Genomic DNA, 52,600 nt, shown 5'->3' on the forward strand with positions numbered 1-52,600 from the left:
GTTTCAAAGGAAGCTCTCAATTAGGTACAAAGATTCTTTCATGGGGGGAGTTAGCATCTCTCAAATTTATTGAGACAATTAAAATTCATGGAAGGATGGCTTTATGTTAACAGAGAGATTAACATGTTGGTAACAAGTCAAGTCAAAGAGTGCCTCAAGCTGGCACAGCCCCTGTTCCCTCGCAGTCTCCCGACATCATGGGAAAATCCTCTGTATTTTGGAGTCCTTGAGGTCTCTTTGTGGATAAGAGTGACTGTGTGGTGGAAAGTGTTGAACCTCAGGGCTAAGTCTATGACAGATGTAGATCACTTTCTCTGAGAATTTGCTTTCGTTTCTTACTTTTGAAAACCTCAGAACCTTCTGGGAAAATCCTTAAGGTTTAGCTACCGGGTGGTGGGTTCTGGAGCAAGAGAACGTTCAAGCGGACAGACGGCTGTCACTGTGAGAGCTGCTTGGGACCCCTGTGGTCACTCAGTCCTACTCTCCCATTTTGTAGATGAGGAAACAGAGATTCAGAGCGGAATGGGGGAAAGAAAGCTACTTGCCCAAGGTCCCCCTAGGGGTTCAGGCAAGGCTGGATCCTGGCCCCAAACTCAGGGTTCTTCCCACTGCTGCTTGAGCTAACTTCCTGACCCCCAATAATTTCTTTTCTGAGAACCACACCCCCATAAACACAGGGAGGGCTCCACAACCATGTCCCTATCATATGACCTGCCCTCAGAGAGGCTCACTGATCCAGCCGGGCCATCCTAGGTTGGCCTTCTGGGGATGGGCGTTTAGAAGCACACAGAGACTGGGAGTGACCAGAGGGCTCTGGAGAAGAGGGTCACCAATTCCTGTGGCTGTGGTCTCTACAGCTATGCTGGGTCCCCTCATGCAGAGTTGGACAACTTGTTCTTTCTATGAGATGCCTCAATATAGCCTCTTTCTTGGCTTGAGTATCCAGAAGTTGGTTTCTGTTACTTGCTCCCTTAGGAAGGAAAGCAAGTAGGGAAGTTAGTTAGTTGCTTTCCCTCAGCAAGTTAGGGAAAGAGCGAGTGGCTCTGCCGGGACCAGCGCATGAGGAAGAGGGGTGGGGTGGAGCGGCAGACCTTGCTTCTGAATGTGAAACAGGGCTCTAAAGAGGGCACAGGGTAACTTCTTGCTTATATGTAGTTTCCTGCACTCCCCTGTGCACAGAGGCCCCTTCCAGGGCCTGTCCCTTCCCCTCCACGATGGAGCGGGAACCACCGTATGAGCACCACTGGCCGTGCTACCCCTCCCCCATTGCCCGGGGGACTGGGTCAGGAGGGAGTAGCTAATGGAAGGTGGGGCAGTGAGCCCCTCTCCTGAGGCATGTGGACGTGGGACTGGGAGGTTTTGGTCCCACCTGGCTGCTCCCTTGAATACGGGAGATATAGGCTTTGGGGAGTAGATGGCAGCTGCTGACTGTCCCGTGGACGGGAAACAGAAAGCGAGTTTGCAGCAAGAGAAGAAATGGCAGCTGAAGCACCTAGAGAAAGAGAGGAGACCTCCTGCCTTCCTGCCGCTCTCGCTCCCTCGGCTGCAGGCGGCTCCTCACGCCCTGGGCTTCCGTGGCTTCTGTGAGACCCTCAAGCATCCTCATACTGCATCTGATTTCTGCTTACTGGCTCCCAGTGGGTTCTCCGTGGCCACCGCCCAAGAGGGTTGTGACTCATAGGCCACGCCGCTCCACTGGACGAGTGGGCTCACCGAGAGGGCTGGGAGTGGGCGTTACCCCCGAGTGGGCTCTTGATGGAGAAATAGGTGTCTGCTGGGTAGAAAGCGGGGGGCATTCCAGGAGGTGGTATGGCCTACACAAAGGCAAGGGGTCTCAGAGAGCCGAATGCGTTTCCAGAGGAATTAGGTGTGGGCCCTATGAAGGATGTTACAATCTCAAGTCAAAACCAAGGGGGACAATTATAGCCTTGGAAGACAGGTGTCCCATTGGTAGTCCCACAGTTATGACAAACATTAACGTGTTGAGTGCTTATGATGAGTTATTTATACAAACTGTTACTATCCCTATTTTACAGGTGGGGAAACTGAGGCTTTGAGAGGTCATACAGCTAGGACTCAGGCCCAAGCAGGCTGACTCTAGCACATACACTCCTAAAACCCTTATGGCCCACCATTGAATAGCACGGAGAGGGTTTTAGGCGGAGAAACCAGGCACAGAGCTAATAACTTGTTCACAGCGCCTCAGTGCCGGATTTAGAGACTGAGCTTAAGTTTTCTGTTCAGGCCTGAGACTTTAACGTCTCGATATTGGGAAGTCTGTTTGCTGTGATGACCTAAACTCCACTCTTTGCCTCTAGGTTTGGGAGGGGTTTGGTAAAGCAGGTCCCGGGTAAATGCCCGAAGCAGTCTTTCATGCTGAGGAACCACAACCAAGCACTCGGCTTCCCGAATGTAGAAGAGAAGAGTTGGGGAGATGATGAAATCAATGGCGTGAGCTGATTTGGCTTCCGGGCTTCCTAATCACCTGCATCTGAGCATACTTGTTGTACCTGACTGACTTTGGGGCTACATCCTGTCAGCGAGGGGCCGAGGGCCCTGTGCAGCAAAAGCAGAAGTCATCTGGGAGCTTCGGGAAAGGACTCGGACCGCTGGCGCCCTCCCTTACTCCCCTCCTTCCTGCCTCGGAACAGCTGAGGTCTTTGGAGCTGCAGCAGCCTCTGGAGACCACGGCGAAAGGGCGAGAAGGGCACAGAGATAACGAGATAACTAGTCCCAACCCCGGGGAGCCCCGAAGCAAATAGCAGCCACTTCACTCTAGGCTTCCCAATAGTAAGGAAAATAACTATTGGTTTCAGCCACTGTTGGGCCCTCTGACACTTAGACTGGAATGTGTCCTGACTGATAACCCGTCTCAGAGCAGAGTATGGGCCTGGAGATGGATCAGACCAGTGTTTTCGTTTCTCTCTCTCTCAGAACCTTTGTCAAACACAATCTTATGGGAGAATCATGATTAAGTAAGAATTGGAGGGACAGCCCCTTTGGGCATAGCACGGTGTCAGGGAAGAACTCTCCGTGGTTCCCCCAGCAGGGTCCCCCAGGGGACTCCAGGGAGCACAGTTTGAAAACCACTGATCTTATCCAACCTCATTGTACAGATGGGGAAACTGAGGCCTGGACAGCAGCAGGGATGTGCATCAGGCGATCTGGGGCAGAGGGGGCGAGGGAACAGGGGCTCCAGCTCTTCCAGAGGGCTCTCCTGTCCCTGTACAGCAGAGCTCCGCACTGTGTAATGCCCTTTCACAAACAGGATCTCAAATGAGGAACTGGGGCGTGAAGCATGAACCGACTTGTCAGAGGTCACATGGCTGATGCGTTACCGAGGCTTCACTGGGTCTGGGGCTTTTATATCCTGAAACCGGGATCTCTGGCCTCAACGTATTTTTTTTTCTTTTTTTTTTTTTCAGATTTTATTTTTTCCTTTTTCTCCCCAGAGCCCCCTGGTACATAGTTGTATATTCTTCGTTGCGGGTCCTTCTAGTTGTGGCATGTGGGACGCTGCCCCAGTGTGGCCCGACGAGCAGTGCCATGTCCGCGCCCAGGACTTGAACCAACGAAACACTGGGCTGCCTGCAGCGGAGCGCGCGAACCCAACCACTCAGCCACGGGGCCAGCCCCTGGCCTCAACGTATTTTTACCTGAAGACTCATCCATGAATTTTGGCAAGGCTTTTTAAAAACATAAATGTTAGGAAGAATCTCACTGACTTCCTGGAGGTGAGGAGGCTTTGCTTGTCCAGCTGACTGTGGCTGGGTTTGGAAACCTCGCGTGCTCTGCATTGTCCTACCAGGGCGCTCCTGGTCTTGATCCTGTTCCGGTTCCTCAGAGGAACCCGCATCTCCGTGCAGTGGTTCTCTGTGTGGGGGACTCTCTGAGGGTCCTGAGACCTTCGTCAAGGGATCCACGGGGTCAAAACTATTCTAACAATAACATCAAGACGTGATGTGCTCTTTGCACTCTCGTTCTCTCTGGAGTTTTCCGGAGGCTACATGGTGTGCGATATGGCAACAGACCGCAGAAGCAGGTCTGAGGACCCAACTGGGTACTCTTAAGCCAGACAAGAGAGAGATTTGCAAAACTGTAAAACAAATCCACTTTTTTGGGAAAACATGTTCATAAAAAATGTTATTTATGTTAACATGTTTCCCATAAAAAAGTCCTCTACACTTCGATTCTGCATTTGAGGATGAAAGGAAATGAGCCAGAACTGGTCCACACATGGATAAATCATAATACCAGTCTATCTCCCAGGTGGTCTGGATTCCAGCCGAGGCTCCCCTCTCACCTGGAGCAAACCACCTCCTCTCTGGTCCACTTGGCACTTGATGGCTCCCAGGGGCCCCCTGGTTTCAGCATCCCATGACTCTTTAAGGTGTCTTCTCCCTCCGCACCTGGGAGCTCCCCACAGCTGGGGACCCCATTCCCCTCACCAGTGTCCATCTTCTCTGAATGTTAGTGAAACAGGGACCATCTCTACCCACCAGCACTGAAGGGACATCCAGATGAGACAGAGAATGTGGAAGTTCTGTGAAACTGAAAAGACTAGATAAATAGAAACTTTACCAAAGGCCTAAAAAGCTATGCATAAATATGGACCCAGCATACAAAAGGCGAGACAGACAAAATTTGATATGAGACACTTGTCCAAAGTATTCTGAGATTTTATTAATTTATATCTATTGAAAAAAATCCCCATATACACAAAAATCTCAAAAGACCAGAAGCAATACATGTCTATGGCCTGGGCTCAGGAATTTATAATTACTCCCTGTTTAAAACACAATAGATTTCCTCAATTATAAAAATAGCATATGGTCACTGTATAAAAATTTGAGAAATAGGGGGAAAGCATAAAAAGGAAAATAAAAACCACCCATAATCCCACCACTCAGAGATAACCGTTCACATTTTTGGTGTATCTCTTCTGTGCTTTCAAAAAAAACCCTTGTGTGTGTTTTACGTGATTGATATCACACTATGTACACAGTTTTATGTCCTACTTTTTCCACTGAACACTGCATTAGGAACATTTCCCCATGACATTGTAAATTGCTTGTAAATATGTGTATAAGGGCCGCTCCTGGTTCAGCCCACGCCTGAAGACCAAGCGTTCACGGCAGGCTGGGCACCACGCTCAGAGATCCAAGTCTACACCACCCATAAATTAGGGGCTGAATTCCCTCTGGCGGGGGACATCTGGCTCGGAGCAATCTCCTTCTAAACGTGGGACTTTCCCTGCTCCCTTTGAGGACACGCTGGCAGGTTCCCATTCACCGGAGATCGGGCCTGGCCCACGTAGGGGTCAGAAGGCTCTGCCGTGAAGGTTGGCCAGGATGGAATGCTTTCTGAACTGACAATGTCAATCGGGAGAAACGGCATTTCTATGTGCTTCCCGGCCAGTCACCCCGTTTCAGGAGCACAGGTTAGCAGGAGTCAGGGTCCCCCAGGAAGATGCGGCTCTGAGCCTCCTTGGGCTTCTGGCTCTGTGGCTGACGGAGGGGGTCGAAAAGCAAAACCAAATGACAAAAAGGAAATCATCCCAGATAGTTGGTAAAGATAGCACTTTACAGCCACCCGGGGCCCTCACGTCACCAGCAGTCCCAGCCTTCGCTGGGCCGTTCCTGTTGGTGTGGAACTGGGGAGAAGGAGAGAGAGGGAAAAGGGGTGGGCGTAGGGGATGCTCCCAGTGTGCTTCTAGGAGAACCGGATGGTCAGGTTCAAAGTGCTCCTGGCCTTCTCCCTCTGGAGGGCGCTCGTCACATCATGGGGTAGGCGATGACAAAATAGTTAAGCTCTGAATCGATCAGCTTTCTGTACTTCCTGTAAATTTCTCGCAGGGTCTTGTCCTCTTCATTTGTCTCATATCTGTTTGTATAAATTCTCACCTGGCCGAGACAGAAACACACCAGTGCACACACACAGTCTAGGACTGCACCCTTCAGGGACTGAAAACAATTCGGATGATGCATACGTACAATTGTTGGCAGAGTCAAGAAAAGCCCAAACCCAACTACTGAGGCAGAAAGCTCCAGATTCCCGCCCGGGAAATAGTTAATTTCCAGTGGGCAGACGCCCGTGAGACGCTGCCCCCCACTCCCTGCCTCGTCTCTGACCGTCGTCTCAGAGCAGAAGCGCCGTGGCTGGACACCCGGACCTCCCCACTCTGTCCCTGTGGAAGCAGCCCTGGGGTTGGGGGCTCTCACCTTGAGCGTGCGCAGGGCACACTGCCCTTCTTCCTGACTCTTCAGGATCCGCTCCACAAACCTGACATCAAGGAACGCCCAGATTTTGAAGTAAAACAACTTCCTGCAGGACAAGATGAGGAGGTGCAGCTCCTCGTCGAGCGACTCGTGGTTGTTGTTGAACTCGAAAGTTAACTTCTGGAAAAGCACCAAAGGGGGAGCTGTGTGTGGGCCAGGACTGGCTGGACCACTCGGTGACATTCCCATGACTTGGCTTTGGGCCTGACGGCCGTGGTGCTTCAAGGGCTGTCCTAAGGGACACGGGACAGGCAGTGCATGGAGGAAGTGGTCTGGGAATGAAGGCGCTCTCGTGCAAAATCGCGACACCTGGAGTTTGGGGGCAATGCTTTTGGAGTCCAGAGACCAAGGTGCTGGTCCAGCCCTGCAGTGGAGTGACTGGCCGGGTGACTATGGGAGGGCCACTGTACCTCAAGTTCTTCGTAGCACCAAAGCATAGTAATGATGTCTGCCTGCCCAGTTGAGGGCTACGTGAGCATCACATGAGCTATTAGCACTTTGAAGTCCCTCATTGTTAGTAGTGGTGTTTATACCTATGAATATCAATCGTCACAACCTTCTGTGAGGTCCTTAGGAGGGAAAGAATGATCCCAACTTTACAGATGGGGAGCTGCCAGCTTAGAGAACAGCCCACACCTCAGAGCTCTTCAGTGACTTGGGGCGAAACCGGCTTTTTGTTTGGTTTGGGGTCACCCCTGTTTGCTGCATGCTGCTGGGACCGGGTGGCAGGTCGGAGGAGGCTGCTGACCTGGTACTCACCTGCAGAGGCCCATTCTTGCTCCAGCCTCGCAGCTCTGAGCTGGGGATATAGGGGTTTTCCTTGATTGACAGCCAACCAGAAAATTCCTCGTGTTCCACGTGTAGGAAGTGAGCAGCAGCAGCTCCTATCATCTGCTGTGGTCTTAGGGGGCCAGGGGGAGGCTTGGGTTTGGTAACATTCCCCTGGACCTCAATTTGAGATTGAATGAGTGTGTGCAAGCCCAGGCAAGAGCAGGCAGCCGGGGGCCTTTCCCTGGGGGGACACCGGTAAACTGAGCGGCAGTCATTCCTCAAAAGCCACCCCCAACCAAGTCATACCTACCTGCAGGGTGTGCCGGAAGGTGGGCAGGAGATCCACCAGGGTGGGCCTCATCGACCAGTCTGGGTCACTGAAATAGCAGCTTCTCAGACTAATGCTCCGGATCGGGATCTCCTGCAAGAGGATCCGGGCCAAGCGCTCGTACTTCATGACCCGCTCAAAGAAGAAGTTCACCTTCAGGTTGGTGGCGTGCCGGGCCAGGTTGGCCCAGGACATGCCCCAGATGACCTGCCCGTGGGGGTCGTGGATGTGGCACTTGATGTTTATGGTCCAGAGGGTACCAGCGTTGTTCTCACACAGGTTCTCGAGCAGCTCGTCGGAGAGGCAGTTGTAGTTGAGGGTCAGCGACGCCAGGTTGCGGAACGTGGCCATGGTCTTGTTGAATTGGGGGCTGCTGTAGATGGCCAGGTGATGGCTGAAGTAGTCCTCGATGTTGAGCTCCGAGGCCATGCTCTCGTTCCGTAAGTAGCTCAGGGAGTTGAGGACGTGGCAGCCTTGCTCCACAGTCAGCCTGGCCCCCTTCAGGTTGAGATAATCCAGGTGTTTGCCCGTCTTCTTTAAGAAGAAGCTCAAGCTTTTGATGAAGGAGGTCCTGATGCTGTTCCTCCAGACGAGGCGGTCCAGCTCCAGGTGCTGAATGGAGAGAGATTTCAGACGGTTGTTACTCTTGCCCAGACACGAGAGAAGGCCTCGCATGGTGATCTGGAACTTCTTGGTCAAGACGGCATTGTAAGGATTCAGGAATTTGATCTCCAGGTGCTCCAGATAACGGCCAAATTTCTTTACATACCAAAGAGCAGACTCGAACTCGGAGGCGTGTACCCTGGAAGGTCTCCCACTGAACGTGATGGTCCTGGACCGCCAGAGGTCAGCCGAATACATCGTCTGGTTCCACTTTCTGCAGACAAGGGCCGCCCTGGACCGGTCCCTGTCTCCTAGCCACCAGAAGACACGACGCAGGCACACATCGGGCAGGGCGGCCCAGCAGCTCTGCTCTTGGGGCTGGAGCAGTTGGCGTTCCTCGTCCATCGAGGAACCGGGGTGCCCGGTGCAGCTGTGTGGCAGGCAGGGCTTCCAAAAACGAGGAAAGAAAAGCAATCACTCGTTTTCTGTGGGGAGTAAGAAGGAAGAGCCATTACCTGCCAAACAGAAATTAGGCCCAATTGAACGAATGTGCACTGTGTAATAGGCATTGTGCTGGTATGGGGGGTGCAGTAATAAGGTCACCATCCAGTCCACACCTGTAAGGAATCACAATCCACCAGTGGTCTCTCAGGGACACAGACCAGGACTCAGTTACAACACAGTGAGTGAAGGGAAAAGGTTCAGGCATATTCGTGGTGCAGGGTAGCACAAACGGTGGGTGATTAATTCTGTCTGGATAAGAAAGAAGTACAGAGGGCTGCTTGGAGGAGGTGACGTCTGAGCTGAGTTTTGCATGGTGAGTAGGATTTGCAAGGCAGACCAGGTCAGCCCGGTGGTGGTGGTGGAACTGATGCATCCCAGGGCAGAGGGACCAATATGCACAAAGCCACAGAACTGTGAACGCACGCGATGTGGTCACATTTGGGGAACTAAAAGTTGTTTGGAATTTAACTTGTGAGGGGCGGGGAGGGGAGGAACTGGAGCTGGAGCAGTGGGAAGTGCCGGGTCAAGGGGCCCTGAGGGATGGGACACAAGCTGGGTCCTAGAGGCCGGGGATTCCCTCTGGGCCCTCTCCCCAAGACTCTGGAATTCAGGTCCCCTTCTCTGGACGAGAATCGCTGCCCATGTTGACTACTTTGATGACGGCTGTGTTTACATTCAAAAGGTGGAGCGGCAGAACAAGGGTGGAGGACCCCAGCCACGGTCACGGGGATCCAGGGAAGGCCGGAGGGCCACATGTCTGGAAGTGATGTGGTCAGTCTTCAGGTAGAAAGGAGAACTGGGCGAAGGCCCCTCCTGATACGGTGAGACCTCAGCCAGACCTTCCACAGCCATCTTCTGAAATCTTCATGACTTTGCTTTCGATATTTCTCCTGCCTGAAAACTCCCCACCTTTTTCTTCCTCTCCCCAGCCCTCCACTCTTTAAGGTTCAAACCTCACCTCTCCATAAAGCTTTTATTGGCTACTTTACCAAGAGGCCCAAGATGACTATCATGGCTCATAAAAACTCCCAACTGGAAGAGATCTGAAGTTGATTTCTTTACACATGGAAACTGAGGCCCAGAGAGGTAAAGGGACTTGCCTATGGTCACACAGTAAGTTATAACAGGGCTCAGGCTAGAACCTGAGCTTTCTGACTCTTTCTCCTGTACTTGTTTCCTACCTCGACTTCTTAGGCCTCAGGTGCAGAGGGACAAGTTCATCATATTTTTCAGTTCAGGACAGACATTTGTCTGTGCAAGATGTCTTTTTAATTTTATTTATTCCCCTTTAACTCTATGTCCCACTCCATTGCCTCCCACCACAGGCAACTATTCCACTGTGTCTGATGTGCATGTTCTTGTTCATGTGTGTGCCCACCAATTGTGCAATTAATGCATGTAAGCATCACTCATGTTGCTCGATGTACATCTTACCCACTGCATCTATCATCTGAATAGAACCCATGGGGGGCACCCCACCTTTCGTCCATCCACTCTTGCTGTGACGGACCCGCAGCCTGCTCCAGCTGCCACCAGCACCACAGTGGCATGAGCATCCTCAGGCGAGCTCCCACAGGGGACTTCCCTTGGGATCTTCTCCCCTGTCTTTGTCCTCACTGCCCCGTCAGCACCTATAGAACAGTTTGGCTCCTGCCTCCAGCTGGCCCTCCCATCTCCAGATCCAGATGTGGACTTTCACATGGGATGTGGCAGCAGCCGGTCCCCATCCAGGACACAGGGCTCCAGCGGGTTCCCGGGCCTCTGACTCCATATTCAGCTTGCCCATTCTCCTTCCTCGCTCCCCAGTGTCCATCCCGGACTATAAATCTGTGTCTAAGCCTTTCTCTCCCACGGGACCCACACACCCCTTGAGACTAGGGGCAGCCTCGTTCTTCTATGGAGTAGGTACTTAAACATCTAACAAATGAAGAAATATAGTTGTGCTTTCAATCACATATACACTGCCGGTGCTAGTGACCTTGAGGACTTTGCCTGGAGCAAAGCACCTAAGAGATGCTCAAGAAAAGCTAAACCAATTCAAAAGCTAAGCGAAACCCTCTGCCCCAGCAAAGCCACCGGTGGGAAGAATTTAAGCCACAAGGTGGGGTTGGAAGAGTATCGTTGGTGGGCTGGGGAAGCTGTTGCAAGTAGTCCAAAAGTCCCAGGTGATTACTGGGAACACCCCCACCCCAAGACCTCCTCACCAGTGGGAGGCAGTGTAGCTACTGGGTTAGATCCGGGTGCCGTCACTTGCTACGTGTGACCTTAGGCGAGTTAACGGATTTCTTTGTGCCTCAGGCTCCACATCTGTAAATAGGGGTAACAAGAGTACCTCTCTCCTAGTGTTGGGAGGATTAAATGAGCTGATACCCGGAAAGCTCCAGAACAGTGCCTAGCACAGAGTAAACGCTATACCAGTGTTAGCTGCCATCAGTAAGTCGGTGCCAAGGGACTTCTGCACCACCCCTGTGCGGAAGGTGTGAACACACCCTTTTTACAAATTGGGAAACAGAGGCGTTGGAAGGTTAGGGAAGTCTCCGGATGAGATCGCTGGGTAACTGGGGAGGTGGGATTCGAACCCAGCGTAAGGACTCTCCAACCTAGGCTCGGTCCACCATATCACACCCCTGCCAACCCTGGAAGGAAACTTAGGGCGTCCGGTCACCAGGCAGGGGAGGTGGCCGGAAGCTTCCAGGAGGAGGCTGGTGGGGAGGGCGGCCCACCCCACCCCGCACCGGCTTGGGGGCGTCCCCGGCCTGCGTCCACCGCGCCCGCCTGTTACCCGCTCGCTGCGCCCCGCCAGGGTTGCGCCCGGTTTGGGCAGCGGGGACCGCGGGTGCGCCTGCCTGCTCCACCCGCGCCGCCTCTGCTCCACGCCGGCTCCGCGACCTCCAGGGTCTCGCTCTGCCCCGACGGAGGCGGAGGCCAAATGTCAAGCAGGGGCCGCCTTTGTGACGCGCCGCCACCACCTGCGGGGCTGCTCATCCCCACTGGGCGCAGGGGCCCAAACCTGGGGTGGCCAGATCAGTTGATTATGCGCGTGGAGGGCAAGACGTGTCCCCGCGCAGACTGTCCGGGGAGGTGCCCTGGACTGGGGCTTGGAGGCAGGAGGCTTGGCCCGCGGGCGTGGTGAGGATGGGCATGCCCCGCGCCCTTCCCTCTTCATGCCAGGAAGAGGTTCTGCCCCGAACTTGGGGCTCAGGTGCGCCCAGTCCGCCGCCTTTCCCGTCCTGACCCAGCCCGGGCTCCTGTCGAGTCTCGGGACACCCAGCTTGTGCGCATCTCCTTTGGAAACCACCCGGCGAGCTCTGCCACCGCTTCCACTTTCCCCAACTTAGACAGGGCCCCCAAGGGAAAGCCTTAAACGTGACAAAGCCTGAGAAACTCCCCATCTTTCCAGTTTCGGGAGGGTGGGGTGCACTAACCCACCACTTTCCTTGGCCCTTCCCTTCCCGGCAGGGCCTGGAGCCCTAACGCATCACCCCAAAGGCAGGCAGGAAGGCGGGGGTGTATTGTTTGCCCGTAGCTAAGTGCCTCTCTAGGTTTCCCCAGGTCTCCCCAGCGGATCTCCCTGCCGAAGGGCTTCAAAGGCGCCCGTTCGCGCTCCACTGGCCCTTGCCTACCGCAAGCCTCATTTCTCTCTCCCGCCGCCGCTTCTCTTGTCCCGCCCCCGGCCCTTTCCCTGTGCGCTGCCTCACCCTGCTGTCCCGGCAGCCACCATCCCTGGGTCGGAAAACCGCGAGGAATCTAAAGAAAGTGGACAAGAAGCTTCCATGGAGGGGGTCTTTACTCTCTAGGGACAGAGCGGCCTTCCCCAGGGCGTCCAGGCTGTAGGGCCTGGGTGCTTGAGCAGAATTCTCAGGCAGAAGAGCAGAGTCTTTTTATCTCCTGGTTTATCTGTAGCTCTTGGACAAACCGACATCTCTGTTCAAAAGGAGGAAAATAATTAGCATCCAAACCTTTTCTTCTACAAGAAAGAAACCCAACAAATAAAACCCATCTCCTTTTGCAAGTAAAGACTCCCACAGAAGGCAAGCAGGAAAGGCAGTGTAAAAATGAAATCCTTTGAGTCCGCAGTTACCTTTTCTCTCCAGATCTAGCTGGAGTTTCTCACTTGTTTTCCTTTTGATGAAGCTAACCGCAAGCATTTCTCCTAAAGAAATGGACATAAAAAAAAGGTCGATGTGTTTAAATTCGGAAGTGCTAGTTCCCGCGATAGCTCTGGACAGCGCTCTCCCCACTTCCCGGAGGGCAAACCCTCAGCTGCAGATGGCACAGAAGAGGCACGGAGCCCACCGAGCCAGGAGAGGACTACGGGAGGCTTGGGGGCGATGTTTAACAGAGGCCTGTCATCATGAGGGGCGTGGACGAACAGATTAGAGGACACCCACACCAGGGACTCATACAGCCAGTACGGGGAAAAAAAAACCTACATCATTTGACTTGGAGGGCTGTCCTGTGTATTGCTGAATCATAACATTAAGATGCAAAGAAATGTGAATAACTAGACTCCAAACGTGTATGTTTGTATGTAATTATACAGTAGGGTGGACAGATAGAATATAGGCTGCCCAGTTAAATTTTATTGTCAGAGAATTTTTCTTAGTTATAAGTATGTCCCATGCAATTATTTTGTGGTTATTTTTGTCCCAAGTAATGTATTTTTATTTGCTAAGTCCAGAAACCCTATTATAGAAGGACGCAGAAAAGTATGGAAGGAAACGACAAGTTGTGGGAGGCACGAGAATATGGCAGTAAGAACTGCCCCCCGGTCACCATCTTCATAAAGTTATATGCGTCTGTGCATATAGAGATGGGTAAAGAAGTTAGAAAAAAAGTCGTAGGTCTATCTTTTTGTGAAGAGTGTGCTTCATATATCAAATGGAAAAGGCAAGCGGCGGAGTAATGAGTAGATAAGGTAATGCAGGGGGAAGCAGAACAATCGAACCCAGGGGGGCTTGTTCAGTGTGTGCGAGCAGAGGGGCAGCTTTGAAAGGACAGCCAGCAGGCTGCTGCAGGTGGTGTCTTGGGGCGCAGACCCTGAGAGGTGGGGTGGGAGTGGCGGAAGACTAACTTTGCTTTTTTATTTCTCTGAATGGTACTCTATTTCTTTGTGTGGTATTATGTCAACTGGTCACAACAAAATCTAGTACTTTTGCATTTTGAAAAATATCAAATAAGGAAACCTTTTTCTTTAAAGTGAGGCATCCAGTCTGGACTTTAAGAGCATAAGCGTAGGGACTCTATACACGTGGATTCCAGGCCGGACTCTGCCACTCTCTAATTGTATAATCCTGGGGAAGCTACTCAGCCTTTCTGTCCAGTGTCCTTATCTGTAAAACAGGGATAAAATACCAGCCTATTGTTTCCAATGAAGATTAACAATTTGTAAAGAGCTTTGCCTTGCAACTGGCACATAATGGTTAACCACCTCTAACGGTAATTCTTATTATTACTAGAAAATTATCTAGGATGTAAAAATCAGGATATTGAGGGAAATGGCTGCAAACTCCAGTCTGCTGGAGGCAAACCTTGATGTTCTGGAGGCGAGCCACCAACTGACTTAGGATCTTGACCAACGCTCTGATCCCTGGGCCTCAGTGCCTTATCTATTCCATGAGAGAGCTGGGCTGGATGCCTGCGGCTGCATTCGTTTACTCAATAGTTTTGGAGCATTTGGTGTGGTCAGCCCCTGGGCTAGGAACTGGAGACACAGAGATGGAAGTCCCGGCTCTGTCTTCAAAGGTGGCCCAGCCTCTGAGAGATCAAGCAAGTAAACCAGGGGACAGGTGCCCTGAGAGAATGGATTTGGGCACACAAGAAGGGGAAGATTGGAAGCGCCTTTCCAGCATCAATGTCTGAAAATATCCCGCAGGTCTTAGATTTTTTTAAACACTGTCCAGATGGTTCACAGCCAGGTAAGGAGAGAACAGAAGCTGGGTACCTGATGTTGGTTTAGGGTTGGCAGGGGAAGGAGGATTCCACACTGAGAACATCTCCTCAGAATGTCATATGCTGCCTCATCTTCTATGGGAGAAGTGATCCTGGCCTTGGGCTTGGACTTCAAAGGCAGATCCATGGTTTTGTTTGCGCCTCTTGGTGCTTGCTTTGTTGACTTTTCAGAAGGAAGAGGAAATTTGTTTTTATTTTTTTTCTTGGGACGGACATCTTTCTCTGCCGTGGAAGATTGATCTTCAGCAGCCTGGCTTGGAAGGGATGGAGGAGGAATTCTTGGCTTTCCAACTGGAAAATATTTCACAGACTCTGAGACTGTGCGACATTTATCCTGCAATTTGTAAGTAACACAACAAATTAAAAAATGACTTCAGCTTTAATGGTTGGCCAATGCAATAGACTAGATAAACTGCAAACTTCCCAGTATGAACACTTAGAAATTCTGGATAAAATATGACAAACATTTAAGTTGGTAGCTGACTTTGCAAGAAAAAGAAAGGCCCAGGTTCCAGGAATGAAGACCTGACCTGTTAAGCACATGAGCTGACACTTTGGGAGGAGACGTGGGGTCTTGCTATGGGCTTGGATGAGAGAAAAGTCCCATCCACACAAGGTGGGGAATTGGAAGGAAGATTCCCCTTTCCCTGCATGAACCTAGGAACCTTGAGGGCTAAACGATGGTGGCTAAGAGAAAAAGAATTGGCTAAATGGGAAAGGAAAGTGGCAAAGAAGCTTGTCTGAATTGGGCTGGACTTTGAGTGTGGGAAAGAAAAACTGATGCTCCTAAAAACTCGAAACCACAGGTCCATGCCATTTTTGTTTTTGGGGTTCAGATTTACATTAGCCTCATGGTCTAGGAATTTCCAAACAGAAGAATTAACTTAAAAATTGAGATATATGGCAGAAGCAATCACAAAATCACTCTGGAGGGTACACAACCTCAAACTAGGTCATACAGGCTTCTCACAGGTACAGTCCCACCAAATAAAAACTCACAATTCAAACTTACAGACACACAAGGAAGCACTCTACCTTGAGTCAGAGTCATAGTCACAACCAATAGCAGGACTAGTTTCTAAGAAGTTCAGATAATAGAACTATAAGATAGAGACTGTAAAATTAATTAATTAAAAGTGATTAAAACAAGAGAAAAGAAGAAGACTCCATGAAAAAAGAGTAGGCAAATTTGAAAGACAGATTAATAGAACTTCTAGAAATGAAAAATACAGACATTGAACCTCAATGGACGGGCTGAAAACAGCAGATTAGATTTGGCAAAAAAAGAATGAACTTGAAGATAGACTTGAGGAAATTAACCAGAATATAGGAAAGAGAAATATAAAATGTGGAAGTTAAAAGACATGAAATTAGAACCAGAAAGTCTAATATATATCCAGTATGTTCCGTATACAGAGTTGGGAGAGCAGAGAACTTTGGGGATTCAAAGAGATTATAGCTGAGATTTTTTCAGAACTGATTAAGGACATAAATCTTTAGATTCAGGCAGGAGAAATCCTGAGGAAGAGAGAAAAAATAAGCATATTTGAGCATATTGTTCTGAGCAGGATGAGTAAAAATAAATCCTCTCTTAGAGATATTGCAGTAAAACCACAGAAGATGAAAGGCAGAGAGGATCTTGAAATCACCCAGAGAAAAGGATTATCTACAAAGGAATGTCAATTACACCAAAAGCAGACTCACCAACAGCAATCACAGAGGTGGTAAGATGGCGGAATAATCTTCAAAATGCTAAGAGAAAATAACTGTTAACCTAGAATTTGATATCCAGCTAAACTACCATTCAAGAATGCAGAGGAAGTTGGTGTCAAGATGGTGGCATAGGCAGACTCTGAACTCAACTCTTCCTGTGGACACAACAAATTTACAACTACTCTTGGAAAAATTATCCCTGAGAGAGAACTGACAACTGGATGAAAAGAACACCCGCAACAGGGGACAGTGCTGATTTAAGTGGAAAAGGCAGAAACTCCTTTCCACAGAGAAAAAAAGCCACTTTCCCAAACTGTGGCACTTCATGGCTGGCCGAGAGCAATCCTAAGGTACGCAGCCTTCCCTGGAGGAGTGGGGGATCTGAATGGGAGAGCTTTACCACAATAAGCAGCTGTTGGACTCAGCACAGCTGAGACAAATGTCAGAATATCTGGCTTTGCTGGCTATTAACAACAACAGGGGATACTCCCAGGAAAGCTATCAGACATAAGGGGAAAAAAGCCTGCTCTTAAAGGGCCCCCACACAAATTCACCCATTTTGGAAAGCAACCTAATATCACCAGAAAGAAAGATTCACAGTCCTTTGCTGAAAAGAGATTCACCTGATAGGCTCTCGGTGCATCTCGGTGAGGGGTGAGACCTCTCCAGAGACTGCGACTTTGGTGGCAGCCATTATCGTGACCTAGTACAGGCATGCTGCCATTGATGCAGGCAGACACCATTGGAGTTCTTCCCCTGACCTGTTAGGGCAGGTGTCTGCCCCACCCACTAGAGCACTGATTTAATCCAGCTCAGCTAGAGCAGGCAGCCCACCCTTGGGACTGGCCCCATCCAACAGCAAGCCCTCGGGCAACCTGTGGGCTTGAATAGGTAGGGTGCCTGGATCCTCTGCAGCCAGGTGAGTGGGTTCACCTCTGCAGGGCAGGGTGTGCACAAGGAGTGGGTGGAGTGTGTGGGACCTCTGCTGTGGAGCTACTGGGCCCACTTAGAGAGTTGGGGTGTGAGTACGGGGCAGGACTGTGTTGATGGTGTGTGTGGCCCTGTAGGTGGTAGGGCTTGTCAGCTGCAGAAGACTTGTGCTTCTTGAACAGCTACATAGGGGATCAGCCCCACCTTCCAAAGCCTGAAACAATTGGGTGCTCCCGTGTCTGGGACCAGCCCTACTCAGCTGCAATCCTGAGAGAGCTGACAACACCCTTGCAGGCTGGAGGCCTAGAGTAACTGTAACCCCCTGAGTCTAGCAACCAGCCACGCTGGGGGCCTACTCTCTTAACAGAAAAACTGCAACAGGAATGTGCTATTAGACCTTGCAGCCAACTGTGCTGAGGCTCCTCACACCTGATAAAGTGACTGAAGGGTCCATAGCAGCCACACACAGCTGTGCATTACAACCAGCTGGCCAGGGGGACAGCTTAGCCTTCCTGGGCACCTGCAGCAAGAGCAATGCTGCCACAACAGAAAGACACACATGGTTCACACAGGGGTTCCTCCTGGAATGTCTGGAACTGGTGATGAGAGGGAAGCACACTTCTGGGCCTCATAAGACATCTCTTACATAAGGCCACCTCTGCAAGATCAGGAGACATAGATGACTGACCTTATACATAGATATAAGCACATAGAAAGAGGCAAAATGATGAGACAAAGGATACATTTCAAGTAAGTGAACAGGACAAAACCCCAGAAAAAGAACTAAGTGAAACATAAATAAGCAATCTACCTGACAAACAGTTCAAACAAAAAGTTATAAGGATGCTCACTGTTCTTGGGAGAAGAATGGATGCACTCAGAACTTCAACAAAGAATTGGAAAATATAAAAAGGAACCAATCATAAATGAGGAATACAATACGGGAAATGAAAAGTGCACTAGAGGGACTCAATAGCAGAGTAGATGATACAGAAGAATAGATGAGCAAGCTGGACGAAAGACTAGAGGATATCACTCAAGCTGAACAGATAAAAGAAAAAAGAATTAAAAAGGACAAGAACACTCTAAGGGACCTCTGGGACAACATCAAGTACACCAGCATTTGTATTACAAGTGTCCCAGAAGAAGAGAGAGACAAAGGGGGAGAGAATCTATTCGAAAAAGTAACCTAAGGAAGACATCCAGGTACAGGAAGCACAGAGAGCACCACACAAGATAAACCCAAAGAGGCCCACACTAAGACATATTATAATTAAAATGTCAAGAATTAAAAATAAAGAGAAAATCCTAAAAGCTGCAAGAGAAAGACAACAAGTGACCTACAAAGGGAACCCCATAAGGCTACCAGCTGACTTCTCAACAGAAACCATACAGGCTAGAAGGGAGTGGCATGATATATTTAAAGTGCTGAAAAGAAAAAGACCTACAGCCAAGAATACTCTACTGGGCAAGGTTATTCAGAATGGAAGGAGAGATAAAGAACTTCCCAGATGAGCAAAAATTAAAGAAGTTTATCATGAAGAAACCAGTCTTACAAGACATGCTAAAGGGATTTATTTAAGTGGGAAAAAGAAAACTGCAAATAGGAATAAGAAAATTATACAAAAAAAAAAGGCAATCAAATCCCTGGTAAAGGCAAAAATACAGTAAAGGTAGCAGATCAACCACCTATGAAGAAAATATGAAGGTCAAAAGACAAAAGTACTAAAATTACATATTTCCATGATAAGAGGGTGACAGATACACACATACAAAAAAAGGAGGTTAGATATGATATCAAAAACATAAAATGTGGGAGGGGATGAATAAAAGAGTAGAGCTTTTAGAAAGAGATCAAACTAAAGAGACCATCAACTTAATATAGACCGCTATATATCTAGGTCTTCATCATATATGAACTTCATGGTAATCACAAACCAGAAACCTATAATAAATACACAAAAAATTAAGAGAAAGGAACTCAAACATAATATCAAAGAAAGCTACCAAACCACAAGGGAAGAGAGCAAGAGAAGAAGAAAGGAACAGAGAAGAACTACTAAAACACCAGGAAAAAAGTAACAAAATAGCAATAAGTACATGCTTATCAATAGCTACTTTAAATGTCAATGGACTAAATGCTCCAATCAAAAGGCATAGGGTGGCTGATTGGATAAAAAAACAACACCAGTATATATGCTGCATACAAGAGACACACTTCAGGCCTAACAACACTCACAAACTGAAAATGAAGGGATGGAAAAAGATACTTCATGCAAATAGCAATGAAAAGAAAGCTGAGGTAACAATACTTACATCAGACAAAATAGACTTTAAAACAAAAACTGTAACAAGAGACAAAGAAGGGCACTGCATAATGATAAAGGGAACAATCCGCAAGAGGATATAACACTTGTAAATATCCATGCACTCAACAGAGGGGCACCTGAATATATAAAGCGATTATTAACAGATATAAAAGGAGAAATAAACAGTAATACAATAAGAGTAGGGGGCTTTAACACTCCACTTACATCAATGCACAGATCATCCAAACAGAAGATCAATAAGGAAACATTGTCCTTAAATGACACATTAGAGCAGGTGGACTTAGTAGATCTATATAGAACATTCCATCCAAAAACCACAGAATACATGTTCTTTTCAAATGCACATGGAACATTCTCCAGGATAGAGCACATATTAGGCCACAAAACAAGTCTCAATAAATTTTAAGAAGATCGAAATAATACCAAGCATCTTTTCTGTAACAATGGTGTGGAACTAGAAATTAACTACAGGAAGAAATTTGGAAAAGCCACAAATATGTGGAGATTAAACAAAATGCTAGTGAACAATGATTGGGTCAATGGAGTAATCAAAAAATACTGAAAGACAAGTGAAAATGAAAACACAACATGCTAAAATTATGGGATACAGCAAAAGCAGTTCTAAGAGAGAAGTTTATAGCAATACAGGCCTACCTCAACAAATAAGAAAAATCTCAAACAAACAATCTAACAGTGCACCTAAACAAACTGGAAAAAGAAGAACAAACAAAGCCCAAATTCAATAGAAGGAAGGAAATAATAAAAATCAAAGCAGAAATAAATGAAATAAAGACTAAAAAAAAATAGAAAAAAATTCAATGAAACTAAGAGCTGGTTCTTTAGAAACAACACCTTTAGCTAGACTCACCAAGAAAAAAGAGAAAAGGCTCAAATAAATAAAATCAGAAATGAAAGAAGAGAAATTACAACGGACACCTCAGAAATACAAAAGATTTTAAGAGAATACTATGAAAAGCTATATGCCAAAAATTGGGTAATCTAGAAGAAATGGATAAATTCTTAGAATCATACAACCTTCCAAAAGTGAATCAAAAAGAAACAGATAATTTGAATAGACCACTCATGAATAAGGAGATTGAAACAGTAAACAAAAATCTCCCAAAAAATAAAAGTCCAGGACCAGATGGCTTTCCTACTGAATTCTACCAAACATTCAAAGAAGACTTAATACCTATCCTTCTCAAAGTCTTCCAAAAAATTGAAGATGAAGGGAAGCTTCCTCACTCAATCTATGAAGCCAATATTACCCTCATAGTAAAACCAGACAAGGACAAGACAAAAAAATAAAATTACAGGCCAATATCACTTATAAGCATCAATGCAAAAATTCTCAACAAAATATCAAATCGAATACAACAATATATTAAAAAGATCAGACACCATGATCAAGTGGGATTTATTCCAGGGATGCAGGGATGGTTCAACATCTGCAAATCTATCAACATGATGCACCATATTAACAAAATGAAGAACAAAAATCACATGATCATCTCAACAGATGCAGAGAAAGCATTTGACAAGATACAGCATCCATGTATGGTAAAAAACTGAATAAAATGGGTATAGAAGGAAAGTACCTCAACATAATAAAGGCCATATATGACAGACCCACAGCTAATATCATTCTCAATGGAAAGCCATCCCTCTAAGAACAGGAACGAGACAAGAATGCCCAATTTCACCACTCTTATTTAACATAGTATTGGAAGTCCTAGCCAGAGCAATCAGGCAAGTAAAAGGAATAAAATGGATCCAAATCGGAAAGGAAGAAGTGAAACTAATTTGCAGATGACATGACTTTATATTTAGAAAACTCTAAAGAATCCACCAAAAAACTTTTAGAAATAATAAAAGAATATGGTAAAGTTGCAGGAGACAAAATCAACATAGAAAAATCAGTTGCGTTTCTATACACTAACAAGGAAGTAGCAGGAAGAGAAATTAAGACTACACTCCCATTTACAATTGCAACAAAAAGAATAAAATAGATAGGAATAAACCTAACCAAAGAGGTGAAAGACCTGTACACTATAAAACTATAAAACTATAAAAACTATAAGACATTGTTGATAGAAATAGAAGAAGACACAAAGAAATGGATTGGATTGGTGCTCTTGGATAAGAAGAATTAACATAGTTAAAATGCCCATACTTTCTAAAGCAATCTACAGATTCAATGCAATCTCTATCAAAGTTCCAACAACACTTTTCACTGAAACAGAACAAAGAATCCTAAAATTTATATGGAACAACAAAAGACCCTGAATAGCCAAAGGAATCCTGAGGAAAAAGAACAAAGCTGGAGGTGTCACACTCCCTGATTTCAAAATATACTACACAGCTATAGTAACCAAAACAGCATGGTACTGCCACAAAAACAGACACACAGATCCATGGAACAGGAGTAAGAGCCCAGAAATAAACCCACACATCTATGGACAGCTAATTTTCGACAAGGGAGCCAAGAACATGCAATGGAGAAAGGAAAGTCTCTTCAATAAATGGTGTTGGGAAAACTGGACAGCCACATGCAAAACAATGAAAGTAGACCATTATCTTACACCATGCACAAAAATTAACTCAAAATGGATTAAAGACTTGAGTTTAAGACTTGAAACCATGAAACTTCTAGAAGAAAACATAGGCAGTATGCTCTTTGACATCAGTCTTAGCAGCATATTTTTCAAGTGCCGTGCCTGACCGGGCAAGGGAAACAAAAGAAAGAATGAACAAATGGGACTACATCAAACTAAAAAGCTTCTGCACAGCAAAAGAAACCATCAACAAAACGAAAAGACAACCTAACAATTGGGAGAAGATATTTGCAAACCATATGTCTGATAAGGGGTTAATATCTAAAATATATGAAGAATTCATACATCTCAACAACAAAAAAAATAACAACCTAATTAAAAAATGGGCAAAATATCTGAACAGACATTTCTCCATAGAAGATATATAGATGGCCAACAGGCACATGAAAGGATGTTCAACATCATTAACTATCAGGGAAATGCAAATCAAAATTACAGTGAGATATCACCTCACGCCTGTCAGTATGGCTATAATTAACAAGACGGGAAACCAGAAGTGTTGGAGAGGATGTGGAGAGAAGGGAACCCTTGTACACTGCTGGTGGAAGTGCAAACTGGTGTAGCCACTATGGAAAACAGTATGGAGATTCCTCAGAAAATTAAGAACAGATCTACCATATGATCCAGCTATTCCACTGCTGGCTATTTATCCAAAGAGCACGAAAAGGTTAATGTGTAAAGACACACGCACCTCTATGTTCACTGCAGCACTATTCACAATAGTCAAGACTTGGAAGCAACCTAGGTGCCCATCAAGGGACGAATGGATAAAGAAGACATGGTCTATATACACAATGGAATACTACTCAGCTATAAGAAATGATGAAATCTGGCCATTTGTGACAACATGGATGGACTTTGTCGGTATTATGCTGAGTGAAATAAGTCAGAGGGAGAAAGTCAAATACCATATGATCTCACTTATTAGTAGAAGATAAAAACAACGACAAACAGTCACATAGAGACAGAGGTTGGATTGGTGGTTACCAGAAGGGAAGGGGGGAGGAAGGAGGGCGAAAGGGGTGATTAGGCACATGTGTGGGGTGATGGATTGTAATCAGTCTTTGGGTGGTGAACATGATGTAATCTACACAGAAATCGAAATATAATGGTGTACACCTGAAACTTATATAACGTTATAAACCAATGTTACCACAATAAAAAGAATAATAAAAAAATGCACATGTTGAGGCAACTGAAGATTTCCCACACACAGGTTCTTGCTGGAGGAGCTACTGAGAAGGGTATTTCAGGAAGAGAGAGATCTTACCCAGAAGGAAAGCTTGGGATTCAAGAAGGAATGTGAGCGAAGCAAAGGGTAAATGTGGGGGTCTATCCAAACAGGCACAAACTGCTTAAAACGACGACAATAATGACTAAAAAGGAGCGGTATGCAACAAGGTGGAACTCGATTCTGGCGGCATTTACACGTAAGGTGGGGGTAGAGAATCAGAGTTAACATGTTCTCAAATCCATATATTGTTGGAAAGGAGGGTAGAGAATATGATTAATTTTAGAGTTTATGAAGTCAAGTATGCATATTAAAATGTGAAAAGTAACTACTAAAATGATAGAAATAGAATGTGAAATTGCCAAATTGGTAGAAAAGAGGAAAGAAAACAAAAAAACTTGCTCAGACAAATAAGGTCTGGAGATCCAGTTTATAACATAGTGATTAGAGCCAGAGTTGCTAAGAGACTAAATCTTAACTGTTCTCCACGCAAAAAGAAATGACAGATATGTGACATGATAAACGTGTTAACTAGTGCTACTGTGGTCGTCATATTGCAATATGCCAATGGATCCAACCAACACATTTTACGCCTTAAACTTACGCGATGTTATATGTCAATCGCAGCTGTGTTGGCACAGCTAACACACTAAACCATGCTTAGAACTTTGGAAGGCATGGCCTGTGAGTGTTTCCAGGCAAACCAACCAATCAATCAAACAAATCATCAAACCTCTCCTGAGTCCCCTTTTTGTACCCAGTCCTGACATCAGTGTCATTGTGGGAAGATGGAGAAAGCCATTCAGTTTTGCCAGGGAGCTCAGAGTCTGACGGAGAAAACTCCCACAAGGGACAGAAAATAATAATGCAGGTCTTATTGAGGACACAGTTGCAATGTCTAGCCCCTGAAGGTGGAAGATGTTCAGAGGTGACCAGGACAGCTGAACTGGTTAGGGAGGTTCCTTGAAGGGCTGGCACAAATGGAGACCAGTTATGTTTGCTAAATTAGCCTAAAGCAATTCACTAACATCTATTTTGGAACAAAGCAAAAATAAATATGGGAGCCTTTCCTATGCATGCGATGTAAAATTGGGCCCAGAATCTACTTTTCATATCACACTTTTTGGAATATGGACTAGTTACTGGCACCATTAGAAAGTGACTAATTACTACTCACCACGTGGTGGGAATACTTATCTCCTGGAATCATTTCGTTGCAATACCAACAGCTGAATTTGCATTCAGGAGCTGAAATTTCCTTCCCTAGGTAAGCAGAGAAGCAATACCACAAATGACTGTCTGTGACAATGGCAAGCCCAACTCTCCCCCAACTGCCTACATACAAGGCCTGTAGTCATGAGTATGAACTGCTCTCCGGGCCTGCCTGGCCGTGAGTGTCCTGCACTGCCGCACAGGCGACCCTTGGCCAAATCATCCACATCATTTCCTTTATGTCTGCAGACCTGCACCCAGGGCCCCAGGAAACCCCGATGGAGAGACGTTTTCCTGGAGCAGGACTGGTTTCTAAGGAGATGGAGAGAGCTGTTACCACCCATCCCATCCCATGCAGTCTGACTGCTCTTTCATTTCACCAATTTCCAAGTTCTGGGGTCAAACCAGGCGTTGTTGTATACGTCTTTGTTAATTGTGTTGAAGCTGTGTTGTGTTGTCTTGTTGAAGTCTGTTGTGTTGATGAAGTTGTGTTAAAGTCTTGTTGGTTGTGTTGGAGCCCAGCCATGCTGGAATGAAGGAGACAAACAAGAATCTCAAGCATTCCAGTTTTTCATTTGCCAGTTTTAACCTTGGGTAGGTTGTTTACCAGGAAAGTGTGTTATCCAAGGGATTTTAGGCTCTTTCCACTTTACCATGTTACCAAAACAACCAGTGAAGTCAACAGATCTGTCGCATTGATGGGTGTGTTCTCTTACACATACCTCATAAAGAGGTAAACGGGTCTAGAGAACATGGAATGGTACTACGGAGCCAACACCCAGGCCCTGTGGCTGGGAGCCACAGCAGGTTCCCCTCAGTCCATTGCCGATGGTGGAAAAAGCTCCAGATTTGGTGTTGGGCAACTTGTTTATCCAGTCTTATTTCCTCCTCTAGCAAGCCCCTGCTTCATTCTGTGCATGGGTTTCTCATCTCTAAAAGGAGGCAGGTGGATCTCTGCCAGGCTGGGATGGTGCTGGAGGAGTTCAAAGGAGGCCTCCCATGTTGTAGGGTCCCCATTACCTCTGCACCCATCTGTGGCTCCCAGGCCCCCACCCCCTGGCCTCTTGGTCTCCCTAGAACAGTCATTTGAAGACCACAGCAGACACACAAGAAGGCCACTCTGGTACCTGGTCTAGAACTCGGATAGCCAGAGGAATTTGAGACATGCACATCTGTCATACAGACGCTCATCATCTGTCCTGTTGGGAGCCTGCGTTCCTGCATCCCACCCAGGAGATGCTCCCTTTCCTTGACGCTTCCCTTTTCCTCCCCAGCCTGCACTGCTCACCTTTCCCAAGCTGGGCCTGTTTGCCCTGACACACGTCCTTGTGCTGGGCCAGCGCTCGGAGCATGATGGGCTGGTCGCAGTCTGGGCAGAGCTGAGTCCGGCTGCCACAGTGGTACTCATGGATCTCTGCCTTACTGAGGCGCACGGCCAGCTCACAGAACTGACACGCAACGGGGCGGTCCCTGCATTCCGTGGCCTGTGGGGAGGCAGGCAGCACAGGCATGGTCACTGGCCTGCAGCAACTGCAGCCCTGTTGGTCAGTTGGGTGGATCTGTGTTATTTCCCTAGGGGACAGAGGCCAATGAGAGAAAGTGCCAGAGCGGGGACTCTCCTCTGGGAATAGAGCTCTCTTGGGCTCATGGACTGGGGCAAGCCCTTCTGACCAGACAGCAGGACCTGTGTCCCTGTGGTGGGCTAGTTCTCTGTTGTTCCCTAAGCCGACTTGGGTGAGAAGAGAAAGGTTCGGTGGAAATCTTTGTTGCCAGCCCCTCCTCGCCCTTCCTCTCCTCCAGGCTGGCTGCTTGGTGGTTAAGGAGCAAGCACACTTGACTCTCACCTCATGAAGCTCCAGCGAGTGCTTCGGCACGCTCTGCTGACACATTGCACACCCGACCTAAACACGGAGAGAGACACAGTTCCCACCCAGCTCCTGCGGCCTCTCTCCACGTCTGCCCTGTGCTTTTGGTCGGGGTCTGTGAGCTCCTAGGGGCCGGGGATCAGGTGCGGGGACCTCAGTCTCCCTGCAGCACCAGCCTCGTGCAAAGGAAGTGTTTGTGGGACCCGCTGAGTTGAAATGGATGCCTGGGCTAGAGGGTCTCCAGACAGACAGACGAGGGACCCCAGGAGGGATGGACATGAAAGAGCAGGAAAGAAAAGTCAGCCTTTGATTGACGTCAGTCATGACTGCCATCTAGAACTTTCCTTGCCTGCTTGCCCTCTTCACAAATCTCAAAAGAACATTCAGCTTTTCCCGAAACAGGGACCCCTCATCTTGGCCGAACCCATCAGCCTGCAGGGAAAGGATTGGAAATGGGAAAACCAAGGCGTGGACTCAGTTCAGCGTGAGAAAGGCAGAATGATCGTTTCCACTTCACACACGGGGGCTGGGGTGAGTAGGGCCCAGATGGTTGCCCAGAGCTGCCAAGCAAGTTGCTGCGGCGAGGACTAGATTCTGACGGGTCTCCCACTGCTCCGCGTCTGCCTCCTCACCTCCTGGTGCCCGCTCTCGCAATGCTCTTCCATCTTCGCCTGGAGGACGGGTCCCTTGCACTCGGGGCAGAGGGTCAGGAAGAGCAGGCAGTGGGCCTCGTGGAGGGCCAAGTGGGCGGAGGCCAGGCTTCTTTTGCTGCAGGAGCAAGGGGGAAGAAAAAGAGGCTTATTTCTTGGTATAAAACATGGAGTCATATTTCATACCCCAGCTGCTGCGTGAAGATCTTTCAAGGCCTCAAGCATTGAAAATATGACGGTGATGCCCTCTCCTCATGTTGGTCCCCAATCAGAACAAAGCAAAATCATAAAATAAGTGTAAGGACGCTCTACAAAGCTCTCACATTGCCCGGGGCCGGGGTGGGGGGTGTCTGGGAAGGAGCGGGAGGGAGAGATCACCAACGGAACTGAGGAAACTTTTGGGGGTGATGGACAGGCTCATTATCTTGGTTGTGGTGATGGTTTCATGGGTATATACCTATGTCAAACATGTCAGATGGTGCACTTCAAAATTGTACCATAAATGCAGTTTATGGCAACTGTACTTCGGTAAAACTGTTTTAAAAATGAACGAACAAATATCAAATTCTTTCCAATATTTTGTCTTGTTTTCAAGTGTTCCCCTGCTTGGCCCGCGGCCGGTTGGGATCCAGTCCCGCCAAGCCCACGCCTCTTGCAAGGGCAATGCAGACTCAGAATCTCCACAGCAAGAGCTCCCCACGTGTCCAAGAGTGAGAGGCCATCCACCGAGGCCCTGCCTCCAGCTGACCTGTGCGACCTGCAGAGAGGTCCCAAGGCCCTTCTCGGAGACCCCGAAGAACGCAAGCCTTTGCGCCTCCCAGGTCCTGGGCAGGGGGATCTTAACAGTCCTCCTCATGAAGAATGCCTCCTTTCATTTCAACCAGCTCTTGCTTGTGGCAGCTTGGGAGGAAGGAAACTCAGTGACGGGCCCTGAAGACCCCAGCAATGATGAGCGTTGCACACCTGAGTCCCTGGCACATGGGATGTGGCCCGAGGGGAGTAGCTGGAGCCCGGGTCCTCTCGATCTGAGCAGGCTGGTGGCTTCTGCACTGCCCAGGCGGATGGCACTGAGAGTGCTTCACTTTCCCTCCCTCTATTCCTGCCCCTCTGCCTGGCCTTGCCCTTCTGCTCTCCCTGCCCCGTCCTCTCCTCTCTTCTTGCTGAGCTGGTTCAGACACCAGGGAGCCAGGAGGGTCTGGCTGGAGCAAAGCTCTCCGGGAAGGACCCTCCTGGTTCCCCAACAGGGAGGGAGCTTCAAGAGTGAGGCGCTCCTCGGCTAGGTCCCCCTGAGTTAGAGGGGTGGTCCTGGACGCCTGCTCTGTCCCTCTTACCCCACCCCACAGCTCCCTCTCAAGGTGGGGTGGGAGCGGTCCCAGAGAATGTCCGTGGGCCCCTTTCTTTCAATGACTGCTGTGAAGACCCTATGATCAGAACCCCAAATTAGGACTCAAGGTCTTGACAGTATGAGTAGCCCAGCAGGGACCATTAGCCTGGCTATTTGGCTTCAGGATTGGATTGTCCCAGAAAGTCCAAAATATCTCAGGGAGGCGGGCAGGGGTCAGTGACGTTAAGGTAACCATGACCACCTCTCATGGTCTCATCCTGTCAGAGAGCCACTGAGTTTAAACCCTCCTACCCCAGGGGGCCCCAGTCCCACCCCGTCCCTCCCGGGCGTTGTTATGCACCGACCTTCGTGTCCCCACTTCTGAAGCAGCCTTGTCCCATCTGCCCCTCCCACTGGCCAGCCCCAGGTCCAGGTCCGCTGCCAGAGAAAGCGACTCCTTACCAGTTCCTGCACACCTGGAGGGCTCCCTCCATTTCTGGGCTCTGGAGTCTTCCTGTTGAGTTTCTGTTTCTTGTTGAAGAAGAAACAAAACTGAAAGTGTCCCACAACCCAGCCCACAGGTCCGGGGAGGGAGGGTTTTCAGAGTTCCCAGCCCAGGGCTGCTCTGAGCTTCCTGCAGCTGGACACTCCCAGGAAGCCCAGCCTGTGCTGTCACCCCGAGCTGCTGTCACCCAGTGCTGCTGGCACCCAGAGCTGCTGGCACTGGCTGTTTCTACAACCTCGAGGGAGGGAGCCAGAGGCCAGGCCCCTCCTGGGCAGCAGCCCCCCCGCCCCCCCAGGCTTTATTTCCCTCCACACAGCGCTGACCACCGTCCCTCCTGTTCCTCTCACCGGCCCTTCCTCTGCAGGAGAAGTGGCTCGCCGTGTTGAACTTGAAGGCTGCTTCCTGAGAGCAGCTCCCGGACTTCCTGTGCTCTACTCTGGTCCCTGTTGGTGACGACTTTGCACACAGGGTCTAGGAGGAACTGGGGACCCAGGGTGTCAAGACTGCAGGTTTTGGAGCCACATCATTCGGCAGCTTGGTGACCTAGGGCAACGGTTTACCTCCCTGAGCTCTTTCCTCGCTTGTAAATAATTACAGCAAACACGACTGTAGGGCTAATGGAGATGAGCAAGTGAGGAAGGCTCTGTTTTCACCCCCCGCCCCCATCTTCAGCTAGGGAAACCGAGGCACTGAGGGGTGATGTAACGTGCACACATCGCACAGCCAGTAGGCAGCAGAATCAAGCTTTGAACAGAGGCAAAGTGGCCCTGGGCTTGTCTCTCCTGAATGGCCGTAGGGTCGGAGATCCGAGTTCGAATCCTGATTAACTGGCAGCTTGAGTCACCTCAGCCTTTTGGACTTCTCTTTCCTCATTTTTGGACTCAACTGGGGAACTGGGGGACTTGAGGAATTTGGGTGATCCCAGAAATTGTGTGAAAGTTACTTTCACATATGTGCCTTTTCCCAAGGAAGAGCCAACTTTTTTTTGTTTTTTTTGATGAGGAAGATTGGCTCTGAGCTAACATCCGTTGTCAATCTTCCTCTTTTTGCTTGAGGGAGATTGTCACTGAGCTAACATCTGTGCCAATCTTCCTCTATTTTGTACGTGGGATGCTGCCACAGCATGCCTTGATGAGCAGTGTGTAGGTCCATGTCCAGGATCCGAACCCGTGAACCCTGGGCTGCTGAAACAGAACGTGTGAATTTAACCACTATGCCACTGGGCCAGCACTGGAAGAGCCAATGTTTTTAGCAGACCCAGACAGTTATAAAGGACTGGACAAACTGACCCAAAGATTTGAGAGTCAAAGAAATCGAGTTCTGTTAAAGGCAACACATGTCCAAAATTACATGTGCATAATTGAATCAAGTGAATAGAGAACATTCGTTTGTCTACCCATGTTCTTTTCACAGGGAGAAGCAGGGTGCAATTAGTTAGAGAAATAAAAATGATGAAACAGTGTATCAAATTGTTCAAGTACTGAAAAATTTGCAGATAATTGCAACCCCATGAGAAACTTTTGGATATTATATACTTCATATTGAAATTTTTAAAGGGGATCTAATATGTGTTTGTTTCCTGGAATTTTATTTGTAAAAAATCAAGCCCATCTTTCATTAGCTTCCGTCTTCACCTTTATTGTTTATAAACACAGTTAATATGTGAGTGTGTGGCTGGAGAATTTTGATCGTGGTTTTGCACATGCGTCTAAGCATTTTAATTTATTTCAGCTTCAGTGAGCGCACTGTGTACACAACTTGACAACAGCTGATAACTACCCAGCAGCTTTTCACTAACATGTGAAGAAATCCATCCTGACATTCGGAGACGGGAAATCAAGAAGGGGTCACTGAAGCAGAGACGGGTACCACTTACTCAAAGCGCCTAGCGTGGGGCCTGGCCGTTTGTGGGGCTCTTGGTGCTGGGTGGGAGCACAGTAGCTTTCAAACTTGTCCACACATTGGCATTGCTTGGGGGGCTTACAGAAACCCACTGAAGCCTGCCCAAGCCCAGAGAGTGTGAGTCCACTGCTCCGGCACGTGGCCAGGACTTTGGAGTCTCCAAAGGGTCCGAGGCGATTCTAAGGTGCAGAGAAGTTGGGAGCCACCGGTGTAGGAGGAAAAGGCTGGTTCTTAGGTGCAGGGCCAGGATGGTGACTCAAGTCTTCGGCCCTTGGCTTTCCGTACGGAGACTAAAGGGATGGGGGCAGATGAGCGTCATTGGAAATTCTGGACAGAGAGATGTGCAGTGTGGGGACAGACACTTGGAGCTCATGGAAGAAAGATGGGCTAGGTTGCTGTGGAGGGGAGAGCTGGGACCACTTGCTGGAAGCCCCTGGAGGCTCTGAGCTTCCTTCCAGTTACTACCCTGTCCCTGGATGAATGTCAGGGACAGAGGGGACCCGGCCCTATGAGTGAAGCTGGGAGGGTCTAAGATGCGGTGAGCACCCAGCTCTCATGTGCCCCCTGTGGGTGAGCTCGAAAGGAAGCCCACCGAAGCCAGGGTGCGGACAGGCCCTTCCTCCGAGCCAGCCCAGGGGACTCCACAGGAAGAGAAGGGGTGGTGGCCTGCCGGACGAGATGTGGGAACAGGATGTGGAGGCTGCTTACACACCCCCTCCCCGTCCACCCGCTCCACAGACCTGCTGTCATGTGTATCCCCCGGGGTCCTCAGAGCTTTCCCAGACCCCAGAAGCAGCTGTGCTAACAGAAACACTGCAAACAATGAGCGACGAGAGATGACACAAGCAGGAGAATTCTTGTGAAGTCTACAAATGCGATGGGAGCAGCCCCTCTGAGGAGAAGAAGGAGATTAAGGAAAAGGCCCAGTCGGACTCCAGCCTCCTGCCAGGCTACAGATTCAGGCACCAAATGAGAAACAGTGTGCGGTGATAACGACGATCAGAGGGGTGGGAGGTAACAGCCAACGAAGGCTGAAAGATTTTCCGTGTCCCAGGCATTCTGCTAAGCATTTTACAGGCATTCATGTTTTTCCATCTGCCCAACAGCTCTGGGCTAAGAATTATTAGAATGTTAAAGAGAACTTAGAACTATATAACTAATGCATGAATATGCTTTCTTTTAAAAAAATTAGAATATTACAGATAAAGTAAGATTTCTTTCTGACCACCATGCCCACTCCTGAGCCATCACTATTTTTAACTGCAGTGTGTAACCAGGAACATTCTGGTTGGCACAAAGGCCTGTCCCCGTTCCCACCACGACATGAATCGGTGCTGTGGGCTTGCATGATTTCATCATTGTGCCACCCGTCTTTGGCTGGTCACCAACCCTTGCCCAGCCCCAGGCCCATAAAAACTAAATTAGAAATGCTCTGTTGTGCGTTTAGCATTCCTCTCGAGGACGCTGCGGCTACCCGCTTGGCAGCTGTCAGGAGTTTCCGGCAGTGTCTTTGTGTCAGGCCTGTGGGTCAGGGGAGGGGGGTAAGGGTTGTCACAGGGAACCAATTCCTCAGACCTGGTTTAGCCAGGCTGCCCAATGTTGCCTTCCACTGGGAGGAGGGAAAGGTGAAGTGGGAATTCTGGGCTGGACCAGGAACTAAGAATAATAAAACATACCTCCATGCATTGTTTTGAGGATAAAACGAGATTGTGTACTAAAGCTGTACAAGGTCCTGGAAGATAAGAGAGAATACGAAAAGAAGGTTAATTCAACAACCAGCTTTGGGAAAGGATCTTACTTAGGTTTTATTCTTTTAAGGGATCGCTATGCTCAGGAAAATGACGTAACGACAGAGGTATTTCATTTCCCAGACAAAAATTACATGGTGGAATTGCGCACACTTATGTTGGTCATGCCTTTAAGAAGGATCCTGTGGTCAGAGTGGGCCTGAGTTCTGGCAGACGCGATCATCAAGATTGCAGTCTCCCCAAGTACAGTATGTTTGAGTGGGAGTTTGTTTTTCAGACCACATGCAATTGCATCAAATGACCAGTCTCTGGATGGAATTCCAGCCTGGGAATATCTGTGATGGTGTTTGGGGCAGACTCCAGGTCTGGCTGGGTGGCAAAGTCAGGGAATACCCTGCCAGCTCCTGCTTAGCTGGCATGCAGAGGGGAGGAACCTTGTCATTAAACTCTTGGGCAAGAAGCAGCAGCTCCATGCATCCTGTCTGCACTTGTGGTCCCAAGAAATTTTCTTTGCCCTTCTGTCTGTTGGAGGTCTCTTTCCTCACCTTCTCAGCTCTTTGTCCTGGTTAAAGCACCTCCTCCCCCACTCCCCCAGCCAATCAGCAATCACAGCTCCTCTCTTCGTCCCCAAATGAACATTTTCCCCGTGCCTCAAAGGGACATTTCAGGGTCAGGCTTCAGGGGCCTTCTCCCTCTCCCAGGGGATTTTTAGGTCTCAATCATGCAATTGCCACCTTCATTGCTCCCAAATCTCGTGGGAAACAGGACCAATGACCATGCACATCAACTCTTTCGTTGTCACTTTTCTGGGGGATGTAAGAGAAAAAATTCAGACCCTGAGCATCTTTTTACCCCCAGAATTAAGACTGTGCATGAGTAAGTCGTGGTGATGAGCAGCTACTCAGACCTCATTTCAGAGAAAAATTAGTGTCTTTAATGGTTAAAATGGAAGCTCCTATTCGTGTCTTGAATAAAACATCCTCTTCCACTGCTTGTCTCTATGAGTGTCTCTTTCACCTCGTCCTTGACCTCACGTGTTCTTTCTGACAATGGCTTGCCCCGGCTCTGAGATCTTGAGGTCACGTCGGTAGCTTGAGAAGGGCCTTGGTGGAAATATTTACACCACGGAAACTGGCAAACACTACAAATCAGGGCATCTCCTCCCCACCCTCCTCCCACCCCCACACACGAGCTGGCTGCTTTTCTATCTCAGTGATGTGACGTGGGCTCCATGCAGAAGGCCAGGGGCAAGTCAAGGTAGATCGTTGAAAAACAAAGAGACGCAAAGTTAAAGAAAAGTTTATTGTTCCTTAATATTTATCATGAAAGTGTAAAAGTTAATTCAGAGGAGAGGTTATAAGCATCAGCTTTTTCATTGACATGTGAACTTATTGCCTCCAAAAAAGTGAATCAAAGAAGGAATGTTTATTTATTTGAGCCAATGTGTCAGTCTTGCTCAGGAAAAAAATAAGGCACCATGCCAAGTCAGCACGATATTATTTGACAAAGCAGAGGGCATGGTCTGCATTGAATTAGTCCCTTATCCAAGTGTGTTATTATAAGATATAGTAGGTAGGGTATAGTCCACCATACTTTCCACTTTATTTTGCATATTAATTAATTTTTAACAACCAAATGGCCTATGTGCACCTGGCTCAGGGGCTACAACCACAAGCAAAATAAAGTCTCTGCTCTTAGAGAGCTCGCAGACTCGAGAAGTGAAGCTGGCCTGGAAAGAAATGAATGCAGTTGAATTTTGTAAATACCAAGATATAGTCCCCCCATGGAGGTGAGTGGGGAGATTTGAATAATTGCAACCGGGGTATTGGGGTGCAGGTCAGACTACCTTCATGGAAAGGGAAGATCTGAGGGAGTACGAGTATGTGTGTGCATGTGTGCATACGCATGTGCGTGTGTGTCTGTCAGGGTAGGGGTGGCATGACGGTAGGGTATACGGGAGTGGACCAGCCCGCTGCATTTGTGTAGATACGCAGCAATTATGTCATGTGGGTGTAGCAAGCAATGGAAGAGGATGATCTGTTCCTTCTCCCCAGAAAGCAAGAGGTCGGGAGGGGCTCTGCCTCCATCATTTAATAGGAGCCTTTAGTACATTAACATTTAATATAATTATTGATATGGTTGAATTTAGGTCTGCCACATTATTGTCACATTTTTTGTATGTCTCCTGATTTCTGTTCCTTTGTGCCTCCTTTCTTGCCTTCTTTAAATGGTTTGAATATTTTTTAGAGTTCTGTTTTAATTTATGCTTGGCTTTTCGCTGATCTCTTTGCATTATTTTTAAGCTGTTGCCCTAGAGATTACGATAGTAGACTGACAAACGATGCCCACGGTGTCTAAGCTCTATCCCCTGGAACCTGTGAGTGTTGTTTTATATGGCAAAAGGGACTTTGTAGACGTGATCAAATTAAGGATCTTGAGATGGCAGATTGTCCTGGATCCCGGCGGGCCCTAAATGTAATCAAAAGCGTCCTTGAAAGAGGGAGGCAGAGGGGGAGAGAAGAGGAGAAAGTGATGCGATGACAAAGTAGAGAGAGATTTGAAGATGCTGTGCTGCTGGCTTTGAAGATGGATGAGGGGCCATGAGCCAAGGAACACAGCTCCAGAAGCTGGACAGGGCAAGGAAACGGCTTCTCCCGAGGGAACTCAGTCCTGCCCACGCCTGGGTCTCTGCCCAGTGACACTGACTTGAGAATTCTGACCTTCAGAACTGTAAGAGAATAAATGTTTGTTGATTTAAACCACTAACTCTGTAGTAAATTGTTACAATAGCCATAGGAAACAAATACAATTACAATATACATCCTAATTTTTCTTGGACTAATTAGGGTTAACCTGTAGCACTTCATGTAAAATATAGAAACCTTGCAACTGTATAGGACCATTTACCGCCCCCTGCCCTCCCACCCTGTATATTAGAGTTCTTATGGTATTGTATCTACATATGTTGTAAACGCCACCTGTCTTGGTATGCTTGGGCTGCCATAACAAACTACTACAGCGTGTCGGGCTTAAACAACAGAAATTTGTTCTCTTACAGTTCTGGAGGCTAGAAGTCTGAGATCAGGGTGCCAGCATGGTTGGGTTCTTGTAGGAGCCCTCTTCCTGGCTTTCAGATGGCCACCTTCTCGCTGTGTGCTCACATGGCCTTTTCTCAGTGTACGTGTGTGGAAGAGCTCCCTCTCTCTCTCTCTTCCTCTTACAAGGCCACCAATCCTTTTGGATTAGGATCCTACTCTTATGACATCGTTTAACCTTAATTACCTCCTAAAGCCCTATCTCCAAATACAGTCACATTGCCGGCGAAGGCTTTGATATGTGAATTCGGGAGGACACAATTCAGTCCAGAGCACCCCCTTATAATGTTGTAAATTTTGCTTAAAATAGCTGTATGAGTTCTAAAGAGGTCAAGAGGAAAAAGAGTAGTCTTTTGTGTTGATCCATATGCAATGCAATTCTGGCACTAACTACCCAGAATTAGATCAACTCTCACAGTTAAAGGCAGAGTCTCCCACAGACTGACCTCACTGGAGTCGCCAGCTGCAAGTTCATGAATTCCAAAAACACCACACCTCTGACTGGCTACAAATTTTTGGGTTCCCAGTACCCCTAAGGACATCAATGACAATCTTGGGGGTCCCCAGGCTACCCTCCCTTCTGATCGTCTGGCTACAAATTTGGAGGCTCCCATGACTCCTTCGGATATGATAATTCACTAGAATGATCAGTGATAGGTGATCAATGATATGATCAATGATAGGTGCTATACTTGTGATTACAGTTTTATCATAAAAGATACAAACCAGGTCCAGCCAGATGAAGAGACACACAGGGCCAGGTCTGACCAGCTCCCAAGTATGACACTTCCGTGTCCTGAGGGGTGCGCCACCTTCCCTGTACATCGATGTGTGATCATCAACCAGGAAGTTCATCTGAGCCTTAGTGTCCAGAGTTTTTATTGAGGACCCAGGTTTCCATCTGCTATCATTTCCCTTTAATCCAAAGCACTTTATTTATTTCATGGTGTAGGTCTTCTGGCAATGAATTCTTTTAGTTTTCTTTTGTCTGAAAATACTTTTATTTTGCCTCAATTCTTGAAGGATATTTTCATTGGATATAGAATAATTCTGGGTAGACAGATTTTTTTTTCTTTCAGTACATTAAAACTGCTGTCTGCTTTACCAGTATCTGATGAGAAATCTATGATAATTCGAATTGTTCCCTGTATATAATCTATAACTTTTCTCTGGCTGCTTTTAAGATTTTTCTCTTTATCTTCGGTTTTCAGCAATTTGATAATGATTTGCCTAGATGTGGTTTTCTTCATATTTACCCTGCTGAGCTTATTGTATCTTTAAATTTATGTCTTTTGCCAAATTTTGGAAAATTTCAGTCATTTTTGGTAAGTAATTTTTCTGTCCCATTATTTCTCTCTTCTACAGCGCTGATTAAATGTATATTAGACCTTTTGATGTTTCCCCACAGGACCTTGAAGTTCTGTTCAATTTTTTTCATTTTTTTCTCTATTCTTCAGATTAAATAATTTCTATTGATCTAGCTTCAAGTTCACTGACTCTTTCCTCTCTCATCTTCTATCTGCTGTTAATTTTAAATTTCTGATTGTTTTTCAATTTTAGAATTTCTACTTGATTTATTTTTATGGTTTTTATTTATCTGCTGAGATTTCCTATCTGCTTATTCATTACAAACATATTTTTATGTCATTAAACATTGTTACAATAGCTGTTTTAAAATCCTTTTCTACTAATTACAACATATGAGTCGTCTTGGAGTTGGGCTCTATTGATTGTATTTTCTTTTGAGAATGGGTTCCATTTATCTGTTTCTTTGCTTGTAAGCAATCTGGAATTGAATCTTGGACACGGTGAATATTATGTTGTAGAGATTTTGGGTTCTGTTGTAGTCCTCTGAAAAGCATTGAGGTGTCTTTTAGCAGACAATTAATGGATGCAAATGCAGACTTTGAATCTCAAATCTCGGTTCAGATTTTTATCTGTAGCTAGGTTGTTTATATCCGTCTTGTGTACATATGATTCACGCACTATCTGGGGATTTGGGCAGAGTTTATATGCAGAATTTAAGGTCCCCTCTCTCTGACGCTCTTCTCTCTGACGTTTCCCCATCACCTTCCAGCTGCTGTGGTTGTTCTCCGGTCCTTCAGGCTAGAAAGACTGAGGATTTTCTACTTAGCTTTAGATGGCCTGCCCTTAGACTAAAAGCTGTGAAAAATGGAAACTCAACTCGCTCAATTCCCTTCTCCTGAGTGTTAACTAATGTCAGGTTTTTTCCAAGTGTTAGGTAGCACGGCTTTTTTTTTTTTTTTAATCCAGTGCCCTCAGGTAGGGTTTTGTTTTTTAAATTAAATTTTTTTTTTCATTTTGCCCAGAATTTATAGTTATTATATCTAGGAAGGTCAGTCCTATAGGCGATTACTTGGCCATATTGGAAGTGAAAATTCCTCAGCTTCCATCTTGAGGTCTCCACAAGTGTTGTCTTTCTCATTTATATCTCACTCCTCTCCCCCTCGCTCACCCCCTCCAGCCACACTGGCCTCCTTGCTGTTGGATGGAGCAACCATGCACGCTTCCACCACAGGAGGGCATTCGCACTAGTTGTTCGCTCTGCCTGAAAGTTTCTTACCCCAAGAATCCGTGTGGACAGCTCCTCCACTTCCTCCAGGTCTTTTCTCAAAAGACACTTAGTAAGGCCTTTCCAGGCCACCCCAGACAATATTTCTTCACTATTCCATGACATTTCTTATTCCACTTATGTGCTTTGTTTTTCCCCTTTATCATAATACATATTTGATTTATTTTTTATCTATCTTTTCTCAACTAGTCTGTAGCGCCACGAAGGAAGGAATTTTTGTCTTTTTAGTTCACTGCTGTAACCCCGTGTCTAGAACGTTGCTTAGGACATATTAGGCACTCAACAAATGTTTATTAAATGAAGGAGTGGATGAATGTATGCTCTTATTGGTATCCCACATGCAAACCCCTTTGTTTCTGCATTTTCCTCTCTGCCACATCCGTTCCTCCTTCTCCATGATTCAGATTGCTTTGTTTTCTCTTCTCCTCTCCTATTTGTACTTGTGGGTTCATATCATTTTTGTATCTTATTTCTATCATTTTAATAGGATTTGAGGAAGGTATAAAATTAAATACCTGTGTTCAATACACCATATTTAACCAGAAATCCAAGTTATTCATCCCATTTACACCTCTTACACAGTGTTTTTCTTAGCTTATTTTGAGACATTTCCTCATTGTCCTCATAATTTAAATACTGATTTAACCACAATGTTGATATACTATATTGAGAAGATATGGGGAAGGAAAGAAGGAGTGGGTGGGGAAATGTGGTAGGATTGGTGTAAGAGGGCTGAATACTCCTCTTTTATGAGGAAGTCAACATCTTTTTATTTAGGAAGTCAACAAATAGTTTCTAAAATTGGGAAGTCATAAAATAGCAGCTTAATTATTTTATTTTTTATTTTTTTAAAGTATGCTTTTTCTTTTGGTGAGGAAGATTGGCCCTGAGCTAACATCTGTTGCCAGTCTTCCTCTGTTTTTTTTCTTTTTTCCCCAAATCCCTAGTACACAGTTGTACATCCTAGTTGTAGGTCATTCTTGTTCTTCTATGTGGGACGCCACCACAACATGGCTTGATGAGTGGTGTATAGGTCTGCACCCAAGATCTGAACCAGCGATCTTGGAGATCACTTGAAGCAGAGTGTGTGAACTTAACCACTCGGCCACGGGGCCGGCCCCAGCTTAATTATTTTATTTAGAAATATGGAGGTAAACACTGGAAGAAAGTGCTGGAAGTACTCTTGCAAGTGTGTGCCTCTGGGGAATGGGGAGAGGTGGGGTGGGCAGAGTGATTAACTTGTTCCTGTTGAAATAATCTGTTTAGTGCTGTTGAACATCTTGCTTTAGTTCCTTCTTGGGGCCGTCTCAACCCTCTCTAGTGGCACAAGGGGGCAGGGAGAGCAGGAGAGATAACAGGCTGCCACAATGATGACCGTTAAGGACCAGATTGAAAATGTCATTAGGAGAATGAACTCTCTCATCCTTTCTTCCAGGGACACTTTCGTATAGGGATACTGATGGGACAAGAAAGTAGGGCAATGCAGACCAGACCACACGGTAGCCTAATTGGTGGGAAGAAACACTAGACGTTCAGAGTAATCAAGAAATTCCAGGGCACAGGTTTGGGAGAACGCTCACATTTACGGACAACCCAAAGCTCCACCTCTCTGTCTCCTTCCTTCACCTGTACATCCAGGGCCGTCTGCACCGCCCCCAGGGCAGGTGGAAAGTGCCGCACGTGACAATATCCAGATTAGGTCCGTATACCCACCTGTGTGGAATTACAACAAGGGAAGTCCTTTTACCCAGCTGGGAAAACCTTCCCTTCTTCGCGCACAATTTCCCTTCTGTTGCAATTCCTTCTCGACCATTTTTTGTACAGTCATGTTCAGGGTACTGTCGCTTTTTGGTTGAAAGTAAGTGAACCTAGTTTATTTACTTACTTACATCTTGTAAACCACAGCTGAAGTTTTGTTGATATCTTCTCTGCTATCCCTTTATATGTATACATAGTATTTTTGCTAACTTTTCTTTCTTTTTTTAAAAATACGCTGCATGACAAATTTATTTTTATTTATTTATTTAATTGCAGTAACATTTGCTTACAGCATTATATAGCTTTTGGATGTACATCATAATATATTTCGAATTCTGTGTAGATTACATCACGGTCCCCACCCAAAAACTAATTCTAGTCCATCCCCTCACACATGAGCCTAATCGCCCCTTTTGCCCTCCCCCCTTCCCCCATGGTAACCACTAATCCAATCTCTGTTGTTACGTGTTTGTTTGTCCTTGTTATTATCTTCTACTTATGAGTGAAATCATACGGTATTTTGCTTTCTCCCTCTGACTTATTTCACTCAGTATAATACCCTCAAGTTCCATCCATGTTGTCACAAATGGCTGGATTTCATCATTTCTTATGGCTGAGTAGTATTCCATTGTGTATATAGACCACATCTTCTTTATTCATTCGTCCCTTGATGGCCACCTAGGTTGCTTCCAAGTCTTGGCTATTGTGAATAATACTGCAGTGAACATAGGGGTGCACGTATCTTTATGCCTTTGCATTTTCAAGTTCTTTGGATAAATACCCAGCAGTGGGATAGCTGGATCATATGGTACATCTATTCTTAATTTTCTGAGGATACTCCATACTGCTTTCCATAGTGGCTGCACCAGTTTGCACTCCCACCAGCAGTGAACAAGGGTTCTCTTCTCTCCACATCCTGTCCAACATTTGTTGTTTCCTGTCTTGTTAATTACAGCCATTCTGACCAGAGTGAGGTGACACCTCATTGTAGTTTTGATTTGCATTTCCCTGATAGCTAATGATGCTGAGCATCTTTTCATATGCCTGTTGGCCATCCGTATATCTTCTTTGGAGAAATCTCTATTCAGATTTTTTGCCTATTTTTTAATCGAGTTGTTGGGTTTTTTTTGTTGTTGAGCTGTATGAGTTCTTTCTATATTTTGGATATTAACCCCTTATCTGACATATGGTTTGCAAATATCTTTTCCCAGTTGTTAGGTTGTCTTTTCGTTTTGTTGATGGTTTCCTCTGCTGTGCAGAAGCTTTTTAGTTTGATGTAGTCCCATTTGTTCATTTTTTCTTTTGTTTCCTTGCCCAGTCAGACATGGGACTTGAAAATATGCTGCTAAGACCGATGTCAAAGAGCGTACTATGTTTTCTTCTAGAAGTTTCATGGTTTCGGGTCTTACATTCAAGTCTTTAATCCATTTTGAGTTGATTTTTGTGCATGGTGTAAAGGAATGGTCTACTTTCATTCTTTTGCATGTGGCTGTCCGGTTTTCCCAACAACATTTTTGAAGAGACTCTCCTTTCTCCATTGTATGCTCTTGGCTCCCCTGTCGCATATTAGCTGTCCATAAATGTGTGGGTTTATTTCTGGGCTCTCGATTCTGTTCCACTGATCTGTGTGTCTGTTTTTGTGCCACTACCACGTTGTTTTAGTTACTATGGCTTTGTAGTATATTTTGAAATCAGGGAGTGTGATACCTCCAGCTTTGTTCTTTTTTCTCAGGAATCCTTTGGCTATTCGGGGTCTTTTGCTCTTCCATATAAGTTTTAGGATTCTTTGTTCTATTTCTGTGAAAAACGTTGTTGCAACTTTGATAGGGATTGTGTTGAATCTATAGATTGCTTTAGGAAGTATGGACATTTTAACAATGTTAATTCTTCCAATCCAAGAGCACGGAATATCTTTCCATTTCTTTGTGTCTTCTTCAATTTATTTCAACAATGTTTTATAGTTTTCAGTGTACAGGTCTTTCACCTCTTTGGTTAAGTTTATTCCTAAGTATTTTATCCTTTTTGTCGCAATTGTAAATGGGATTGTATTCTTAATTTCTCTTTCTTTTTGCTAACTTTTCCAAGCAGAGATCTGACTTTCCAAGTTCCTTATTTCTATTTTAAATAAAACTTGATCTTTCTACAAACTTTCAGTTTATTTATGTATTCTTATTTATTTATTTTATTTTTATTTATTTATTTTTTTTGAGGAAGATCAGCCCTGAGCTAACTGCTGCCAATCCTCCTCTTTTTGCTGAGGAAGACTGGCCCTGAGCTAACACCCGTGCCCATCTTCCTCTACTTTGTACATGGGATACCAACCACAGTATGGTGTGCCAAGCGGTGCCATGTCTGCACCCGGGATGGGAACCGGTGAACCCTAGGCTCCCAAAGCGGAACGTGCAAACTTAACCGCTGCACCACCGGGCCGGCCCCTAAGTTTATTTTTAAATAATAGCTTCACTTATTTTATGTAAACAAAATAATTGTTATGAACATTTTAAAATATCAAAATCAAAAAAAAAAAAAAAGAATCTGTTCACCCACTACTCAGCTTATGAAACAAAATAGTAGAAATAACCTTTAAAGTATCTTGTGTACACCAATTGTTCCCCTGCCTCCCTATTTGGAATTTGGAGTTTATTATTTCTCCTGAATTTGGAATTTGTTATTCCTTTGTATGGCTTTTAAACATTTACTACCAATGAATGGACCTATAAACAGTAAGTAATATTGTGTTTGCATATTGTTAAATGTTGTATAAATAGAGTTAAAATGTATATATATTTGTACAGCTTACTTTTCTCCCAGCCTTATGTTTTTGAGATTTATCCACATTCAGACACGTAGCTCTAGTTTATTCACTTTAATTGCTGAAAGGTATCTAATTGTATGACTATGCTCCAAATTGTTAATCCATTCTCCTGTGAATTAGGATTTTGCTTTTTTTGTCATTAGAAACAATATCATAATGAAAAGTCTTCAAAAGAACTGACATTAACATGCTTAGAAAGATTTTTTAAAAAGATGCTTTCTGAAACACGAAGAGAATGCTACAGAAAACCACTATCCAAAGAACAAAAATGCACTCCTGGAAATTAAAAGTGTAGTAGCAGAAATAAAAAACAACTCAGTGGAAATCTTGGAAGCTAAAGGTGAGAAAAATTCCCCAAAATAAAGCAAAAAGACAAACAGATAAGGAAAATAAGAGAGAAATGATAAGAAAATTAGGCTATGAGTTCAGGAGATCCAACATTCAAATACTAGGAGTTCCAGGAAGAGAGAATAGAGAAAACGGAAAAGAAGAAATAATTTAATGAAAACTTCCAGAAGTTAAGGATATCAGTTTGCTAATCCTTCTAAGTGCTCAGCACAAGAAAAGCCAACATACTGACAGAAAGTCATTTAATATGAAATTTCAGACCACTGGGAAAGAGGAAACGATCCTGTGAATTTCCAGAGAGGGGAAAATACAGCAGAATTCCTAAAAAAGCAAGAACAAGAATGGATTCAGACTTTTTAGTAGCAACGCTGGAAGTTAAAAGACAATGGAGAAATGCCTTTAAATTTCTGAGGGAAAGTGATTTTCAGCATAAATTCTGTATTCAGCCAGACGGTTAATTGAGGGTAGGCGCAGAATAAAGACGTGGTTGGTGCTTTGCTGGAGTGAATTGGATAGTAACTGATTCAGGACATTTGACTACGTTTATCTGTGAGCTAGGCTTACACTTTCCTTTTATGAACTGCCCTTGTCTGGTTTTGGTGTTGAGGCGACATCAACCTCATCCAACAGGAGTGTGTCTCTCTGTTTTCAGGAACACCGTATATAAGCTTGGGCTTATCTATTCTTTCAGCTTTTCCATTTGTTTGAAAATGTTCACAACAAGGTGAAATGGGAAGAAATTGATCTATGGTGACAGAAGTCAGAATAGGGGTTACCTTAGGTGGGGGGAGGGGGTAACACCTGGTTCCAAGAGAAACTTCCCCAGCTGGCCCTCTCCACCTCCCCTACGTGCCCCTACCTCAGGAAATGACACTGCCATCCAACAGTCACCAAGCCAGAAACCTGGAAGTCATACTGGTTTTTCCCTCTCCCTCCATCCTTCGTTCACTCAACAAACGTTTGTTGAGCACCTACTGTGTGTGAGACACCATTCCAGGGGGTGGGTGATTCAGCGTTGAACAGAGCAGACACTTACTGCTCTAGCGTAGCTTATGTTCTGGTAGGGAGAGAAGAACCCACCGAAAATAAAGTTATACCCTAGCCGGTGGTGGGAAGAGTTAGGAAAATAAATGAGGCCTAGCAGTGGGTTGTGAATTAAGCTTGGGGATGCTATTTGATATAGGGTCACAGAAAAGGTCTTCTTATAAAGTGGCATTGTCAGAGATCTGAAGTGAGGGAGCAAATCCAGGAAAGTTTTCCAGCATGAAGGAACAGCATTTGCAAAGGTCCTGAGGTGGGAGCAGGTGTGGTAGGTTCTAGGAACAGCTAGAAGGAGCAGCTGGAGTAGATGGGTGAGGCAGAGTGAGGCAGGAGGAGAGCACAGACGTATTGGGACACCAGATCACAATGACACCTTGACCACTTTAAGGAGTTTGACTTTATGGTGAATGAGGGGGAAAGCCAGTGGAGGATTGTGAGCAGAGGAGTGATGTGTTTAGAAGGTTGTCTCTAGGGGCTCTGCTGAGGATACACACAAGAGAGCTAAGTGGGGAAGCAGAGAGACCGGTAGAAATCCAGGGATGGGGTCTAGGATCTGGTGGTGCCCATGGGGGTGACAAGAGTGACTACATTCTGGATTCATTTAGAAGGTAGAGCCCACAGGACTGCTGATGGGTTGGAAGTCTGGGTGTGAAAGAAAGATTGTCAAGAATGGCTCCAAGGTTTTGGCCTGAGCAATTGGAAAAACAGACCTACTATTTACTAAGATAGGAAAGACTGAAGAAAGAGCAGTTTGTGCCGGGGAAGGGAATTCTGGAGTTGTTCTGGACATTTTAAGTGTGAGATGCCCATTAGAAATTCAAGTGGAGCCATTAAGTAGGCCATTGGAGATGCAAATCTGGATCAGAGGAGAGGCTGGGAGTGGCCTGGTGATGTAAATTTGGGAACCGTCAATGTACAGATGGCATTTAGGGCGGTGAGACTAGATGAAATCAGGGAGGCACTCAGCCCTGGGATTCTAACGTTTAGAGCTGGGGAAGAATGAGCAATGGAGACTAAGATGCTACCAGGGAGGTGAGCGGCAAACCGGAGCGTGGCGTCCTGGAGGTGAGCCGGCAAGTGTTGTAAGACAGAGAGAGTGGCCGGTAGTGTCAGGTGTTGCTGAGGGGCAAGGAGAGGGAAGGGCTGAGAGTTGGCCACTACAATTAGTGACAGGGAGATCCTTGGTAACTTTGTCTCAGCGGAGTTAAGGGGACAAAAGATGGATTGGAATGGATTCAAGAGGAAGTGGATTAGCGAGTGTAGACAACTCTTCCTAGGGGTTCTGTCTTCCCAGGAGAGAGCGAGTATTGGAGTTTCGATACCAAGGCATGAGAAAGGCAGGGCTGTAACTGGAGAGGGATGGGGGTGGAAGGGGAGAAGATGGGGTTGAAACAGAGATGTTATTGAACACACTGTTGAGAAGGGAAATTTATCCCAGAGAGTCTTTTTCCTAAATACCGAAGGCCATCCTTCCATCCCCACTACGGATGTCCCACTCAGAATTCTGAACAACTTTCTTTATCAAAACAAACTAACAAACCATTATCTAACAATTCGGAGGCAGAGAACTCCATATGGCATCTTTAACTATGAGATGCAATGTGCTATAAAAATGTAGACATTTTCCCGTTGGAAAGATGCCTTCCTTATAAATATTTTCACCTTTTCTGTTGATGGCTGTATCTGAAAGAGAAACGAAGAAAGGACTTAAAAATGACACATCATTCAGCAAGAAAGGAACTGAATACGTCGAGCAAAGGGGAAAATTTGAAAGTTCACCCAGCCCAAAGGAACATGTGGTTTCAGGTTTGCCGGCCAGTCAAGGCCACTATTACTATTTCATGACACAAGACTTTGGACCCAGCGTCAATTGGAAAAGGGATCAAAGTTCACATTTTAATTCAGACGCTGTTTATATACACGGTGATAATAAGGAACTCGCCTTACCTAAAAACACACAGTGCCACTTCTTCATCCCCGTGCTGCTCTCTCTCCTTAACTATCCCACTTCCACCCTCCCCCCAGAAAAGATGGCTTTCAGAGGGGGCTTAAATTTTCAGTAAGTGGGACATTTAGCTGTGCTTATTTTGTCTGAAAGATTTTGTCCTTTATCTTATACCCAGAGCCTCACTAATGCTTTTCTACTGTTCAAAGTGTTCAGGTCCCTTTAAAACATGTTATAAACATTTATTTAAAATATGTTAAAAAGTATAAAGGATAATATGAGAAACATCTCTATATCCAAACCCGGGCCTCCTCCCTACCAGGTCAAAACTAGGCTGAACTGGGTGCTTCTTTATCTCTATAATCTTTATACTTTTACTACTTGTTTGTATTGCAGAACAAAATATAGCGTTATATCATGTTTTAAATTTTCTAAACGTTATCACGCTGTAAGTCTTTTTCTTAAGGAAGTCAGCACAGAAGTGACTCGCTTCTTTCACCAAATATTTATAAGCTTCATTCACATTCATGTGTGTACCTCTAATTCCTTCATTTTTGGGGCTATAGGTATAAAAATTTGTTATGAAAATACTCCAATTTATTTATTTATTCTCTTGTTATTGGATATTTCTAATTTTTGCTCTTACAGACGCTATTCCCATATCTTGCTGTTACATGGCTCCCTGTACACACGTGCAAGAGAAGGTTTTTTCCAGGGCAGTGGTCTCTGGAATTCTTGGCTCATATACTCCCTAAGATAATTTTGGAAAAAGTATGCATCTCTTTCCACATTTTTAAGTTTGGCGTCTAAAATTTTTTATCACAAGTTTAAATATTAGTTTGAATCCTATGAATTTGCCATATTTTTAGGTTGAAAATGCTTGAATACTAACAATTTCATAGGGTTCGAACTAATAGTTGCAAAGAATGTCATGTCTGATTGTTATAAATATCCTTTAAAAATAAAACTATTCCTTCACTATTTAAGATGTGTCCAATGGGATCTAAACATCATAGTATTTTGATACTTGCTAGTGTCCACTTTTTTTAAATTTTTTATTTTTTTGCTTATTTTTTTTATTGAGTTAATGATAGGTTACAATCTTGTGAAATTTCAGTTGTACATTATTGTTTGTCAGTCGTGTTGCAGGTGCACCCCTTCACCCTTTGTGCTCACCCCTCACACCCCACCTTTCCCCTGGTAGCCACTAATCTGTTCTCTTTGTCTACATTTTTAAATTCCTCATATGAGTGGAGTCATACACAGATTGTCCTTCTCTAACTGGCTTATTTCACTTAACATAATTCCCTCAAGGTCCATCCATGTTGTTGTAACTGGGATGATTTTGTTCTTTCTTATGGCTGAGTAGTATTCCATTGTATATATGTACCACATCTTCTTTATCCATTCATCTGTTGATGGGCACTTAGGTTGCTTCCACGTCTTGGCTATTGTAAATAATGCTGCAATGAACACTGGGATGCATGGGACTTTTGGAATTGCTGACTTCAAGCTCTTTGGATAGATTCCCAGTAGTGGAATGGCTGGATCGTATGGTAGTTCTATTTTAGTTTTTTGAGGAATCTCCATACTGTTTTCCATAGTGGCTGCACCAGTTTGCATTCCCACCAGCAGTGTATGAGGGTTCCTTTTTCTCCACAATCTCTCCAACATTTGTTACTATTGCTATTGTCCACTTTAAAAATGCTCAAACTCTTCTTTGACAGACCAAAATTTTATGTAACTAATTTTTTTCTCATTTATCTTATGTTTCCATTCCACTTAGCTCATAAAACCCCTGTTAAAATATTTTTTATTCAAAGTCTTTTATTGCTCTCTCAATCATGTTTTTCTGCAATAAAACTGTATAAATTGAAATATTAATGTTGTAAAGCTGCTTATGAGAGTAAGGCTTTAAGTGTTAAATTTTTCTTTTACTTTTTCTTATGACAACAAAAATTATTAGTATGCATTTGACCAAAGCAACATAAATGTAACAAAGATTTTGATAAATAATTATTATACTTAAAAAGTGGAACTTGATTGGAACTCAGCACAATATGGTTGATGGGGCTTTTTTGTTTTCAATTAGACATGGGTGAATGTTACTCATGTCTTGGGAGAGGCAGGATTCAGCATCAATTCTATCCTTATTTTCTGTCATAGACGTGAGTTCTGAGCAACTGTGCTCAGAATAGATGAATGATAGGAATGAACAGATAGGAATAGAAAAGTTTATTGTTTTTTGAGGAAGATTAGCCCTGAGCTAACATCTGCCTCCAATCCTCATTTTTGCTGAGGAAGACTGGCCCTGAGCTAACATCATGCCCATCTTCTTCTACTTTATATGTGGGACGCCTGCCACAGCATGCCTTACCAAGCGGGGCCATGTCCGCACCTGGGATCCGAACCTGCAAACCCCGGGCTGTCGAAGCGGAACGTGCACACTTAACCGCTGCGCCACCAGGCTGACCCCCCAGGAATGGAAGATTTTTAAAAGCAGTATTTCTTAATTCCATGAACTTTTCCCAAGTTACACCAAATTCACCCAAAGTCACATAATGATCTTAGAAAATCGTTTATGATGCTGCGTCACTTGACGGTTTGATTGGGTTCCCTCCAGTTTCGCTAACAACAAAGAACTGGAAATCACCTGCCTGAGAAGTCTTCAGAGTCATCTTCTTGCTCAACTTTTGAGAAGGACACCAAAAAGACTTTATTAGGATTTTCAAATGATAACGAAGATCACTTTCACGTAAAAGCATCTTTTAAGACTCAATGTACTCAGAAAGATTTGGAGAAATTAAAATATTATTAATTTCAGTACATCATACAATTTCAATACATTGAATAAAATAGAAAATGATCTTCTGTTATCATGTATTACTATGTGTTATCATGTCAAATTAATCATCCAAAGCTGACTTGCTTTCTGTCAGACAGCATCGGATTTCGTTTTCCAGTTTGATAGCTATGTTAATTTGCTTCTTTGTAACAGCCACCTCACTTCCGAATTCATGTAACTCATGTAACTGAGCTCCTATAACTCGTATAAGTTGATCCTGTTTCCACACAGATGACTTTTAAAAGACAAGTGTAATTCCCTGGACTTAATAGTATTTATCAGGTGTGGCAGGTCACATGATTTGTTCACAATGATTAATTTCCTCCCCACCTTTGCCATCCTTCCCGGTAGACAGAGAGCATTTCCCCACCCCGTTGACATTGAACTTGGCCGTGGGACTTGCTCTGGGTAGCTGAAGGTGAGCGATGTGGGGTATGCTGTACTGAGCAGAGTTTTGAGAGGTGCTGCAAGGTCCCACCGGCCCTCTGGCTCCTGCTCTCCATCACAAAAGCAGCGTGTCCCCGAGGTTGTCTGCTTCCTCGGCCTGGGTCTTGGAATGAGAGCATGTGAAGAGGACCCACAGCCAGAGTGAGAAGAGGATGGAGCTGCCCACGGCCAGGAGCAGGGCTGCAAGACCACAGACTCCCAGCTGCCCCGCCACACTGGAGTAAATATTTGTAGTTGCAAGCCCAGCCTAGGGAGAGCTGACCAACACCCTCTTTTAATGGCAACATCCAATACCCTGAGCAAACGGGGCCCTGACTTTTTAGCAACCAAAGCTTGTTTACAAATAAAGCAGTGTTCCCAAGTTAAAGCTCAGAAACACGTGAGGCCCACTCTTGCGACCAGCCATCGTCCAGCCCTGTCCGTAGAAATATTACCTACTATGCCCAAGTACGTGCAAATAGACTTAAATGATAAAAATCACATTTTATTTTGAAATAGTTTGACTCATAAGGAGTTGCAAAAACAGTACAGCGTTCCCATAGCCCATTCTCCAGATTGCCCCCATAAGAGCATTCCGCAGAGCCAAAGTGGATTATTAAAGCAAGAGATGAACATCGGGACAATGCTACCAGCTTGACTACACACCTTATCTGGATTTGACGATTTTAAAACTGCACAATTTGTGTGTGTGTGTGATTCCACAAAATTTAGCACATGTATATCAAGTTTCCATATAAGCCAGGTCTATTTCTAGGCTCTATATTCTATTCTGGTGACCTATTTTTCGATCCTCACGCCCAGAGTTAATGCTTACATCAGTTACTGTAACTTTGTAAGCCTTGAATTCTGAGAGGCAATTTCCCCCCCACTTCTCTAGAAGTGTGGACTATGCTTGACTCCTTGCAAAAGTCTGAATTTTAGACTTATCTTGTCAAATAAAAATCTTGTTGAGATTTTAATTGGACTTGAATTGAATGTATAGCCTAATTGGAGAGGAATGCCTATCTTAGTGCTTAGTCTTCCTACCCACGAAGTTGGTATAATCCGTCCATTTATTAAGCTCTTGTTGTTGCTCTTTAGTCTGAAGTATTCCTGAATTATCTTGGGATTTTTCTCAACAATTTTAATACTTTCTCATTCACTGGTGATTTTGACTAGCCTCTACTTCTCCCTGACAATTTTTTTTTGATGAGGAAGATTGGCCCTGAGCTAACATCTGTTGCCAATCTTCCTCATTTTTTTTTTTTTTTTGCTTGAGGAAGATTGTCCCTGAGCTAACATCTGTACCAATCTTCCTCTATTTTGTAAGTGGGATGCCTCCCCAGCATGGCCTGATGAGTGGTGTGTATGTCCTCACCCAGATTGGAACCCACGAACCCCAGGCAGCTGAAGTAGACCTTGTGAACGTCACCACCATGCCACCAGGTCAGCCCCTGGCAAATTTTTACTTAGCCTTGAAATCTTGGCTCAAATGCCACCTCCTCTGGGAAGACTTCCTCCCTTGCTCCTGCCACGCAGAGTATTTGGCATGTACTTGGAGCAAATATTTACTGATTGCTTGCTATATGCCAAAGAATTGCGCGAAGCACTCTCTGTCCTCTACCTCATATAATCTTCAGAGCAACCTTTCGCAAGCAGTTAGTGTTATTATCTCCATTTATGAAAGAATAAGCTCAGAGAGGGCAACTTGTCTAAGCCATACAGTCAGGAGGAGACAGAGGCAGGATATGAAACCAGGTAGCGTGGCTCTGGAGCCCATGGTGGAACCACATATACACCATGTTATACAAGCAGTCATATTACTGGACTGAAGCGGTTTGCTTGCGTTCATTCACACATCCCAGAGGAAAAAGTTTTGAGTGCACACACTGGATCAGGCACTGTAAAAGGTGCTGGCCGGACAGACGGTGATGAATAAAAGACGTTAAGTAAAAATCACATCAGTAGGGGCCAGCCGTATGGCTGTGGGGTAGTAGTTAAGTTCGTCTGCTCTGTTTTGGCCGCCAGAGGTTCACAGGCCTGGATCCTGGGCACTGACCTAGCACCACTCCCTAAGCCATGCTGTGGTGGCATCCCACACACAAAATAGAGGGAGACTGGCACACATGTTAGCTCAGCGACAATCTTCCTCAAGCAAAACGAGGGAGATTGTCACAGATGCTAGCTCAGGGCCAAATGTCGCCCCCCTCCCAAAATCACACCAGTAATATATAGGTAAAAATCGTGCTAAATAGGGGTGGGGTGGTAGGGAAACCAGGTTAGGTGAATGAGAACTACACAGAGGACAGGGAGGCTCAGGAGGTCTGCGGGGATGTGTGTCCTTAGTAGAGGTCACAGGAAGAAACCAATGAATTTGACTTAGGATGTGAGTTGGAAATATGGAGATCTGGGCCTCGGGCACCAGGCCTGGGCTGAAGACAGAGGGTAGTAATCACCAAGGAGCCGGCTTAACCCACAGGCAGGGGTAAGACTCCCCAAAGGAAAGCTGCAGAATGAGAAGACGGGCAGGCGGAGGAGGAGAAGGGAGGAGAGAAGGAAGTGATGGATAGAGGTGATGGAGTCTGCATCCTTCTATTTCCAGCGTTCAGCACAGTGCTTAGCACAGAATGGGTGCTCAGAACCTGTTTGCAGGCGGGCGGCCGAATGAATGTGCAACCCTCTTCGTGTAGCACTGATTAAGTCCCTTCCTCTCTGGGCCCCCGTTTCCCTCTGCAGAATGGTAATAGCTGCCTGGGTCAGGCGGGCAGCGGCAGCCGCTGGGGCGCAGCCCGCCCCCTCAAACCGCGCACGCATTGCCGGCCGGCCGGGCGTCGCGGGCTGCGTGGTGTCCGCTGGAGGGCGAAAGGCTCTCAGACCGCAGAGGACAGCGGCCTCGCCTCCTCTGCTCGCCGGAGAGCGCCCGGGATGAGCTAGATAGGAGGGGGCACGCGAGGGGAAGGGGTCCTGAGCTCAGAGCAGTGCGGACGGCAGCTGGGAAGCCAGGCTGACGGGGAAGGGGAGCCCAGACGTACGGAGGGCGCGGGATGCGATCATCGCTTCCACGAGAGCCCCCTCCGGGACAGGGCGGGAGGGGCGGGAGTAATGAGGTGAAAAGCGTGCAGAGATTGGGGAGAGAGAGCTGAGAGACCCAGAGGCCGGTGGAGACTTTCATCTGGGACCCCCAGAGCCCAGGAAGGGGCAGGCGTGGATGCGGACTGGGGGTCGCCCGCCACAGCTGGCAGAATGAATGACCGGTCGCACGCCGCTTGGCAG

The 52,600-nt window shown here is 46.0% G+C and overlaps 2 protein-coding genes across 9 annotated transcripts; both read right to left on the minus strand.

The window, feature by feature from the left end:
* Positions 1–4,661: 4,661 nt before the first annotated feature.
* FBXO39 (F-box protein 39) lies at positions 4,662–12,316 on the minus strand. Of its 4 annotated transcripts, none has more exons than XM_001504734.5 (4): positions 12,183–12,316; positions 7,360–8,465; positions 6,222–6,398; positions 4,662–5,903 (listed from the first exon to the last, which is right to left on the minus strand). In XM_001504734.5, exons 2-4 carry the CDS (start codon positions 8,383–8,385, stop codon positions 5,775–5,777), a joined length of 1,332 nt encoding a protein of 443 aa, XP_001504784.1. In that variant the 5' UTR covers positions 8,386–8,465; positions 12,183–12,316; the 3' UTR covers positions 4,662–5,774. The 4 variants fall into 4 exon arrangements, with proteins under 4 accessions (XP_001504784.1, XP_005597741.1, XP_014583565.1 ...); XM_005597684.4 differs by lacking the exon at positions 12,183–12,316 and adding an exon at positions 11,267–11,490; XM_014728079.3 differs by lacking the exon at positions 12,183–12,316 and adding an exon at positions 11,267–11,415 and having other exon boundaries at positions 7,360–8,495.
* XAF1 (XIAP associated factor 1) lies at positions 12,254–29,219 on the minus strand. 5 transcript variants are annotated; one of them, XR_011423072.1, is made up of 11 exons: positions 29,159–29,213; positions 28,769–28,837; positions 26,965–27,100; positions 26,312–26,368; positions 25,756–25,951; positions 24,599–24,994; positions 24,433–24,518; positions 14,429–14,770; positions 13,671–13,817; positions 12,566–12,637; positions 12,254–12,408 (listed from the first exon to the last, which is right to left on the minus strand). XR_011423072.1 is itself a non-coding variant. In XM_014728082.3 (9 exons), the coding sequence occupies exons 2-8, from the start codon at positions 28,798–28,800 to the stop codon at positions 12,581–12,583; spliced, it is 906 nt and encodes a 301-aa protein (XP_014583568.1). In that variant the 5' UTR covers positions 28,801–28,837; positions 29,159–29,219; the 3' UTR covers positions 12,254–12,408; positions 12,566–12,580. The 5 variants fall into 5 exon arrangements, 1 of the variants encoding a protein (XP_014583568.1); XR_011423069.1 differs by lacking the exon at positions 24,599–24,994 and having other exon boundaries at positions 29,159–29,216; XR_011423071.1 differs by lacking the exon at positions 13,671–13,817 and having other exon boundaries at positions 14,429–14,727.
* Positions 29,220–52,600: the final 23,381 nt, after the last annotated feature.

Source organism: Equus caballus, chromosome 11, assembly GCF_041296265.1.
Source record: "Equus caballus isolate H_3958 breed thoroughbred chromosome 11, TB-T2T, whole genome shotgun sequence".
Classification (NCBI taxonomy): Eukaryota; Metazoa; Chordata; class Mammalia; order Perissodactyla; family Equidae; genus Equus; species Equus caballus.

Coding starts and splice junctions, on each gene's coding strand:
- FBXO39 (XM_001504734.5), bottom strand. CDS start 8,385: ATGGACGAGGAACGCCAACTGCTCCAGCCCCAAGAGCAGAGCTGCTGG. Junction 6,399..7,359: donor CCTTCCGGCACACCCTGCAG/GTAGGTATGACT, acceptor GTGCTTTTCCAG/AAGTTAACTTTCGAGTTCAA. Junction 5,904..6,221: donor GTGCCCTGCGCACGCTCAAG/GTGAGAGCCCCC, acceptor TGTCTCGGCCAG/GTGAGAATTTATACAAACAG.
- XAF1 (XM_014728082.3), bottom strand. CDS start 28,800: ATGGAGGGAGCCCTCCAGGTGTGCAGGAACTG. Junction 24,519..25,755: donor ACAGGCCCAGCTTGGGAAAG/GTGAGCAGTGCA, acceptor CTGCTTACCTAG/GGAAGGAAATTTCAGCTCCT. Junction 14,771..24,432: donor ATAAGTATTCCCACCACGTG/GTGAGTAGTAAT, acceptor TACAAATTGCAG/GATAAATGTCGCACAGTCTC.